Source organism: Equus caballus, chromosome 14 (genome assembly GCF_041296265.1).
Source record: "Equus caballus isolate H_3958 breed thoroughbred chromosome 14, TB-T2T, whole genome shotgun sequence".
Taxonomy (NCBI): domain Eukaryota; kingdom Metazoa; phylum Chordata; class Mammalia; order Perissodactyla; family Equidae; genus Equus; species Equus caballus.
The window spans coordinates 103443555-103502901 of NC_091697.1; the positions used below are offsets into that span (position 1 = coordinate 103443555).

General features: G+C 39.5%; 1 protein-coding gene across 1 annotated transcript; it reads left to right on the forward strand.

Moving 5' to 3' along the window:
• The first annotated feature begins 7871 nt into the window (after positions 1-7871).
• On the forward strand, positions 7872-57305 carry WDR41 (WD repeat domain 41). Its single transcript, XM_001504661.7, has 13 exons — positions 7872-8218; positions 10590-10705; positions 21171-21219; positions 22481-22612; positions 24916-24978; positions 35397-35508; positions 38095-38157; positions 42609-42719; positions 48343-48518; positions 51205-51326; positions 52143-52231; positions 53130-53263; positions 56180-57305. Exons 1-13 carry the CDS (start codon positions 8168-8170, stop codon positions 56330-56332), a joined length of 1371 nt encoding a protein of 456 aa, XP_001504711.3. The 5' UTR covers positions 7872-8167; the 3' UTR covers positions 56333-57305.
• The last annotated feature ends 2042 nt before the right edge of the window (positions 57306-59347 follow it).

Sequence of the window (59347 nt, forward strand, 5' to 3'; positions counted from 1 at the left end):
GGAATCTTTATAAAACTTCATTGAATAGGGGTTAACACAAGAAACTATGTAGACCAGTACATAGGCCATGTAGTTCACATGTACCTTTTCACCCCAAGAATACACAGGTGGAACAAATCCAGATATGCTCAAAATATGCCAATCACTTAAGTGTGTTTTAGCCAGCATCTATGGAATAAAATCATAATTATTTAAATGCAGCCTTTACCCCTCAATCAAGTAGGCAAAATCATAAGCCTTTTTATTGTCTTGATCAGAAATTTTCCACTGCTACTTAAGATTCCCCGAGTGCTTGAAATAGGGCTTGGCATATAGTAAGAATATTATATGTGAGTGTTCAACATGATAATGCATTTAGATATTAATTACCAACTTCTATTTTCAGAATTTCTAAAATCATTCTACTACTAGGAAAGTTGAAGTCTCCAGCCCAATTTTATGTCCCAAAGACTTCTGATTGTTCTCCATCTCTCCGTCGCTGCTCCCAACATGTACACTGACACGCACAGACACAAAGACACACACACAGTTACAGAGTACGGCTTTTCTTAATTTTGGGTGCATATTACAGTCATCTGGGAAATTTTAAAAATCTGATGCCCAGGCTGCTCTCTATAGCAGTTACATCAGATTCTTGGTGGAATCCAAGCATTAATATTTTTAAAAGCTCTCCTGGTGATTCCAGTTTGCAGCCAAGTTGCAACTTTGCTCTAGATAAACAACTAAACTAGCAAAATTTAAAATTCATTTTAGTTTTTCCCCATTTAATCTAGTGAAGGCACAATACTATCGTTCCGTATTGACACTTACTGGCCATGTATGCCCAATGGAATATTGGACTCATTGATTGATTAACTGCTTACACCCCCAAGGATGGTAGAAGTGGATTAGGTGGTAAAGTAATTATCATATACATTGCCTATTACTGATTTATGAAGTGTCTTAAATGTACTCATCTGTAGTATTAATAATTAGGGTGGCTTCTGGGTAAGAATCAAAACTTAAGTAATGCTTCTTGGTAACCTAAATGGAGATTTAATATCTCAGAAGTTTTATGTACCAGAATTCTAAACAGGCACAGTGATAGTAACAGTAAAGCAATGAAGTTCATCTATTCTTGCAACTTTCTAGCTGCTGACAGTGAACTAACCTAAGCTGACCTTTACTAATAGAACTGCAGATGTGATACTGTGGATGGATGTTTGAACAGATTCTTATTGTTAAAGATTGCTCCATGGGTTACATGGAGAGAAAATAAAAATTCTTTGCTTGTGTTGTTCAGAGATTTAATGTGATAGACTATTGACTGACTGTGGTTGATTAATAAGTCATTAAATAAGAGTCTGAAGCTAATTCAGACAATGGAATATGTTATGGTGGATTTCTGTCATCACCCATGCACTCATTACAAATACTATAATTATGAATGAAAAGCCATTAGAGATAGAGACAGAGAACTAGATGACACTCTGCTGCATTCTGCTTAATTCCGTGAAGTATACCACGAACTCGTTAGTAGGGATACAAACTCTTAGCTCAACGATTTCTTTCTTGGAAGAGAGCACAGGACAAATTGGTGCAGTGGAGTGTGTTGAAAAGAGGTCAGCTGGAGAGAATGAACTGGTTGTGTCTGTTAGAGGGGAAAGTGAGAGAGATCTTTCAACAAGAATTGTGATCTAGAAGATCTCTCAGTGGGAAGTTCTAAAAATTAGAAGTGACGCTTTGTTTAGTACACATCCTCATTAGTTAGGGGTATGGTTTTTAAAATTCGGGTTTAAAATATTGAGTCAGAAAAACCTGAGTCTGAGTCCCAGCTCCACCACTAAACGGGCAGTGTAACCATGATTAAGTTACTTCACATTTTTGAGGCTCAGTTTTATCATCTGTAGCATGTAGCTATTTCTCCTGCCAACCTCATAGTGTGGTTATGAGGAAAAATTGCAGTGGAAAGGGACTGAAACCTGAAAATGCTAAGTAAGTGTGGCAAACACTATTGACAGCCTCTGCAGCAAGCATTCCCTTCTTCACTCTTGTTGGCAGAACCTTAATTTTATTTAGGTATTCACCCATCTCCCAGGGTAAATCATGATCTCATCTAATCTAGTGATCCTGGTTCCATACTAGTGATTGGTTTAGAAAGGGAAAGGAGACCCAATCCTGGCCAATGAGACATGAGGGGAGGTTTCTCAAGAGGTTCTGTTAGTTCCTGTCATCTGCTGGCAGAGTAGCAAGACTCAGTGACAACTTTAGGTTGCCAGTAAATATCTTAATGGCTTGAATTTTTAAAAGAGCTTTGTTGTTGTTAGTGCCAGTAGATCCTGACTCCTTGCGACCTTGTGGACAGCAGAGGGGAACCCTGCCTGGTCTTTTTGTGCCATCCTCTCATCTTTGGGTCCTGTATCACACAATGCTCTGATGCTATTCACAGGTTTTCCATGGCCAATTTTTCTGAAGTGGATGGTCAGGTTCTTTTTCCTAGTCTGTCTTATTCTGGAAGCTCTGCTGAAACCTGTCCACCATGGGTGACCCTGCTGGTATTTGAAATCCCAGTGGCATAGCTTTCAGCATCACAGCAACACACAGCCACCACAGTGTGACAGCCGACAGACGGGGGGTGTGGTTCCCTGACTGGGAAATGAACCTGGGTCATAGTGGTGAGAACACAGAGTGTTAACCACTAGACAAGGGCTGACTAAAATAGCTTTATTGAGATATAAATCACATACAGTTCACCCATTTAAAGTGTCCACTTCAGTGCTTTTGAGTATATTTGAAGACTTGTGCAACTATTACCACCGTCAATTTTAGAATGTTTTTACCACCTTAAGAAGAAACTTTGTATCCTTTAGTTATCATTGCTCTGATCCCCTCCCCCAGCCATCGGCAACCACTAATCTGCTCTCTGTCTCTATAAATTTCCCTATTCTGAACTTTCATGTGAATGAAATCATACAGTGTGTGGTCTTTTGTGACTGGCTTCTTTCATTGATATAATACTTTCGAGGTTCATCCATGTTGTAGCACATATCAGTACTTCATTCCTTTTTATGGCTGAGTAATATTTTATTGTATGGATATACCATATTTTGTTTATTCATTTGTCCATTCATGGACATTTGGGTTGTTTCTCCCATTTTGGCTGTTATGAATAGTGCTGCTATAAACATGCATGTATACATTTCTGTGTGGACATGTATTTTCATTTCTCTTGGTTATATACAAAAGAGTGGAATTGTGGAGACCCCTGAAACAAAGAGAAGTCCCAGGAAAATGACAAAGGATACCCCAAGGTGACAGCTGTGCAGCAGGCCTAGAAAACAAGCAGTTCAGATTGGAGCAGGAGGTCAGAAATTTTGAGGAGAGAGGTCTCCAGGAATAAAATGGAGCTGGTATCTTATAGGTTTGATTGATTGGAAAATTATATTGAGAGCAACAAGGTAAATCACCAAAGAGAACCAGGGAAAGAGGCAGTTAAGAAGAGCCCTCCTGAGGAGAGAACAAACCTCAAACCCTGGCCTCAAAAACTACATCTGCCTGAATTTTATTGGCTCAGACTGTGGAGCAATTTATATCTGGGGCATTGTCACAAACACTCAGGCAACAAGTAGTGGAGACTAACAGCTGGGTATGATACCAAAAGGGGCAGAAAGCTTAAAAGAAAGATCAGGGAAAGAGGCAAAGAGAGCCCTACTAAAACCATCATTCCATGTGACTGTCCCATACCCAGGGCTGTGCCCTTTGATGAGCAACAGAAGAGTCTTCACACTCTGTGTGTAGGAATCGACCACTAGTCTATTAGTTTAGCTACTAGTCTATTAGTTTAGTGATTTAGTTTAACCAAGCCGCTAAATACATACACAAGCAAGCAGCAACAAAAACAAGCACCAGAGAGGAAGGGAAATAAGTTCCAGTTTTCAACAGAAAAATCATGGCACATGCAAAGAAACAGGAAGTGTGACCCATTTACAGGAAGACAAAGCAGGCAACAGAAACTACCCGTGAGGGTGCACCGACATAGGATTTAACAGACAAGGAGTTCAAAGCAGCCTTTATAAATGTATTCAGAGAACTAAAGGAAACCATCCTTAAAGAAGTAAAAGATTCTATGATGACAATGTCTCATCAAATAGAGGATACCAATAGAGAGATGTAAATTATAAAAAAGAACCAAAAGGAAACTTTGGACTTGAAAAGTAAAATAATCAAAATGAAAAATTCACTGAGAAGCTCAATAGTAGATTTGAACTGTTGGAAAAAGAGTCAGAAACTTGAGGCTAGAGTGAGAGAGATTATGTGAAGCCAGGAACGGAGGAAGAAGAATGACGAAACATGAACAGAACCTCAGTGAAATCAGAGACACATTAAACACAACAACATACCTCTAATCGGAGCACCAGAAGGATGAGAAGAAAGAAAGGAACAGAAAAAATTATTCAAAGAAATAATGGCTGACAGCTTCCCGGATTTGATGAAAAACATTAATCTACACATTCAAGAAGATTAATAAACTCCAAGTAGGATAAATATAAAGAGATCCCCACCTAGTAACATAATAAAAAGGAAATGAAATCCTACTACTCTATTTGACGCAATAGTTAACATTTACCATCCGATGTTATAGCCATAAGCCTGTAAACACTGAATATTGATTTAACCAAAAATGTGTTACACTTATATTGAAAGGATGGTGAAAAGGAACGTTGGTAATACAGGTAGGGTGGTGAGGTGAGGGTCATTTAATGTGAAAGCTTAATGGGGAAAGTTTACATTTAGTTTTAGTCCTCATCTAACACAAGAGATCAAAGATCTCAAAATGATGACACGAAGAGAACAAGTACAAGAGATAGCAAGAGATGACAGTATATGCATATTTTCAGAAATACGGAAGTAAATTGAAGAAGCAGCAGCTACAACCTTGAAAGCGGGTACCTTTGGGAGCAGTGCCAGGGCTGAGAATGGGCGGGGTGTGTGCTTCCGTTTTTCATTGTAAGCCCTTAGTACAATTTGACTTTACATATGTACATGGTTTTACATCCATACAGTGCAAATTAACTTTTTTTACCTTACCACAGTTTAATGATGATGATTTTTTAATCCCCCCAGCTTTATCGAGATATAATTGACATATAACATTGTTTAAGTATAAGCTAGACAATGTGTTGATTTGATACCTCTATATATTGCAAAATGATTACCACAATAAGGTCAGTTAACACATCCATCACCTAACATAATTACTGGGTTTTTTTTTGGTGATGAGAACATTTAAGATTTACTCTCTTAGCAACTTTCAAGTATATGATACAGTATGGTTAACTGTAGTCATCATGCTGCCCATTAGATCCCAGAACTTATTCATCTTGTAACTAAAAGTTTTTACCCTTTGACAAACATCTCTCCATTTCCCCTAGCCCCTGACAACCACCATTCTCCTGTCTGTTTTTATGACTTCAGCTTTTTAAAATTCCACGTATAAGTAAGATCATATAGTATTTATCTTTCTTTCTCTGACTTATTTCATTTAGCAAAATGCCCTCAAGGTCCTTTCCATGTTGTTGCAAAAGGCAGTATTTCCTCCTTTATCATGGCTGAATAGTATTCCATTGTATTTTTGTATGTGTGTATTTATACATATATATATGTATACATGTATATACATGTATATATATTACATATATACATATACATGTACATATACATATACATACACCCCCCCCACACACATTTCTTTGTCCAGTCATCTGTCGATGGACACAGGTTGTTTCCTTGTCTTGGCTGTTGTGAATAATGCTGCAATGAACACCAGGGTGCAGATGTTTCTTCAGCATAGTGATTTCATTTCTTTTGGATATATACCTCAAAGTGGGATTGCTGGATCATGTGGTAGCTCTCTCTCTAATTTTTTTAAGGAAACTCCATACTGTTTTCCATAGTGGCTGTGCCACTTTACAATCCCACCAACAGTGTATAAGGGTCCCCTTTTTTCACATCCTCACCGACACTCATTATATCTTGACTTTTTGATAACAGCCATTCTAACAGGTGTGAAGTGATATCTCATTGTGGTTTTAATGTGTGTTTCCCTGATGGCTAGTGATGTTGAGCATCTTTTCATGTACCTGTTGGCTGTGTGTATGTCTTCTTTGGAAAAATGTCTATTCAGGTCCTCTGCCCATTTTTAAACTAGATTACTTTTTCTGTTGTTGTTATTGAGTTGTATGAGTTCCTTATATATTTTGGATGTTAACTCCTTATCAGAAATATGGTTTGCAAATATTTTCTCTCCTTCCATAGATTTCCTTTTTCTTTTGTTGATAGTTTCTTTTGCTGAGCAGAACTTTTTTAGTTTGATGTAGCCCCACTTGTTTATTTTTGCTTTTGTTACTCGTATTTTTGGTGTCATATCAAAAAAAATTGTTGCCAAGACAAATGTCAAGGAGCTTTCTCTCTATCTTTTTTTCTAGGAGTTTTATGATTTTAGGTCTATGTTTAAGACTTTAATCTATTTTGAGTTAATTTTTGTGAATGGTATTAGATAGGGATCCAATTTCATTCTTCTGCATGTGGTTATCTAGTTTCCCAATACCATTCATTGATGAGACTGTCCTTTCCCCACTGAGTATTCTTGGCTCCCTTGTCAAATATTGGGTGACCTTATATGTGAGGCTTTACTTCTGGGCTCTTGATTCTGTTGCATTGGTCTATGTTTCTATTTTTGTGCTAGTACCATGCTGCTTTGATTAATTTAGCTTTCTAATATAGTTTGAAATCAGGAAGTGTGATGCCTCCAGCTTTGTTCTTCTTTCTCAGGATTTGGGGCTATTTGGGGTCTTTTGTGGTTCCATATGAATGTTAGGATTGTTTTTCCCTATTTCTGTGAAAAATGCCATTTGAGTTTTGATAGGGTTTACACTGAATCTATAGATAGCTTTAGGTAGTACGGACATTTTAACAATATTTATTCTTTCAATCCGCAAACATGGGATATCTTTCCATTTGTGTCTTCAATTTGTTTCATCAATGTCTTATAGTTTTCAGTGTACGTATCTTTTACCTCCTTAGTTAAATTTATTCCTGAGTATTTTGTCGTTTTTTATTCTATTGTAGGTGGGATTGTTTTCTTTTTCAGATAGTTTGTTGTTAGTGTATAGAAATGCAGCTGATATTTGCATGATGATTTTGCATCCTGCAAAACCCAATCCTCAGATAGCTGATCTGTCCATTCTGTGTGTAAGCAGTCCCTAAACCAGTGACTCTCAAACCTTGCCGCTCCTCAGAATCACCTGAGGAACTTTCCCTAAACTCTGCTTCCTATGTTCTGACCACGGGGATTGTTCTAAGCAGACTGGGGTGGAAGTCAGGAATAAATATCGTTCAAAAGCTACTTGGGTAATTCTGATATGCAGTCAGAGTAGAAAACCGCAGTCAATGAAAATCTAGTAGTCAAAATAGAGGATACGAAGTGGCTTCTACTCTTTAGGGAGATTCTGGGTTAGACAGTGTGGCATACAGTCAAAAGCACTAGTTTTGGAGCTTGGAGATGGGGTTCCAATCTCAGTGTAGCCACTTCCTAGCTGTCAGTCTTAGACCAACCGAATCTTTCAGAGCTTCAGTTGGATGGACGTAAAGCCTCAGCACAGTATTTGGTGCTACAGCACACAGTATATGTTGGCCGGATTCATTCTGGTGTACGCACGTGCCACTGGATTAGTCGGAATGCAGAAGTCTACGGAAGCACACCTCCCGCCAGCTCTTTAGGAAAGCCAGCGGACGTTTCCTGCTCCCCCAGCCAAGCGAAGGATGCAAATACCACGTCAGAGGGAGGGGACTATTCTTGGTACCTGTTTGCCCGCCAAGCTCCACGTGCTGCGCCAGGCGCGTCCACCAGGGGCCGCTCGAGCTACCCACGCTCCGCGCCGAGCGGGCGACGCCCCCGCGCGTGCTCACTAGCTTTCGGCGGCTGCTCCCGGGGCGGCTACCCCGAGCCTCTGTGGCTCGGTACGGCAAGCCCTTTGGGGACAAAAACCTTCCCTCTTCCGTGGGCAAACCTGGGGCGGCCAGCATCAGCATCTCTGTTGCGCCGCTGCCCCGGAGGCAGGAGGGGGCTGACCCGGCGCGGAGGTCGGGCCGCCTGGGGCCTGCGGCCTGCGCCGCCGCCGCGGCCCGGATGTTGCGATGGCTGATCGGGGGAGGCCGAGAGCCGCAGGGACTGGCCGAGGTAAAGCCCGGGCGGACCCTGCGCGCCCCGCCGAGGCCGAGCCGCCGGGCTCCCGCTCGGCACCGCGGACCCCGGGCGGGCGGGGCCTCTCCGCGCAGCCCCCGGCCCCGGGGCGCTCGGGCCGCTGAGGGTGAGGCCCCGGGCTCGGGAGGGAGGGAGCCGAAGCTGCGTGGTCACCGCGCACGGGGACGCTCGCTGCTCCTCTCGCCCCTTGACCCAGCCTCGTTTCAGGGAAGTTTCTGACTCGCTGGAGACAATCGAGTGGCCGGCAGCTTTCCACTTTCGGCTTATTTGAATTGGTGTCGCTTCCCAACATCAGCTGTTGCTTGCTCAGGGAATATAAAATTAATTTGATTATTTATCCAAGAACTAAAAAGATAGGATTATTTAAAAAAATTAATAATTTCCTTCAAAGTCAAGAAATGGATATTCTAATTAACTGCTGTTTTTGGTTCCATGGTTACCGCTTTCTTCACGGGCCTGAATAATTGAATAGGCTGTAATGAGATTTGCATTTGAAATGTTGCGAATAAAATAATTTTGGAGGCTTAAAAGTGTTGGGGTCTGGAATTTAATTTGTATGCCACCCAGCAGTAGAGTTTGTGTTGAATTCCCTTTTATTTCTCATAGGAAATTCTTGTTTTGATGGTTAAAAATAAAAAACTTGGATCGCTGTGAGTAAGCACCCTTACTTCTCAGTTTTGACTTCCTCATATCTTTGCAGTTAAGGCTTATTGTCTATTTTTTTTTAAAAAAGGTATTTTTTATTTCAAATTAGGTTTATTTCAGATAGACTGAAATCCTAAAGGTTATAGAAGAATTGTGGAAAATTGAGTTGTCCGTAAATGATACATATGACAGTTCTGCATTAAGCCGGTTATTTGCCCGGTCCTAGCGTTTCATTAACTGACTCAGCCGGGCCGGCAGGCTTTCTTTTGGGGGAAGTGGTGTACAGTTTTCAGGTTGCTCACTTTTGCTTTTCTCATCAGAGCTGCTGCTAGAAGGGAGATGGGATGAACAAAAAAGTACTGCTTTGGGGCTCAGTGTTTTGGAAAACAGGCAGTTGTACATTTCTTCATGGAAAAGTCCTTCAGTTGTATAACTGCTGTTACACTTTGTATACTATCAGAACCAGTGATTTTTCCTGATTTATGCAGGCTTCTAGTTTAAGCCCTGTCTCTTTTCTGGAATGATTTTGCCCTTTAAGGGATGTTGGGCAATGTCTGGAGACATTTTTGAGTGTCACAGTTTGGGGGTTGGTGGGGTGGATTTCTGTTGGCATCTAGTGTGTGGAAGCCAGGGATGCTGGTGAACATCCTACAGTGCACGTGACAGCCCTCCACGACAGAGAATGGTCTGGTCCAAAATGTGAGGAGCGTCAAGTTTGAGAAACTGCAGTTTAGAGGTTAAGAACAAAGGTTTTATCATGAAACACTGCTGGGTTTGACTACAGACATGGGGTTAGTTAAGACCTACCTTCAGAACTGTTGGTGAGTTTTATGCCACAGGTGCTTTGCACAGTGGCTGGTATGTGGGCTGCTACCTGGTACTCTGTAAATGCCAGCAGTTATCTTCATCAATATTATTGTTCAAAGTTGAATTCATTGACTAAATGGTTTCGTTCCTTCCTTTATTCATTCAACAAACCTGTATTGAGTGTCTGTAATGAGCTCGGCACTCTTTTGGTCTGTATTGTATTTGACCTGTGGTTTTGTTTCTGCCAAGTTCTAATTGAGAGACACCCATTCTAAAATAAGGAATTGAATTGGCCCATGAATTTTTTAGGGCAGGTTTACTGAGGTATAATTTCTGTAAAATAAAATTTACCTTTTTTGTAAGTTTACTGTGACTTGAAAATACTAAAATTTTTGTTGTTGGTGGTGGTTTTTTTTTTTACAGTAACATTGGATTATAACATTATATAGCTTTCAGATGTACATCATAATATATTTCGAATTCTGTGTAGATTATATCATGTTCACCACCCAAAAACTGGTTATACTCCCTCACCGCTCATGAGAGCCTAATCACTCCTTTTGCCCTCCCCACTCTGGTAACCGCCCATCCAGTCTCTGTTGCTATGTATTTGTTTGTCGTTTTTATTTTCTACTTAGGAGTGAGATCATGTGGGAAAACACTAAAATTTATAGTGTGGATTCATGTAGGAGAAATGTTTTATGTTAAATTGGCAGTTCGTTGATATTAGGGGGACTAATCCGTAGTATTAGAACATGATCTAATTATAACTTTTAAAATCTTGTGTTCTTAGATGTATCCCATGTAGTTTATTCCAATATGGTCTTTTATCATAATTCATTTTCTCTCTTTCTCTCTCTCTCTTGTTTTTACCTTTTTTTTTTTCCAATTCAAGAAATCTCCTTTGCAGACAATAGGTGAAGAGCAAACCCAGAACCCCTACACTGAGCTGCTTGTCCTGAGAGCTCATCGCGATATTGTGCGGTTTTTGGTGCAGTTAGATGACTGCAGGTAAGAAGCTCTGCTTGTCCAGCTGACTACTGTTCGGAAAGAGTTTTTAGGGAATTTTATATGAAAAACAACTTCAAAATTAACCCATCCTCTATAAAGATTTCAAAACTGATCATTAGTAACATTTAGGAAAAATTGACCTCTGCCTCTTGATGAAGTATCTTCTCAAGTCTTTTTTGCCCCAAAGTTAGGATGTCCTATCTAGTGATTTGATGGTCATTTATTTGTTTATTTTTGAGTGCTCAGAAATGTTCTTGTTAGTTTAGAGGGAGTGTATGACTTGAAAATTGGGGTAGAAGTTATAACCGTGTGTTAAGTGGACCTAAATTTGAGAAGTAAATATGGGAAATGTTTAAATATCAAGTACCTACCAGGAATGTGCTATTTTTAGTGGAAGGTAAGGTAAGTATTTATTCTGAATTTTTTTTTATTGATGAAACCCCTTTAAAATGAACACTATTCTCCACTTCCTTGCTACCTTGTGAAATATTGTGTTTAATATATTTGCAAATGAAGTGTGTAGGTCTTAGGGCTGTAGATTTAGCTTATTACTGATCTATATATCTGTTTATTAAGCTCTTATTCGACTATATGCTTCTCCTTTGTAGCATGTATCACAGTAATAGTCACACAATTAATTGTGTAACTATTTAATATTTATTTTCCCCTCTAGAATGTAAACTTCATGAGAATGGGGCCTCTGTTTTCTTACTCAGCACAGTACCCTTAGTACCTGGCACAGTGCCTTACATGTAGCAGGTAATTAGTAGTTGTTAAATGAGTGAGTGACTCCCCAGACTATTAAGTATACATGTTGCATGCCATCCTGACTCCCTAATCCCGCTGCCATTGTCCCTATCAATTCTTCCTCTATCATCTCTAATTTTTCTCTTGCCTTTCATTCTGTCCTTTTTCACTCCCTTTTTGACTTCATAGGTGACTGTCCCTAATGCTGACTTGCACTTCTGTTGTCTGTTCACCTTGTCTTCTCGCTGCTTCTCTTATGTCTTTGCTGTTTAGTGGCCTTCCCCCTTCCCTAGAGTTAGGTCAGACTTTACAGGTTAAGGGCGTAGTCCTGCGCAGCACTGCCCTCACCTCAGTCACCAGCTGCAATTTCCAGGGTCCTCAGGCCACCCATACTTCTGACTAACTGGAGACAAATTCCCACTATCCTCTCAGGTTTGATAATTTGCTAGAACGACTGACAGAACTCAAGAAAGCACTGTACTTATGATTACAGGGTTTTGTTTGTTTGTTTGTTTGTTTATCAAGGATGCAATCAGGACCAGCCAAATGAAGAGACACATAGGGCAAGGTCTGGGAGGGTCCCACATGCAAAGCTTCCCTGTCCTCAGGGTGCTCACCCTTAAGCACATCAGAGTGTATCACTAATGAGGGTGCTCGCTGGAGCTCTGACTGTCTAGAGTTTTTATTGGGGTTTCGTTACATAGTAATGTTTGTTTGAATCATTTGCTCTGTGACTGAACTCAATTTCGCCTTCTCTTTCTGCCCCAGGTTGGGAGGTCAGGCTGATAGCCCAGGCTCAAAGCCTCAACCCTTTAATGACATGGTTCGTATTTTCCATGTGGCCAGCCCCCATCCTTAAGTTGTGTAGGGGCCCACCATGAGTCATCTTGTTGATGACTCAGGTGAGGTCTGAGGGGCCCAGCTCCCTTCTGGACACCACGGACAAAGTCTAGCCAGATTATTATACAACAACATCCTTCTCAACTTTTGCTTGGAAAGATTCGCCTCTTATATTTATTACTAGCCTGTCAACACTATTCTCCTCTTGTGATGTGAGCCAACTAAATCATAGTATGTTAACCATAGATAACAATCTTTAGCGTTTTTAGTAATATTCCTTGTTGCTGTGTCCTGAGAAACACTCTATTTATTTGTCTAGTCAGTCAGTCAGATCTTTGAAACTAAACATTTCTGGAAAGATAGGATATTTGGACATCTAAAGTTTTCTTGGACCGTATTTTACCATAGTAAGTTGCTAGGTAGGTTAAAAAAGACCGAAATAATTCTTTAGACCATAATCACTAATATTTGGGCCTTAGTGAATCCTCAAATCATTTTGTCTAAGAAAGTTAAATAAAAAATATACAGTATACTCTCAGGATATGGTCTTTAAATTTTTACATTGATTAACGGTTACGATTCCGTGTTCATTGCTATCTGTCCTCTGAAATGTCCTCTTGGCTATTCTTATTACATAGTTAGAAGAAAAATCTGTAGAAAAGACCATCTTGTCGAATAATGATCATTGTACAAATGCTGGTACTGGATTGCTTTTTCCCCACAGTGGTGCTCGTATACACTTCAGTTGTTCAATGATAGAGTAAATGTTCTGTAAACAGTAAAACGTTATAGATAAGTATATCAGTTGTCTATTGCTCTGTCACATACCCCTTCAAACTTAGTGGTTTAAAACAACCGCTGTTTATTTAGCTCACTATTTTGCAGGATGGCAGTTTGGGCTAAGCTCAGCTAGGTGAGGTTTTCATCTGTGCTAGGATCAGCTGATCATGGGTAGGGTGACTTACGCATCTGTGGTCAGCAGGTAGATTGGTTGGGGCTGGCTGGTTCACAGGGGGCTCAGCTGGGATGACGGGAGTCTCTCCATGTGGCTGCTCAAGTGCTTGCTCGTATAGTGGTAGCAGAGTTCTAATACCAGCAAAAGGGCAAGCCCCAGTGTAAAACTCTTTTCAAGTCTTTGCATCATGTTTGCTGCTGTTTCAGTGGCCGAAGAAAGTCAGGAGCTGGCACACATTTAGTAAGTGGATAAATAAACCCTGCCTCTTGATGGAGAACAACTAAGTCCTATTGTAAATGATGGTGTATGTAGGGAGGGAGAATAATTTACAGCCATGTTTGCTGTCTGCCACAGTGAGTCTAAATGTCTAGAAGAGATGAAAAAGTCTTTTTGGTTTTTGCAATAAAGTGAAGATATTACTACATGAATCATGTTTAATTTTATGTACTCAAGTCATTACTGTGTCAAAATTTACATGCAGTCGGGTATGAAGTTTTTCAGTCAATCCCAGACCTGTAGAACTTGCAATCTGTGTTTTGTTTTAAAAAATTTGATTCTGTAGTGTACTTAAAAAAAGTAACTGAAAGAGTCATTATTGGTAAGAAAGACATAGAAAAATCTACAAACTGTATAAATTTTTATTATGAATAGAATTAAGAGCTCAACCTTTCCATTCTTAATTTAAAAGTTTGGAATTATCTTTACCTTTACATATGTAAATTATTTATACATTGTCAAATTACAGAAATACCTTTCCAGTTTTAAAATAAATGTTATATTGTTATACTTTTCTTGTTTTTATTTAGTTTTTGTAGATGTTACATTCTGATGTTTTGGTCAGCTGTTGTAATCCAGGTTTCACGCTTCAAGTCTTCAGATAATATCATTTTATTGAGAATTTGGCAGAGGGATTTTCTTGTTTTCTTGGTGGCTCAGCTAAAATCAGTGAGTGGAAAATTTTCTCAGATTGGTTTTTGAAGATACCAAATAAATCCTATATAACCTAACAGACAGCTGCCTTTTCTTTTCTTCTTTAGTATTTTTTGAACACGAAGTGAGGGTCATATTGATTGGGAGATCACTAAAGAAGGGTAAGCCTCAGCAAGAGTCCTCCAAAAAATGGACTGTGCTAAAATTGCATGTAATACTCCAGCATTTGACACATTAAACTAAACTGAGTTCATAACACATTTTAAGAATAGTTTTCTCTGTTGCTCGTTTGACCATTCCTTGCTCCTCCAGGAAACAGACAAGGTTATGTAGGATGGTGATCACGACTGGAAAAGAATCAGGTGACCCATGAAATGCCAGACTGGAGAACAAAATGTGCCCTAGGATGGCTGGTGAAGCTGCACATTCACAGGAAACTAAACGAACTCAGTACAGTTCGATAAGTCACTAACAACAAACAGTGTGTTATACCTTGAAGAAAATATTCTTAAACTAAGAATATCTTTCTCACTAACATTCAGAGACTAGAAATCTGTAGTCAAGAGGATTTAGATCCTCCTAACCCCTGGGTTCCCTGGGAAGCAGACACTAAAATGGAATTAAGCATGCAAAAGATTTATTAGAGAGAAACGCCAATAAGGGGGAAAGGGAGGAAGCAGGACTGGAGCCGGGGAGCTGCTGCAGACTGTGGCGCAGATCTGACAAGTCTCTGCGAGGCCCTGGGGAAAGAACCCCCTGTGGAGGAGTCCTGCGATGAACGATGAACGGAAATAACTAGGACTTTTCCCCTGCCTTGTCTGGTCTTGGGGTCATCCAGGAGCGTGCCCCTGGCTTCCACCACCCTGCCTAAGTCCCAGCGGCTGGGGCAGCTGAGATGGTACGACTTTGGCTTGAAAGCTGAAACGGACCCTGAAATCACCAGCTGGAGGCAGACAGTCACGTCCCCCTTGGCTGGGGGGCTGGTTCTCTCTGGAAGGGGTATCTGCAAGTCAAGATCTCTGCTGCCTTTCCTAGAGAAACTGTAGCTTGGGATCAGTAATAATTGATGAGAGGAAATTTCTCTTTATAGAAGAATTCAAGCTAGGAAGAATCATAGAATCGGAATATTGTAATGTTGCGATCTCTGATAGAATAACAAATTTGGGCAGTGGTTATCAATGGCTGTTAACATCACAAAAAGAAGACTGCTGGGAATTATATTTCCTGGTGGAGTATACAAACTGCCTATGAGGCGGTCTTATCAAAAAGTCAAGTTTGCATCCAAGTAAGTCTCTAGATCTATTAATTTACCAGAAATACAGGGGACAGAGGTGCATGTTAAATGACAACACAGGAAGGTAGCTAGCAGAATTCAGACTGTGAGAGCTCTTAAGACCAACATGTAATTGCAAGGGAAAAAATATATGGAGAAGGAAACAGAATAAGAGAAACTTTAGAGATGTATCAACCAGTTCCAACGTATGAACCTTATTTAGATCCTACTTCTAATAAACTTTAAAAGAATTGTGAGACCATCAGAGAAATTTGGTCACTGACTAGGTACGTGGGGACATTAAGGAATTAAATATTAACTTTAGTTGTGATATATAAGAGTCCTAAGAGATACATACTGATGAAATACAGTGACTGGAATTTGCCTCAAAATAATCTGTGGAGGGGGCACTGGGTGTGGTGCGGATGAGACAGTGTTGGCCATGAGTTGATAATTATTGAGGACAGATGATGAGTACCTGGGGATTTTTGTTACACTGTTTCCACTTTTATATATATTTAAGTTCTCTGTAAAGTTTAAAAATAATGTATAGTTGGTATGGAGGAACTAAAAATGCCAATTTAAAAGGTATTTTCGTTTCAATATAAAATAAAACTTTCTTAGATATTATTAGATGCAGGAATCACACAGATGAACATGAACATGTCAGCTTAACAGAGTGATAACTGGCAAAAAGCTGGATTAAAGGGTGTGGCTTCAATATATGACCACAGTGGGTTTCCTGATCCTGCACCCTGAGTTAGGGACAGTTATTCACTGAATCGCTGGCCCAGCTGGACACCTGCGAGCCTCCCACTCAGTTGTAGGCTTACCTCAAAAATAAGAGCAAACCAAGATGCTTGCTCTCTGTGAACAGACAGATCCTCAGAGGAAACCCAGGAGGGTCTGAACTGCGCCTGCTCAGTTCGTTCTCTCAAACTCGCTTCTTAGATCAGCGGGGCAGAGAGGCCAGGGATGTCTCTCTAGTAGAAGTTCCTTCACAGAAAGGAAACGCGCGCGAAGGGGATTGGAGGTTTCCCCTGATAGAAGTCACAGGGATTTTTTGGTATCTAGTACTTGTGAACTTGGTGAGTAGTTTAGTTTTCTATTTGTGATTTGGGGGAGGGGAGAATTTATTGAAGGTTTCTACCTTTGCAAATGACCGTGGGAGCTGTGGAATCTTCCCACCTTCATACTGTTTGTGAGCTGAAAAAGGACCTTAGGTATTCAGATATTAGAGTTGTGTTAATATATACATTTTTCTTAAGGAAAAATAATTTTACTATTCCTGTAGCTCCAATGAAAGAATCAGTGACGTCAGCGTCGATGACTCCTGAGAATGCTCTGAGGTTCCCTTCAGTTTCTCTCAAAGTCTCTATCTACCTACTTCTCTAATTTTCTTCAAGTAGTTCTAGCATACGAGATAAGTAAACATCTATTCTAAATGAAAAATTTGTTGTTTTCCTACTTTGTCTGTTTCTGGTGTTGTATTATTCAACTTTACTTTATTGTAAAAAATATATGCTATTTTAGTTGCACCGTGTATTAGAAAGTTCTTGTGGATTAGGTGGGAATTAGTAAACCTAGGGATTTTTTTGTGTTGCCGGAACAATGTTCTATTTTTATTTTTCCATTGCTTTCTGGTTATGTAGATATTGAATACAGGGAGGTTTATGGGCCTTAATTTTTACTATGTTCTCTAAGGTTATATTTGAATCTGTAGCAACTTTGACTTAATTGAAATAAATTCACATGAGTAAGAACTATTAAATAAGCATGTAGGTAATGGACATAGCACTTACTTGTGAAACTATTTTGTTTTATATCTTTGTGAAACTTTGCTGTACTTTCAGCTCACAGTTGACAGGAATGAGAGTACTTTCTCTGAGATGTTCAAAGGGAAGTAGTCTAAAGGGAGTGATTTCTATAAATTGAAATGAGTGTAAGTGAGAATTCTCAGTGAGTTCAAGATCTGGACCCACCAGCATCACTTAGTAATGTAGACTGAGCTCTTCAAGGGCAAGAAGGATCTTGTTGATCTTTACTCTCAAGAGCAAGCATATAAATATAAAAGTTAGTGCTTAATATATAGTTAGTGCTTAATAAATATTTCTTGGATTAATGCATGAGTGAATGAATCATCAACTCTCACAATAAATGTAGTTCTTATAATTAGGGGAGGAGAAGGTGGAACATTCTAGAAGCTCTGCTATAGGTCTTCATTAAACCTTGTTAACCTTTTTTTCATGCTTATAGTTTTTATTAGTCATTCAATTGTATAGTCTCAACAAGTATTTTTAAAGACTTGGTTTCAAGTTAAGAAGACTTCAAGGTTATGCATAGGAATGGGATAGGAATATGAAAAAGATAAAAGAAATTAATTTTTGTGTGGTGGGATTCTGGGTTTTAATTTTTCGAATTTCTATTTTGTTATGACATATTGATACATTAATAATAAAAGGAAAAAGTGAGGTTACATTAATATTAATTATTATTAACTATTAACAAATCTATTTTACAGAGCCCTTGAGACACTTAAATGTTTGCTTATTCGTTCCTTTAGTCATTGAAAAAGCATTTCTTTAGTGCTTTGAACCTGCCAGAGATAATCAGAGATTTCTTGGTCTAGAAAGCTCCCTATTATGAAGATCAATTAATATGGCAATTGCTATACTTCATTGATTCTAAGAAGCCTATTTTTACATCTCTAAAATTTGGATACATCATGTAATTGATGGTGTCCTTCAGTTATAATTGGCAGCATTTCCCCCAATAGTACATAATAGAATGTCTTGGAATTGATGATGTCTTAGATTTGGTGAAATACGGTACATTGCTAAACAATCACTAAATTTTAAGGTCTTGAGGAAAGAACCACATGTAATTGATCTTAGCATTTCCCCAACACCTGGTATGAAATCTCACTAAATACATTTTGTGCTAATGAGTAAAAAAGCATTTCTTCTAAAACCTTATCTTTAGACTTGAATCTTTGGATTCTATTAATTTTGAGTGTTTAAAAAAATTATTGTATGTATATAATTTTATGGTAGTATAGCCACTGTTCTTCCTTCCATTGAATAGCTTAAACCTTATTGGCATTTTAATTACTCCTTTTTTATACTTCATTACTTCTTTTAAGCAATTGCCGTGTATCTTACTATTAGGAATTCTTGGGTTGAATTTTCATTTCTGATTTGGAGATGGCTACAGTGTGTGCTTGACATCAGGATAAACTGATTTAGTTTAGGGTAAATTGATAGAGTGCAGCTAGTTTTCTGTTATCCACCCTAGTAGAATGGATAACTGTAATTTGTGAATGATCTCCCAATCCTTTGTTAGTTATTTTATGAGAGGTGCTAATATGTAGCAAAGCTATACTGATTTGCATTTTAAAGCTTCGCGTTTCCTATTTAGAGGAGGTAGTAATGAATACTGAAATGACAGAAAAAAAAAAGGGCAGCAATAGAAGATAGAAGAGAATTGAAAGGCATTAATAATCCACCAAGTGCGTAATTGACCTCTGAGTAATAAAAAACTGGCTGTGATTTCATGCATTACTGTTGAGCATTGTTTAGATTTAACTTTTGTTCGCTACTGATTGAATTAAAGTTTGAGGTGAAATGCTCTATATCTCATTTCTAAACTCAATCGTCTCATCATCTCTCATTGTGAACTCATGAGATTCAGACATGATAAAACAATAATGAGAAGTTAAAAATCAGGGTTAGAAAAAAGTCTGTATTTTAAACCTGCAGTCTTCTAAAAGGGAGAAAAGCAATTATAAGAGTTTCAAGAATCAATAGAAATTGATGTTTTATACCAAAGAAAACTTAAGACCTTGAGTCCTGCCCTCCCCACCATCACTATACAAATAAAAAGAAATCAATAGGCCCAGAAACGTAGCTATTAAAGATTTACGCCCAGCAACTACTTTTGATACTCAAAGCATTGTTTACTATTCCAATTCAGAAAATGTATGTAACTAAGCATAATAAATGATATTTTTAATTTAAAAATGATTTTCTTTTTAATCTCCAGAAATATTTCATTTTGCAAAAAGAATAAATGTTAGACCTGGATTTTAAACAACTCTGATTTCTAGCTTGTTACCTAACAAATTTTAAAGGTCATTTCTGTTGAAAAGATATGTAGTTCTATATTAAAAACTTATTAACAGATTTTGTCAGACTGTGTTTCATCAAAGTCTCATCTCCTGGATAATCTTTTAGCTCCTGCGGTGGGAGGTGTAATCTGAGGGTTTCAAAGTGGGAGCTGAGTGTGGGTGTCGTCCGAGCCAGCAAAGACCTCAGTTACATGTGGGATTTTGAAACTGAGCGTGAGAAATTTGAAACTGAAGCTCAGTTTGGAGCGTTAAGGAAAGTACTACAGGATTGAAGTGGTGAGATTTTATGTATCTCATGTAGGGGTAAACTTCATTAGAATACATCCTGTCAGGAACAAAGTAATTTTTGTGTCCTAGTGTATCAGTTCTCTACTTTTCCCCAATGATGCATCTGTGGCTGACACTCTTTACGTTAAGGAAGACATTCGAGGCATACCCAGATTTTGTGAACCCCCTGTCAGACTTGCAAGGAAGTACAAGTCTTCCAGATGCCGCAGCTACTAGTGGAGTATCCTCATTAATGGCTGTTGACTACAAGTGGCTAGTTATATGCAGTTCATAGCTGGCTCTCTATAATACCACTTATTTCTCTTCCATTCAAAAAAAGCAAACCTTGAATTCAAGTGAATGAAAGTGATATGGGAACAGCTTTAAATTGATTTTGATTCATTAAAGAATCATTTACAGACTTGGGTACTGCATTCTTAATAACTGATTACTTGACGTGCTTGCAGTGTGATCGCTGTGCATCCCTGTGCTGGGATGCTGCTGGAGAACAGTGCTTTCTTGATTTTATTATAATGCAGTCCCTGTGGTGAATAATCCTGTACAACAAATTATTTTTTGATAGTGTTTGTGTTGTAGGTTTTTTCTCTGCTACAAAATGCAGATGCTTGTTCCTTTACATACAGTGAGTGGGAGGTTAAGAGGAGAGAGAAGCTATAACTGAGTTCATCACAGCTCTTTTCTCATGCCGTGAGACAAGCTTTCCTTTACCTCTCTGCATTTCAAGCATTTTCACTAAAAAATACACAAAATAAAAACCCTCCAAAAAACCCCCAAACCTTCCAAACCAAGAACACAGTCTTTTTGTGGAAAGACCAAAGAGCCAAGAGGAGCAAAGGAGAGAGCTTGGCTTTCAACAGCAGAATTAAAATATCTTTACAGAGAAAATAATGGAAATAATGAACTTCCCCAAGGACACGATGCCTTGGTTCTACTCCTGGATTATCACTTCCCGTCAGTGACGCTGTTCCTCAGCTTGGTTTCATGTCACTTAAGTCAGGGTTTAATCATGTAATTTTAAAGCAAGGAAATACATTAAAGATCATTTATAGATCCCCTCATTCTAAACATTTCCAGCAGTTTATTCATTGTAACTCTGTAAATGGTCTTATTTATCTTTGGATCACCAATACTTGGCACAAAACCTAGAAGGTATTCCATAAATATTTATTAAATTAGCTTAAAGAAATTAATCTGCATTAATATTAGTAAATGGAAATACTATTAATAAGATCTGATATTTCTTAGTAATCTTAGATTACTTAAATATGCCAAGTGATTTTTTTCTTGACCTTTTTTCTCTAACCAGATTTGCATCTGCTGGTGATGATGGAATTGTAGTTGTGTGGAACGCTCAGGTGTGTATTGGTTCCGTGTGAACTGTGTAGAGACCTGACCGTATAGTTGAGTATGTGTCCGTAAGCACTATCTGGGGGTCTTCTTGCATATCAGCAGACTGAGACTAATATTTGAAAAGGGCTACTTAGCATGAATCCATTAAAAGTGGGGACCAATATTTCATAATAGAGAAATTAATAGAGAATGCTAATATATAGAGAAATGTACCATATATATTATATTTAGAGAAATATAATAGAGAAATTTTTAATTGATTTTTTTTCCTGAGAAGCAAATGCCAAACTATGAAAATTTTGAGTCATATTGAACAAAATTTAAGTTATCAGCAACTATGCACTGATTCTGAAAGTGAATCAAATGTTTTTTTGTGGGAGACAATTTTTCTTTCAAAATTGTATGATAGCATAATATAACATTCTTCTCATGTTTGACTTTAGTAGTAATGTAGTAAAAGGCTTATTTTTTCACAAATATTTAAGACTTCACCAGATTTCTCCAGGGCCTCTCTTTCTGATCCTTTGATACTCAGATTGTTCTCTTCTGAGGCATTCTCCTCTTCTTGCCCTCATTTGGATTGCCACTGGTCTGACTCTGTCAGGTCCTCATTTCTCAGTGGCTTTGTCTGTGAGTAAAGCAGTTCTTTAAAGTTACATTCACCATGTTTATGAAATCCTGCCACCTTGGAAAGATTCGAGATTTACATTGTATTTTTGTGTGTTTACTGCTTGGGAAATCAGTGAGAGACTGATGAACGAGGACGTTGGATGGGCAGGCATAGCTGTTGGTGTGAGGGAGAGAGGGAGCCTGACTTTATGAGTGGTTCATGTATTACTGCAGACAGAGAGATTTTGTTGTTATGCTTTTATTTCCTTCCAGAACTTTGTAAGTGTGGAGACTTAGATAACAAACACTTGGATAATGAGCACTCCCTATTTTTTTCCTATTGATTAAGTTACTGGTATTTTTATGCTTAATTTGTACAATTATATTCTTAAAACCAAATAGAAAGCATATCCCTTTACACTTTTTATAAAAATATGCTAAAAATTAGTATTTTCTATTAGAGAATAATTAAAATTGTTTGTGGCTACTCTTTCATCACCTGTTTAGATTCTATTTGATTGCTCAAAGTTAAATTATAAGATCTAAGCGATTTCAAATGGGGTGTATTTTCTACATGGTGATTCTTCTTAATGTTGTCATTTAAGATAATTTAGGTTGTGAAATATGAGCCTATTAACTTTTTTATTGGTATTTCAGACAGGAGAAAAACTTTTGGAACTCAGTGGACACACTCAAAAGATAACAGCTATTATTACATTTCCTCCCTTGGAAGCTTGTGAAGAAAAAAATCAACTGATCTTGACAGCGTCTGCTGATAAAACAGTTATTGTATCCTTAAATGTGGAAGAAAGTGAAATAGCTGGAGTGACCCAGGGGACCAGTACCTACATTAGTCTTTAGCCTCTTGGGGCCTGTGTGTACTTTCCTGTTTTACCAAATATGATTTGTTCTAGCCTTCATAAGATAGTTCTGAAAAGTATTAGCAGCTGAAAAGTATTAGACTGGAAATAGCAGGTTACAGCTTCTTATTGGTGGATACCCCATGACTGAAGCTGTTCTCTCTAGGGTTACTGTTGTATCAAGTTCTATAAAATGGAGGAATGGGAGAATGTGGGCTTAAAAATTATCTCAGTTTGCTTTTCAGTTTAGAGAAACAAAGATGAGCTGGACTGGACAATAAGTCACACTTTTTCTGCTCATTGTACAGCGATAGAAACTTGAGGGCCCCAACCCAGAAGAACCTTCTGAACCTTTGAGCCTGGCCGAAAAGTGAATTACCATCTGCTCAGTGTTTAGTATTAAGATTTAGTGTTTAAAAACAATGTTAGAAAAGTAAATTCCCTTTTTTTCCACTCATACTTTTAGTTAAAAGTTTAAGATGTAACAGCAATAGAAAGTTTTATAAAGAGTTTGTGTGCCAGGCATTGTTCTCTTTTACATATATTGATCCATTTAATCCTTATAAGAAGTGTTTTTGTTATTCTCATTTGTGGATAAGAAAAGAAAGGCACAGAGAGGTTCAGTAACCTGCCCAAGGTCGTGCAGCCGGGATGGGGCAGAGGCAAGCAGGCTGACTGCAGAGTCACAGCTCTGAACCTCTGTACAATGTGGCCTTCGTGAAATGTTCTCCTTAAACGAATGCAGCCCTTTAATATTTGTGTGAGGAACTGGACTCGTGAGGGCCATGGCCAAATGCTACACGTAACTGTAATCTTTCATTACTTTGGTTTTTTAAAAAGATATCATAGATAAGCTTTAAAAAGCGTGAGCTTACCCGAGAGTTCTGTTCAAATGGCTCCAGGCGTTGGGGAAGGAAGTTTTGGAATAAACCCGAGGGAGTAGGTGCTTCTTCAGCTTCTAGGAACCAAGACATACTTACGGCACACTTTGAGTGAGCTCATCAGCCATGGTGATTTCTACACAGTTTGCCAATAGGTGGCAAAATCTCAAGAAAAGGTTTAAATAAGGATTGACTATATTTTGTGATGATTACAATATTGCCTAACAAGGGCATAAAATTCACTTGTGTTTGGGTCAGAGTGGCTTTATTACTACTGCTCCATTGAGGCAAATATTTTATGGACTAAGGCTCTTTTTTGTTTGTGTGTTTTCAGTATCAGTATAATCTCTGCAAAAATAGAATATAAAATGCTTTCTTTTCCATTTCTAAGGTACTATAATAATATTTCGAGGCAATTACTAGAATTACTGTTGCAGTGCCGAGTGGAGTGGTGGGACAGATCAGTGTACACTTGCCCTGTGAGTGATGGGCTGGAGGCCCCTCCTTTGCTCAATGACTTTTCTGGTCAAAATTAATTCTAGGCTGCTTGGTTGGCATTTCCTTTGACTCAGATGGATTCTGAATTTGCTCTGCTTGGGCCTCACTGTTAACTAACTTCATTAACTAAAATGCTGAGGGTGGATATTTTATTTTTGTCAAGTGATAGTCTCAAGAGTCCATATGTACATACATATGTATTTCTATATATTCCATATATTTATATGTAAATGTCTTCCAGACACCATGTAAAGATGTATATCTTACCATAGCAAATGATGTGAGAAATGTGAAAATCATTGTGCTCCTTAAGTCAAGCTAACCTTGGACATTTTGTGAGAGGTCCCGTACTTATTTTAAATAAGTATACAGGTAATAGGAATACGCTGTTTTCTCTGAATCAGGATCACAGCAGTAAATCCTGTCATGCATGTTGTGGGAGCTTTCAGTAAATGTTAATTAATAGACGTAATAGTTTTTAGTATAGATACTTTATGTTCAATGTTTATTAGATTATGGTCGACTATTTTGGAGAATAAACCTTAAGCTTTAAACAGTTGCACTATTTATTGTGTATATAGATTCATATTTCAGACCACTCATTCTGTTAGCATTTTCCAGTAGTTTGATAGTACAATTTGCCTCAAACTGATTTTAGATTGTGAGCCGGATGTGCTAAGTTGATGACTCACGATATGAATTTTTATAGTAGTATAAACACTAAATATTTTATGCTTTATTTAAAGATTTTCTACCTAAATGTGTAACATTTGTGATTCAATTATTAGAAGAGTTATCTCATAATTCAGGTTTCAAAGTTTTGTCTAGAAATTATTTCTTAACCTAAATCTAGGTGTGGGATTGTGATACGGGCAGACAAGTTCGGAAAGTGTCCTGCTTCCATTCTACTGTGAAGGTAAAATCTTAAGCAGATATTTTATGGAAATAATCTTTTTGTCACAGAAAAAATTGTTTTATAAGTTAGATGAAATTACTTTTGTAGGTTTTAAAAATTATTTCTTCCACATATGCCTGCAGTCATTTGATTCTCCTAAAGACTAGATTTTTGGGAGTATGTATGTTACGTGGTAGAACATTTGAATTTGAAATTAGAGCAAGGGGTGAATCTCTACAGCAAGATAAGGAAAAAGGTAGTACCTAGTATGCTTTTAGTAGGTAATTCTAGGAAGAGGTGTTACTTGCAGAATGATTATAACAGTAGCTAGACTGTTTTCTTCATAAGGGAGCTATTTGTGCCTCAACGTCTGTCTTCTGTAAGGTCATAAAGATAAGACATGTCAATTACTTAGTTCCAAAACAAAATCTTAGGTGGATAGTTGGCTACTATTAGGTTCATTCACTTTACAAATAAATAGTAATTGGGGCTTATTGCATGATAGGAACTCTGCTATATGTTGGAGAAATAAGCTTCCATAAAACGTGGTTACTTTGATTCCTACAGTAGAAATTACCTTAAATGTTCTCAGAAAGTCCCACTAGTTTTCAATAATGTCAGCAAGATTAGGGAAAGATACTAGTAAAATGAGATAATGTTGCCTCATTTGCTTTAAAGACAACTATCTTTATATTGGAACTAACACTTTTTTTTTTTAATGTAAAAAAGAATAGCTGTGTGCCAATAGTCAAGGTATTTCCTTTTTTTCCCTAAAAGGCAACATCTCTGGTAGTCCTCTCATGCTACTATGATCTTCTAATTATCAATTTAGTAAAGTTTCTGGGGAAGAAAATAGCATTTACTATGTGCTTGTATCCAATTTAACAATGGACTGTCTTTGAAGAAGTCAAAGTATTGACTTGATGAAAATCTCTAAGCTTTATTTGATCTGAAAAGATGCCCCTTTTAAATTCCTTAAAAAATACTCTTGCTATCTGACAGAGGTCATTAGGTTTCAGATGAAAATACATGAGTTGAAGAAAGAGGAAAGGAGGAAAAATTTAATATATTTGAGGGAAATTCCTTTGGTGAACTGTTTCTAGGAACCGGTCAATAAAAAGTGTCTTATTCCAATACTATTATTTATTTTTTGAACTAGAAAAGTTTTTATAAGTGTTGGTATTAGCAAGCAGTTGGTGAAATTGGCATTTTTGTTGCTGTTGAGAGTATGAATTAATATTATCTTCCTGGAAGGCAATTTGGCATTATGAATGAATCTAAAAAAATTGTTAGATGAATTGACCCAGTGATTCTACTTCTAGAAAACTCTGTAAAGGAAATAATCAAGAACTTTGGCAGAGATTTATGAATACAAGTGTATATTATAAATATATTGTATAAATGGATGATTCGCAGTATCCTAAATGTCTTACAGGGAAATAGTTAAATTACGGTAGATGTATATGTTAAAAATGGTATTTCAGAAGAATATGTAAAGAGTTTGGAAAATGCTACTGATAAGATGTCAGGTAACAAAAGCATTATATTATCTTCAGCAAAGTACTAGCAAATCAAATCTAACAACATAAAAATAGGATTATACAGCCTGACCAAGTGAGATTTATCCCAGGAATATGAGTTTAGTTTAACATCTGAAAAAATCAGTGTAATACATCATAGTAAGAATAAAGGACAAAAAACATATGATCATCTCAGTAGATGCAGAGAAAGTATTTGCAGACTTTAACACCATCTCATGATAAAAATACACAAAAACTAAGGATAGTTGAGAACTTCCTCAACCCAAAAAAGAACATCTATGAAAACACCACAGCTCACGTCATATAAATGGTTTAAGACTGACTAATGCTTTCCCCTGAGATCAGGAACAAGACAGGATGTCTGCTTTTGGCACTTCTAGTCCACTTTGTGCTGGAGGTTCTGACCCAGGGCAGTTAGGCAATAAAGAAATAAAATGCATTCCTGTTGGAAAGGAATAAATAAAATTATGTTGATTTACAAGTGACATGATCTTTTATATAGAAAATCCTAAATCCATAACAAAATGATTAGGACTAATAAATGGACTTAGCAAGGTTTCAGGATACAGTATCAATATACAAAAATTAATTGTATTTCTACACACTAGCAAGGAACATTCCAGAAATGAAATTAAGAAAACCATTCATTTACGATAGCAGCCAAAGGAATAAAATTCTTAGAAATAAATTTAAAGAAGAAATATTGGACTTGTACACCAAAAACTACAAAATATTGTTGAAAGAAACTAAGTAAAATCTAACTAAATGGAAAGACATCCCATATTCATGGAAGATTAAATATTGTTAAGAATCTCACACTACCCAGAATCTTCTACAGATTGGACATGAACACTACCAAAATCCCAGCAGCCTTTTTTTTGTTGTTGAAATTGACAAACTGATCCTAAAATTGATATAGAATTGCAAGGGACCCCAGAATAGTTAAAACAATCTTGAAAAGAAAGAACAAAGTTGCGAGATTCAAACTTCCCAATTTCAAAATTTCCTACAAAGCTATAGTAATCAAGACAGTGTGGTACTGGCATAAGGATAGATATACAGATCAATGGAATAGAATTGAGAGTCCGGAAGTAAAACCTCACGTATATGCTCAACTGATTTTTGACAAGGATGCCAAGACTCTTCAATAAGAGAAATAATAATCTCTTCAACAAGTAATGCTGGCTCAACGGGATATCCATATACAAAAATAATGAAATTGGATCCCTACCTCATGCCGTATCGAAAAATTGACTCAAAATGGATCAAAGATCAAAATGTAAAAAAAAAGAGCTAACACTATAAAACTCTTAGAAGAAATAAGAATAAATCTTTGTGACCTAGGGTTAGGTATCATAGATATGATGCCAAAAGCACAACAACAAAAGAAAAAGTAAATTAGACTTCATCAACATGAAAAGCTTTTATGCTTCAAAGGTCACTGTCAAGAAAGTGAAAAGACAACCCACAGAATGGGAGAAAATATTTGCAAATCATATATCTGATAAGGAACTTGTATCCTGAACATATAAAGAACTCTTACAACTCAACAATAAAAAGACAAATAACCCAATTAAAAATAGACAAAGAATTTGAAAGACATTTCTCCGAAGAAGATACACAAATGGTCAATAAGCACATGAAAAGAAGATCATCATCATTAGTCATTAGAGAAATGCAAGTCAAAACCATAATGCATTACTGTTTCACATACACTAGATGGCTAATATTTAAAAGATAATAATGTAAATTGAGAAGGATGTGGAGAAACTGGAACCTTCATACATTGCTGGTAGGATTGTAAAATGGTACAGCCACCTTGGAAAATAGTTTCACAGTTCATTAAAATGTTAAACAGAGTTATCATTTGACCTAGCAGTCTCACTCCTACATATTTCCAAGAGAAATGAAAACGTATGTCTATGCAAAAATATGAACATGGATGTCCATAGCAGCATTGTTCATAATAGCCCCAAAGGGGAAACAACCTAAATGCCCATCAATTGATGAATGAACAAAATGTGGTATATCCATGCAGTGGAGTATTATTTGTCAATAAAAAGGAATAAAGTACTGATATTAAAAATTAAGAGATTCAACAGAGTAGGACCTCTTGAAATATAAACTGCGTTATTTTCAACCCTTTCTATTCCAGCAGTTGTAAAAGTAGCCCCACCCTCAGCCCAGGCAAGACTACCCGAGCCTTTCCCTTTTCTGTTTTATTCTTTTCTCTTGCTCTCGCGCTCACTCAGGGTCATTGAGTGGTGAGAGTCCTCTTAAAGGTAAGGCACTTCAGCAGGCCGGAAATGCTCCCTTTCCTGGGTCAAGAGTTAGAAGATATTAATTAGAAAGATATGTAAAAACTAAGGCCATATTCTCAGGTTTTTTTTTTTTAAAGCAGTTTATTGAAAATAGTGGGTGGAGCAAAATGGTGGGGTGAGCTGACCCGGGACTCTCTCCCCTCCAAACTACAAGAAAGGATTGGAAAAAAAATGAATTTCAGCTAATAAGCCTAATGCCAGACCGTAAGAGACCTACAGCACCACAAAGATGGAGGACGGAGAGGCTGCTGCCGGCCTGGGAGGAGCTGGAATAGGGAAGGAGAGAACTTCGCTCCCTCCCCTAGAGACTGGGATCACTGCCGCAGGTGCGGGAAGGAGCGGGGGAGGGGCCGTGTGACCAGGGGATCATCTAGGACTCCTGCCGCCGGTACAGTGGAAACCCTCTGACGGGGGAAAGCTTCCGTGCACAAGGACCCCATAAAGCCAGGGCCCTGGGAGTCCAGAGAACAGAGCTGATCCGAATCCAGATTGGTGCACCAGAGAAACCGCCCCTCCTCCCCCAGCAAACTGCACTGGGCACCGCCGTCTTGCCCTAAGGCCGAGAGCTCAGAACGCTTGGCTCTCGACCCCCATCTAGTGGTGACAGGCTGTAAGTGCAACCGAATTCTACCATCATGCGAAAAAACCGCTCCTCTACCATCCAGCAATTTATAAAAGCTCCAGAGCAGAAGGAAAACAATAAAAACACAGAATTAAGTCCTGAGGACTTGGAAGTAGGTAAACTAAGTGAAAATGAGTTCAGAGTAGCTATAATCAAAAAACTCAATGAGGTAGAGAGAAAGATAGAGAAACAAGCCAACGAGTTCTGGAGTTTCTTCACAAAAGAGATTGAAATTATAAAGAAGAATCAAATAGAATTACTAGAGATGAAAAACACAATGGATCAGATAAAACAGAATAGATTCTCTGAATGCCCGTGTAGGCACCATAGAAGAGCAAATTAACATAATCGAAGATAGACAGGCTGAATGGCTCCAGACAGAGGAAGAAAGAGAACTAAGAATTTAAAAAAATGAGGAAAATCTCCAAGAGATAGCAGATTCGATGAGGAGAAAGAATTTAAGGATCGTAGGAATTCCCAAGAACGTGGAAAAGGAAAATGGAGCAGAAAGTGTGCTTAATGAAATTATAGAAGGGAACTTCCCAAATCTAGGGATTGAGGGAGAAATGTGTGTAGAGGAAGCTTTCAGATGTCCTAGATTTGTCAATGTAAAAAGACCTACTGCAAGGCACATAGTATTACAAATGGCAAAAATGAAAGACAAAGAAAGAATACTCAGGGCAGCAAGGCAGAAGAAAATAAACCTACAAAGGAACTCCTATCAGACTTTCAGCGGATTTCTTTACAGAAACCTTACAAGCTAGGAGACAATGGAGTGACATATTCAAAACTTTAAAAGATAAAAATCTTCAGCCGAGAATACTCTATCCAGCAAGAATATCCTTCAGATATAAGGGAGAAATTAAATCTTTTCCAGACAAACAAAAGTTAAGGGAATTTGTAACCAAAAGTCCTCCACTACAAGAAATCCTCAAGAAGGCTCTCATACCTGAAAAAAGAAAAAAGGGAGAAAGGGGTCACAAACCACAGAGTAGGGAGACAGATAGATAGAAGCAGAATAGGATAGCATTAGGATAAAGGTAAGGAAACTACCAAAGCAAAGACGATCTTTCACTCTAACTACAAACTCATAACACGAGTTGGAATAAGAAATGAAAATAATAATTTAGGAGGGGAAGATCAAAGGGACTAAATCAGTCTGGGCCAAGTAAGTAAGAGACCACCAGAGAATAGACTATATTATACACCAGATTCTAAATACAAACTTCAGGGTAGCCACTAAACTGAAAAACAGAACAGAGCCACAAAACATAAATAAGGAAAAATCTAAGAAACCCAGCATAAGAAATTGCAGTAGTCAATGGGTAGGCTAAAGCACACAGGACAAGAAACAAAGGTAATGCAGGAAATCCAGATAACGAGCAACACATTGTCAGCATTAAGTCCACATGCACCAATAGTCACCTTCAATGTAAACGGATTGAACTCTCTGATAAAAAGACACAGAGTGGCAAAATGGATTAAAGAACAAGATCCAACAATTTGTTGCCTCCAGGAAACACACCTCAGCCCCAAGGACAAACACAGGCTCAGGGTGAAGGGGTGGAGGGGAATACTTCAAGCTAAGAGCAAGCAAAAGAAAGCAGGTGTTGCAATTCTTATATCAGACAAAACGGATTTCAAAATAAAGCAGGTAAAGAGAGACACAGAGGGACAATATATAATGATCAAAGGGACACTTCACCAAGAAGAAATAATGCTTATAAATATCTATGCACCCAACATAGGAGCACCAAGGTTCATAAAGCAACTATTAACAGACCTAAAGGAAGATGTTAAAAACAACACAATAATAGTAGGGGACCTCAACACCCCACTCACATCAATGGACAGATCATCCAGACAGAAAATCAACAAGGAAATAGTGGAGCTAAATGAAAAACTAAAACAATTGGACTTAATAGACATATATAGAACACTTCACCCTAAAACAGCAGAGTACACATTCTTCTCAAGTGCACATGGAACATTCTCAAGGATAGACCATATGTTGGGAAACAAGGCAAGCCTCTACAAATTTAAACAAATTGAAATAATAACAAGCATCTTCTCCAATCATAATGCTATAAGGCTAGAAATTAATTACAAGAAAGAAGCTGAGAAAGGCACAAAGATGTGGAGACTAAACAAAACACTACTGAACAAGCAATGGATCACTGAAGAAATTAAAGAAGAAATCAAAAATACCTGGAAACAAATGAAAATGATAACATGCCATACTAACTCATATGGGATACAGCAAAAGCTGTATTAAGAGGAAAATTCATCACAATACAGGCACATCTTAACATACAAGAAAAATCCCAAATAAGCAATCTTAAACTACACCTAACTCAACTAGAGAAAGAAGAACAAATAAAGCCCAAAGTCAGCAGAAGGAGAGAAATAATAAAAATCAGAGCAGAAATAAATACTATTGAAACGAAAAAGGTGGTAGAAAGGATCAATGAAACAAAGAGCTGGTTCTTTGAGAAGATAACTAAAATTGACAAACCCCTAGCCAGACTTACAAAGAAAAAAAAGGAGAAAGCTCAAATAAACAAAATCAGAAATGAAAGAGGAGAAATAACAACAGACTCTGCAGAAATACAACGGATTATAAGAGAATACTATGAAAAACTCTGTGCCAACAAAATGGATAACCTAGAGGAAATGGATAAATTCTTGGACTCCTACAATCTCCCAAAGCTCACTCAAGAGGAGGCAGACAATTTGAACAGACCAATCACAAGGAAAGAGATTGAAACAGCAATCAAAAACATCCCAAAGAATAAAACCCCAGGACCAGATGGCGTTCCTGGGGAATTCTACCAAACTTTCAGAGAGGATTTAATACCTATCCTTTTCAAGCTATTCCGAAAAATTAGGGAAGATGGAACACTTCCTAACACATTCTATGAGGCCAACATCACGCTGATACCAAAACCTGACAAGGACACCACGAAAAAAGAGAACTACAGGCCAATATCACTGATGAACATAGATGGAAAAATTCTAAACAAAATTTTGGCAACCAGAATTCAGCAATTCATCAGAAGGATCATACATCATGATCAGGTGGGATTCATACCAGGGACACAGGGATGGTTCAACATCCGCAAATCAATCAACGTGATACACCACATCAACAAACTGAGGAATAAAAACTACATGATCATCTCAGTAGATGCAGAGAAGTCATTTGACAAGATCCAACAGCCATTTATGATAAAAACTCTGAACAAAATGGGCATAGAAGGAAACTACCTCAACATAATAAAGGCCATATATGACAAACCCATAGCCAACATCATACTCAATGGGCAAAAACTGAATGCCATCCCCCTGACAACAAGAACGAGACAAGGATGCCCTCTATCACCACTCTTATTTAACATAGTACTGGAGGTCCTGGCCAGAGCAATCAGGCAAGAGAAAGGAATAAATGGAATCCAAATAGAGAGGGAAGAAGTGAAACTCTCGCTGTTTGCAGACGACATGATCTTATATATAGAAAACCCCAAAAATCCTTTGGAAAACTCTTAGAAGTAATCAGCAACTACAGCAAAGTTGCAGGGTACAAAATCAATTTGCATAAATCAGTAGCATTTCTATATTCTAATAACGAACTAACAGAAAAAGAACTCAAGAACACAATACCATTCACAATCGCAACAAAAATAATAAAATACCTCAGGGTAAATTTAACTAAGGAAGTGAAGGACCTATATAATGAAAATTACAAGGCCTTTCTGAGAGAATTGGATGACGACATAAGGAGATGGAAAGACATTCCATGTACATGGATTGGAAGAATAAACATAGTTAAAATGTCCATTCTACCTAAAGCAATCTACAGATTCAACGCCATCCCAATCAGAATCCCAGTGACATTCTTTACAGAATTAGAACAAAGAATCCTAAAATTCATATTGGGCAACAGAAGACCCCGAATTTCTAAAGCAGTCCTGAGAAAAAAGAACAAAACGGTAGGCGTCACAATCCCTGACTTCAAAACATACTGCAAAGCTACAGTAATCACAACAGCATGGTACTGGTACAAAAACAGGTGCACAGATCAATGGAACAGAATTGAAAGCCCAGAAATAAAACCACATATCTATGGACAGCTTATCTTCGGCAAAGGAGCTGAGGGCATACAATGGAGAAAAGAAAGTCTTTTCAACAAATGGTGCTGGGAAAACTGGAAAGCCACATGTAAAAGAATGAAAATTGACCATTCTTTTTCACCATTCACCAAAATAAACTCAAAATGGATCGAAGATCTAAAAGTGAGACCTGAAACCATAAGGCTTCTAGAAGAAAACGTAGGCAGTACACTCTTTGACATCAGTATTAAAAGGATCTTTTCAGACACCATGTCTTCTCAGAGAAGGGAAACAATAGAAAGAAGAAACAAATGGGACTTCATGAGACTAAAGAGCTTCTTCAAGGCAAATGAAAACAGGATTGAAACAAAAAAACAACCCACTAACTGGGAAAAAATATTTACAAGTCATATATCTGACAAAGGCTTAATATCCATAATATATAAAGAACTCTCACAACTCAACAACAAAAAATCAAACAACCTGATCAAAAAATGGGCTGGAGACATGAACAGACATTTCTCCAAAGAAGATATACGGATGGCCAATAGGCACATGAAAAGATGCTCATCATCGCTGATCATCAGGGAAATGCAAATCAAAACTACACTAAGATATCACATTACACCCATTAGAATGACAAAAATATCTAAAACTAATAGTAGCAAATGTTGGAGAGGTTGTGACAAAAAGGAACCCTCATACACTGCTGGTGGGAATGCAAACTGGTTCAGCCACTATGGAAAACAGTATGGACATTCCTCAAAAAATTACAAATAGAACTACCATACGATCCAGCCACTCCACTACTGGGTATCTATCCAAAGAGCTTGAAGTCAGCAATCCCAAAAGTCCTGTGCACCCCAATGTTCATTGCAGCATTATTTACAATAGCCAAGACGTGGAAGCAACCAGAGTGCCCATAACAGATGAATGGATAAAGAAGATGTGGTATATATATACAATGGAATACTACTCAGCTGTAATACAGAACAAAATCATTCCATTTGCAATAACATGGATGGACCTTGAGGGTATTATGTTAAGTGAAATAAGCCAGTTAGAGAAGGATAATCTCTGTATGACTCCACACATATAAGGAATTTAAAAATGTGGACTAAGAGAACAGTTTAGTGGATACCAGGGGAAAGGTGGGGTGGGAGGGTGGGCACAAAGGGTGAAGTGGTGCACCTACAACATGACTGACAAACATTAATGTACAACTGAAATTTTACAAGATTGTAATCTATCATTAACTCAATAAAAAAAATAAAATAAAAAGCAGTTTATTTTAAACTTTGTGTATTTGTTATCTATTACTGAGTAACAAATTACTTCAAAGCTTAGTTGATTAAAACAGTAAATATTATCTGACAGTGTTGTGGTCAGGAATAGAGAGCAGCTTAGCTGGGTGGTTGGTTCTGGCTCAGTGCCTCTTGTGAGGTTGCTGTCATCTGACGGCTTGACTGGGGTGGGGGGTTCCTGGGGGCTTGTATGCTTGGCAAGTCAGTGCTGGTTGTTGTGCAGAGGCCTCACTTCTTTGCCATGTGGATCTGTCTCTGTACAACTGCTTGTGTGGCTCTGCCCTTGAGTGAGTGATCCAAGAGAAAGCAAGGAGGAGGCCACCCTGTCTTTTATGATCTCGTCCTGCAAGTCTCACACCATCTCCTCTGCCACATTCTGTTCATTAGAAGCTAATCCCTCAGTGGAGCCCACATCCAAGGGGAGGAGAATGAAGCTCCTTCTCTTGAAGGGAAGGGCGTCAAGGAACTTGTGTACGTATTTTAAAACCACCAGTAAACGCTTGAATTTCTAAACTGATATACGTTTCACGTGAATTTTGCAGTGCTTAACTATTCTTCAGAGACTAGATGTTTGGCTCTCTGGTGGGAGCGACCTTTGTGTGTGGAACCGAAGATTAGATCTCCTGTGTAAGACTAGTCACCTTTCTGATACAGGTAAGAAACAAATCAACGTAATTGTGAACTATGATTGACAGACTCTGAAAGACACAGAGAGTCTTAAGAGACTTTCCATGGAGACAGACGTCAATATAGGGGATTTTTTCTTTTTATTTCTGAATATAACATGTAGCCATATTTCTCCAGGTTAAGGGATAGGTAAAATATATTTTCATCCCAAATTGGAAGGAGAAGACCCTGCCTTCTTTTGGCTTCCCCTTCCCTTCTAACAGAATTTCTCAAAAATGCTCAAGAAAAATCTGTCCATGTGTGCTGTTGTGCTGTGTTCATAAACTGAGTTTGATGAGTACCTTGACACCTGGAAGCAGACTTTTATGACTTTACAAGAGCGTTTTCTTCTTCATTTGTGGAGTCATTGGACTTTGAATAGATTGCTAAGGATGACCTCATTTTATAATTGGCTTTACTAAAGAGTTCATTCATGTGCAAACTTACTTAAAAAATTCTATTTTCTCAGAGTTCTGTTGACATACATTTTTGGTTTTAACAGAAAAAATCAGTTTGATTTCTGTTGATACCCAGGATCTTAAAAAATAAAATTAAAATCTATTCAGAGTAAAAATAAGTATAAATGAGTACATTTAAATGACAGTAACCTTGAAGTCATGTGATACACCATTAACTATTTTTGTTTCTAAAAGTAATCGAATGAACCCATGGACATCCTAGAAAGAATATTATTAAGCATATTGTTGACGTCTTAAAGATAGCAGGAGCCCTGTGAATTGAATTTACAATTCGTAGTTGGAACTAGCTTATCTCCACGTAGGTATTATGAAATATCAGAAAAATAATGTGGTATCTTAGGAAAAGTAAATCCATACCTTATTAAGGGTTACAATTTAACTCTCAGTTCAGCATTTTATCACTAGTAATCTTGTTTGAATTTAGAGTGTATTTTCATGTTTTCTGTTATCATGAGTTACATCTCTTTATTTACAGGTACATTTTCTATTTCTTACAGTACCCTGTGGTTATCTGTGAATTTTGTTCCAGGAATTATTAGTAACTGTGTTGTGACATATTGAAATCAGGGCTGTAAAGAATCTTTTGTATGTTAATAGAAATAACCACCTATTGTTGCAGTCTCTCTTTCTTTTGCAAGTTTTCTTTAAGTACCATACATGAGTAGTCAGAGAATTGCCCTGTTTATTAGTGTCTCAAGAGATGGCAGAACCTTTGGGAGAATCTGCTGGAAAGCTTTGAAAAGGCCGTGGGTTTTTCAAAGCTTTTTGTGATTTGGGTTTTCCAAATTACAGGATGCCAAGTAGGTGGGTAGCAGTGCTGTTAGGCCCTTATCTCATGAAGCTCCTTCCATAAGCCTTGCTTGATTCATGGCTAGCAGGGCTGTTAGGGACAGTCATTCTGTATTTGGAAATAAGCAAAGATAATCGTAGTCATATGACACGATAGAAAGAGCCTTGGCCTAGAAGACAGGACGTCATGCCCTTTCCAGCAGTGTGCTCTGTGATTCTGTGTGTTAAGTTGCTACTTCTGGATTATTGAGTTTCCGGGATTTTTGCTTTACAAATAATTTGATAAACATTTTTTTAAGAAGCTGTTTTCTGCATCTAGAATTCTCTTGCTACCCTTTCCCCTGCTCCCCTGTCTCCTCCACTTCTTTATCTTATACCACTCTTCTTCCCCTTTCTCCTCCCCGACCATCACCTCCTTCTCCTCAAACACGGGAAAATACAAAACATCCTGTTCGAACAGCCCTATGAGGAGGAAAGATTTTGCCAGAAATACTTCCAGAATCACAAAGTGCTAGTCTTTTGATGGGTGGGAAGGTAAAGCAAATGAGTAGAATATTTTCCAGATTTCTAGATTTGTTATAAATTATATATATGTAAATTACATATTTCATAATGGAAAAATTAACTTTAATAAACAAGTTTTTGCGAACACTTGTGTTGGTTCTGAATCTAATATATCAACTCTTTAATTCTTGCTGACAAAAGTAATAATTGTAACTTATCTTACAGAAGTAATGGTTCCTCTAATATCATTTCATGATTCAGCCATAAAAAGATACTCAGAACTCTATACTTAAATAAATAAGTGAAATGTGGTGGAATGTTGAATCTGATTATTTTAGTAATGCAAGGAATTTCGTAAATGTGTTAATTGATTATAAACATGCTATTTGAAGGCTGCTTTCTTAGCTGTTGACTGTTGGCTAACTCGTTTACTGCCAGCGAGCCCGCTCCGACTTCTTAAATTTATATTGAGGAAAATGCCCGTCTCACGTCTCGTTGGAGCTAGCCATCGTATCAGTGGTGATGGTGATTATCTTAAGGGGTCCCTGGTAAGTAATTTCACCACGATAGTAAAAATATTCAAAGAGCATATCCTATTCTTAATAAATCAATAATGTCTTCCAAAGGTCTCACCTGCTTTTCACAGAATCATTTTGCACATGTGAGGGAGCCAGGAAGTGTGAGGTAGCAAATTGTGTGTGCTCACCCCGTATGGGAAATGACTGACATAAAGCTGAGAGCGTTCTTTTTGGTGTAATCCATGAGGAAAATAATTTGACCTTTGTTTTATATATTTTTGAAGGGGTCAGTGCTTTGATTGAAATCCCTAAGAACTGTGTTGTGGCAGCAGTTGGCAAAGAGCTGAGTGAGTATGACTCTTTTTTTTCTTTTATTTCTTCTTTTTAAAATTTTACATTAGACTTGTGTATACATTTTGAAAAGACTGATTAGTTTTGTGTTTAAGGGACGTCTGCCCCTGCCCAGTCTTGGCCTCCTGGGATTGTTGAAGTGACGTGGAGACCGAGACATTTGCAAAACGTTAGGTCAGTCTTTGTACCACCCTTGGTCTAACATAGCCGGGTGGGCAAGGTGCCCCACTCCTCTGATGCCATTTACGTTCCTGTCTTCCCTGTCGCTGATCCACACTCGTCCAGTCACTCAGCAAAAATTTTAACCCCATAAAACAACTGTCAATGTTCTGGAAACTGAAGACTTGAGTTGGGAGGGTTGGAGGGGGATTATTCTGGGGATTCCCTAAGGCAGAAACTGTGGAGTTTTTGCCTCTGGAAGCCAGAATGAGACTCCTTTTCTCGGGGGGAGTCGATGCCATTTCTCTCAGAGCAGTAGGAGAGCAGAGGGAGGGGAGCAGGAGAAACTTTGTAAATGTCTAGACTGACATAAACATGCCGTTTGGAGGCCGCTTTCTTAGGTCCCTGCCAGGGAGGCCGCAGTAAGGAGAGCCTCGTGCGCTCGCTGCCATATGAACAGAATTTGGGTGCCAAGAAGAGGTGGAGTCAGCGTGCTTCTTAAGAGCTACTTCTTTCTTGAGGAATTTGTCTCCTGGAGCCCAGAGGGCTTGATGTTGCCTGTGCTGCTTCCAGAGACCAGCCCCGATCTGTGCTGTGTTTGCACGGGGCCGTGAGATGTGAGCGAATTGTTCACCGCTCAGTAACTGCCGTCTGCAGGCCCCACTGCTCTGCAGCCAGGTTTCTCGTTCTTCAGCTGACCTTTCCAGGTCTAACGGTGTCTGAGTAGTGATTTTCTAGACCCTGTCCTTGTCCTTTCCTTTTATAAGATAGTTTGTAATTTTGTGTTTAGATTTTTCTTCTTCCTTCCTTGCAGAAATTCAGTTTTCCTGTATTCTCCATCGAGCTGGACAGACGCTTAGCTCTTCCCTGCTTCTCTCCTCTCGGAGCCAATCAATCACTTTGTGTTTAGCTGGTTTTTCTCTAACTTGGCGGTTCTCAGACTTTAGTGTGCGCCCGAATGACCTGAGGGCTGGTTAAAAACCCAGTTGGGGGCCTTACCCGCAGAGTTTCTAACTGAGGAGGACTAGAGTGGGCCTGCGCTTCTGTGTTGCTAACAGTGGCTGCCCTGGGGGCCGTGCTCTGAGGCCTGCTGCTCTCAGTAGTTTGTTCCGCTCCTTTGCACCTCACTGCTGTTGCCTGTTCGGGCTCTCGTCTCCTCTCTCGCCTGGTCCACTGTGCTGCTCTCCTGACTTATCTTCCCTTTGCTCCTTAGTGCCTCTCACGTGCCTTCTCCTCCCCGAGTTCAGTGTTTCTCGGACACACTCTCCGTAGATGCTAGAGGGATCTGTCTAAAATGCAAGGCTGCGCCCCTACGTAACAGCTTCAGAGCCTTTCTGTCGCCTACAGCAGTCGTTTCTAGAGGCCCAAGTTCTGACTAGGACGAAAGTTCAAACTTCCGGAGATCACCATAGTTTGCCGAATTTTTATTTTGCTTAGTAAAAACATTAAAAGACAAAAACAAAAATCCAAACAAGTGACCATTTACCACCCTCATTTTGTAATTACTTTTTAACAGCAAAGTATGAGGAACATGATCTCAGAAAAAAAGAATATTCAATTTAAATTGAATACATTTGGTTTTATAAAAAACTCACATGGGCCTTATTTTTGCTCCCGTTGAATGAAATATGCCCTAGAGGACCAAGGTGAGGACTCCAGAAGCCTACAAGGTAAAGTCCGGACCTTTCACCATGTCAGCTCGGCCCCCAGTTATCTGCCTCCTGCCTCCCTGAGCCCCGGATCTCTCATTGTCACCACTGGATTGTCTGGGAGTCCCACCTCCCCCGGGGGGGGGTTGGCACCTCTGTGCAGTCATTTCTGCTGTCACCCTGTTCCAGGCTTGTCCTCCTACTCGTCGTCCTCCTTGGTCTGGCTAATTCCTACTCCCTCTTTAAGAGCTCAGCTCCAGTGTCTCTTTTTTTGAGGACGAAGCCTTCCTTGCCTAACACCTCCCTCCCGGCTGTTTTCCTCTGTGTCCTCACAATCTCCTATCTCGTAATCTCCTATCTCATTTCACTTGCTACTTTAAAAAAAGACTTCTGCTTACTTTTCGTTGTCTCCTCGCCCCTCCCCTTCAGAATGGGAGCTCCTTGGAGACCGGAAATTTCTTGTTCTTCTTTCTGCTAACAGATGAGAGATTTTCATCAACTGAATGAGTGAATTCATTGAAGCAGTAATAAAAGCCATACCGACGCCTCAACAGGGGTTAGAATGTCATCTGAAACAAGGACCACGTGGAAGCTGGTTTTACTCAGAAAGTAATTTATAAAACATAATGTTCTTGAAAACGAGGTTCTACATTTTACTTTGCTCTATCATAAAATAAATATGCAGTGCCATTTTTCCTTATATTAAAGGAAGTTTCATTCCTGTAAGTGGAGTATTGTTTCTGTCTCCAGGAGCCAGCTCGCGCCCGTGTCCTTGGTTCAAGCGTCCCACGCGCATTTCCCTGTCTCTGTAAGGGCGCCTTCGGAAGGAAATGTAGTTCCTTTGTGCCGCAGTGACTTTGAGGCTTTCCTGGCTCAGCAGGGCCGCGGCTCTGGGACTTCAGCCTGGCCGAGAGGCCGGGCTTGTTTTCTTAACCCTTTTCTAGAATTGACTGTTGCTTCTCTTCTGTCCTCTGATCTAATTCGTGTTTGTTTTATTTCCTTGAAGTTACTGCATGGGTGACCCCATGGATGCTCGTCTGTAGAGGCTGCATTTGTGGGCTCACTGAAGAGTTTCACATTGTGTTTAGTCCTTTGTAGTTCTTTCTAGAAACCAACTTTGGCAGGTTTCTTTTTCTTGTCAGTATTTCAGGTTATGATCTCTGTTAGTCTGATTAAACAGTACGTTGCCTGTTATTCCACAGCTCCAGTCTCAGGGTTATTTGGTGGTGTTCCAGCTGCAGCAGTTTACACAGCTTTCATGGGAATCAGGGAGAATCCCCTTTGTATTGACGGGAAGACCTTCTTCTTTTGACAGCCACAGTTGCAATGTGAATGGCTGTCAGGATTAAATAACCTTGCTAGAGATTTGCCAGTTTGAAAACATTGTCCAGAGACATAGAAAGAAATGTGGCGTGATGTATTTTCCAGAAAGGAGTGTGAGAAAGGAGAGAGACTTAGTAAGGAGCCGCCACTTGGAAAGGATGTGACCTCTGAGACCTGTCCGCTTCTCAGGTGTTAGTCCCTAGTCTGTGAGCATCCGCGGCGCTTGATGCAGTGGCTTATTTTAGCGCACAGTATGCTGAACATCAGCCTGGCCACAAGGCTCCCTCCCACTCTAGGCGGTGAGTGTTTCAGCAGTGGCCGGGCCTTATTCTCATTTGATGTCTGAGTGCCTGGAACATAGTAGGTGAATAGTAAATGTTTGTTGATAGATTCTCTCCAGTTGGTTTGATTTGGGGTTTTCTGTATGGATTAAAATTAGAATTTATATGCTAGTTTAAATAAAAGTATTTGTTACAGTCAGATAATGAGTAGAGCGGCATATAGGGCATCTAGAGGGTCCTGCTGTAGTGAGAAGAACCGTGTGGCACGCAGAGCCACAAGGCACGTGCTCCTCAGAGAATTCACCCTTTAGTGCTGTACGCCTAGGTATTAAGAAAAGTTAAAAATGGGGCCGGCCCCGTGGCCAGGTAGTTAAGTTCGCGCTCCGCTTCAGCAGCCCAGGGTTTCGCCAGTTCGGATCCTGGGCCCAGACGTGGCACCGCTCGTCAGGCCACGCTGAGGCGGCGTCCCACATGCCACAACTAGAGGGACCCACAACTAAAAATACTCAACTACCTACTGGGGGGTTTTGGGAGAAAAAGGAGAAATAAAATCTTAAAAAAAAGAAAAAAAGAAAAGTCGAAAGACGCAGCGGTTGAAGTCTTCACTGAGTTGAAGTTAAACGTGAGTTTGTAGCTTATTCTGTAGCAGTGCTTATGGCCTGGGAACCTGAGTACAGAAAGCTGACAGTGGAGATGACTGAGGGACGTGGGCCAGCCGCTGGCTGAGAGATGGGGCCGCCGGCGGACGTGCACGGAAGCCTGGAGAGGACAGGGCTCCATGGTTGGTAGTGGGTTTAGAATAGTTTATTAAGGGGTCAGGGTTCTAAGGACACACTCAGGATTTTCGCAGATCATTTCAAAGATCTCAAGCATTTGAAAGAAGTATTTTAAAGTGGTATGAATGACTCTCTTTGGAGATGGATTTTTCAATATTTTAGGTATTTCTCACTTAATAAATTGCTGGCTTTTTGAACAGAAATAGAATTTTATCTTCTACGACTATTTTAATAAAATTTTGTCTGTCTTTTCGTTCAGTAATTTTCAAGTTGGTCGCACCCACAGAAGGATCACTAGAATGGAATATTCTTGAAGTTAAGCGCCTCCTTGATCACCAGGATAACATTCTCTCGTTGGTTAATGTCAACGGTAAGCTCATCGTGTGCATGTTTGTATTATGTGAAATTTTATACTTGTTATCGTAACCTGTTCTGAACTTCAGTCTTGTTTTGTTTTAGGATTCTAGAATTACCGTCATTAAAATACGCTTTAGAGTAGTGAGGACTGCCAGTCTCTTGTACTTGGAGGTTAAGCCAGTGGAACTGATCCAGTTTCGTAGATTAGTCAGTTCAAGACTTAGGCACAAGGAGAAGAGTGGAGTAGGGCAGGGAAAAGAGGTGATGGGGGGAGCATAATTATCTCAGGCACTCCTTGGTAGCTGTGGGATGATTGTCATAGGCTGTAAATACTAATGCTTAGTGGCATTTTGGTAGCTTTGGCAGTTGGTTCTGGCTAGTTAGTTCCTCTTTTGTAGACTAGCCAGTACAATATTATTTAGCAAGTTATACACTTACGATAGAAGGAGCAAGAGTCAAGCCCGCTGTATTCATGGTTGAAGACTTTCAGAGAGCACCACCGAAGTAAGGTAAAGGTCTACAGAAAATGGTCATATCTGCCCTTCCTCATGGTGGTGGCTTTTGACTTGCCGGCCATCCGATTTGGCTTCATAATGATTTTAATGAGTATCTCCTGGAGCTGAATCTGACATCAGATAAGATAGGACATCAGGCAGGAGAGGATCACAAACCACAAATCCTGGGATTTAGCTAGTTCACTTGAATATAAATGTATAAATAAATATAAAATAAATAGAAATAAATAATATAGATAAAGTGACACCTTCTATCATCAGAGCTCTGCTGAGTCGTCTGTGTTCCGAGGTCAGAAAAGAGGCCTCCTGGATGTCTTTAGTTTGATAGTCTGGCGGAGACAGTAAGAGGGTCGGTAGGGATGCCATGAGTGTGATGTGGTGGGAGGACTGGGCTGCACCCCCTGACCTGAGACCTGGGTTGGCTCTTTTGAACAATACTCTGTGTAAACAGGCAAAGGGAAAGGGAGGCACAGACAGCATCAAGAGTAGTCTCCATTTGTGTGCCATTCGGTGACATTTTCAGATATGCCAGTGAGAATGTCCCTCCCAGCTTGAAAATTGTCCTCTCTAATCGCCATCTTCTTGTACAGCCCAGCTGCAAGTCTAAGGACCAGATTGTCTATGGAGATACAAGTAATAATGTTGGGAGCACCCCTTTATTTTTCTCTGGGGGCTCTTTTTCCTCTAGCCGTGGATGACAGCACAAAAGGCAAGTTCTTGTGTGGGAGACCCTCTGACATGGAGCCATAAGCTCCAAGGCCCTGGAGCTGCTGAGAAAAGCACAGCAGTGTTCTGGCCTGTTACGCTGGTCGTGCCGCCTGCTTGTCCCATTTCAGCGGTGAAGCATTGGTACCATGAGCCAGTGTGCTTCCCTAACAGAGGCCAGGGGATGCTGCTGAAGAAGCCTTGACTCCGTGGCACCTCTTTTGCTGTGTGATATGCAGAGAAGCTGGTGTAACAGTTTACCCAGGAAAGCTTCCTTCAAGTATTTCTTTGCCAACTACTTAAGGGAAGGAAGATGGGAAGAAAACGCAAAAAAATTGTAAATGAGAATTTTTTACTTTCTAAACTCCATGACCGTAAAATTACAGTACAGATAATAAGTAAGCCAAAAGCCTATATAGGAATCATATGGACAAGTAGTCTGGTAAAATTTGAAAACACCGTGACAGTCTAATCTTGTCCTTTGCACAGGCATATCGGCCGTGCTGCCGATTTTGGCGATCTCGAAATGATTATGTTGTGCAGTTCCCAGCTCCACTCTCAGCCCTGCTTCTTTGTCCCCACCATTGACCCATGAAAGATGTGGCCCAGGGCAACCTTAGAAGGGTACAACAGAACGCTCACAAATGTGGGTCATGGATATCAGGTTTGCTACAAGATCCGAATGCTTGAGCAGAAGGTTTTCTAAGACAGACAAGATAACTTTGCCTGTCTCTTCTGGCAAAAAGCTCTGGGTGCTTCTTCTTTATTTTATTCCTTTTCTTGTTTTGTGCTGACAGCATGGGATGGTAATCACAAAGTATTAGTCCTTGTGAGGGATGGGTAGACAGATGCCAGGTGAGATTTTCATACTAAGTGACTTGATACTTACACAGGATGAAAATCTATCCACATATAATATGTCGTTGAGGTTGTTTGGTGTGAAACATTTTGAATGACCTGTTTGAGAATATAAATAATTAGCGCAGTGATAAACTGCACTGACTCAGGTAAATGCCAGTGTTTTGTTTGTAGTGAAAAATTCCAACTGGGCACGAATCCTTTGTTTCTATTACCCAGAGGAATCACAGACGCTGGGAGGGTTAAGGCGGAGCAGGCGGCCGTGTGGTCTCAGGAGCTCATGTGCAGAGCTGGGGTCAGGAAGAACCTTCACTCCTTAGCTTCTCTGGTTCTTTTGTAGTTTGAGTGAAATTGGAAAGAGGGAAAGGGATAGAAAAGAAAGTCGTGGAAAGCTTAGTACTGCCTTAAATTGCCCACTATTAAAACTAGGAGCCTATTTCTCTCCACAGATAAGAAACGAACTTATTTCTCCATAGAGCAAATTCTAGAGAGTCTGTTAATAAACTGTAGAAATTGGGCTTGGAACCAGGACGAAATAATGTTTATGTGTATTATTGCTGGTAATTCCTTATTTCTAAGAGATTGTTCATCTCCTCATTAGAGATTTCTGTCCTGCTTGTTTATTTGATAAATGGAATAATTAAATCACAATTACTCGTTTATGTATTCCTAAATTACAAGTAACTGGATATTTTAATACCATCAATATGGAATAATACCAGGGGCTCAAAATAATACCAGGGACTCAAAAAATAACAGTTGATGTCTTTTTTAAATGACTACACATTTATATTTAATTTGACTTTTACCGTCATTCTCATATAAGGCATGAGAAATCCAAGACAGAGAAAGGTTAAAGGACTTCCTAAGGGCCACATGGCTGGTGGCAGGAGAGCCAAAGCTAGAGCTTGGGTTTCTAGACTCGCAGTGCCTTGTTCTGTTGTACTTTACCCTAAATAGTAAGAATTAAAGTAAATTACATTTCTTTAAGATAATTTTTAGTCTCAGCAGTTGTACATTTTCTGTTAAATACATAATTTGTAAGGTGTCTTAGTCGGCCCACTAATTTCATTTTCTTTAAAGGTTTAAAAAACTTGTTATTGTACAAGTAATACATAGTTATAATAGAAAAATGAGAAAATAGTGAGAAACATAAAAAATGTAAAAATTAAAATTAAAAGCATCCCACCATACGGTATTAAGCACTGGTCCATATCCTTCTAGATGTTTTTCTGGGCATATGTATGTGTGTGTATGTGTACACATATGGTTTTCTGTTTTGTAACAGTATGTCATGAATTATATTTCCATATCATGATAAACATACTTTTCCAACCTAATTTTCAATAACAGCATTACTGTTTCATTTTGTGGATATCTTATTTATTTATTCGTCTCCAATTGGATGTTTAGGTTATCTTTAGATTTTTAATATTATGTGTAACAACCTTGTTACATATATCTTTTGTGTGCTTCCCTCAGGGTAAATTCCTAGAAGTGAATTGTTGGGTCGTTGGGTTTACATTTTCTAAGGTTTTTGATGCACACTACCAAATTTGAGAGGATCGCCCCAGTTCATACTGGGTGTTAGTAATGCGTGAGTGTGCTGATTCCCTGTGCCTTTGTCAGCATTGCATATTTTCCTGTCTGATAATCTTTCCCAATTTGCAAGTCAGTAGGCAGTATCTCATTGCTTTTAGATTTCTTTGATTATTAAGAGAGTTGAACATCTTTTCATGTGTTTACCGATCATTTGTATTTCTTGTTTTGCCTGTTCAGGTCCTTTGCCCACTTTTTCTGCTAGAGTATTTATCTTGTTCTTAGATTTCCAAGAACTCCTCATGTATCAAGTGTAATAAGTCTATTTTGACTTTTAAATTGCAAATTTCCCCCAGCTTTTTGTTATTTAAATGTATGAGTTTTAGGGGCCCTGCCCTGGGGCTGAGTGGTTAAGTTTGAGCGCTCCGCTTAGGCAGCCTGGAGTTCACTGGTTTTGATCCTGGGTGCGAACCTACACACCGCTCATCGAGCCATGCTGTGGCAGCATCGCACACAGGAGAACTAGAATGACCTACAACTAGGATGTACAACCGTGTACTGGGGCTTTGGGGAGGAAAAAATAGAAGAAGGTTGGCAACAGATGTTAGCTCAGGGCCAGTCTTCCTCACCAAAAAGCGTACTTTAAAAAAAAAGTATGACTTTTTTGCTAAGTAGATATTTGCAGATCTCTTTGCCCACCCCCTACCCTGCCTCCTCTACAGCCTTTAAGTACTCCATGTTCATATAGAAGTGTTCACCTTTATTTCTTCGATCCTTTAAGTACCTTTAATGCTTTAATCTATTTGGAACTTATTTTAGTACATGTGGAATGATAGAAAACATCTATTGGCCTCTGCCCCTAGTTCCTGGCACAGAGCTAAAACCCCTGTAGTTTCCTACGTGGTGAGAGCACAAGGAGCGTCTTGTGTTCTGATATTTGGTCTGATGTTTCCTGACACAGAGCTGCTGGATAAAGCCCTTGGAATTTTCTGTGTGGTAGGAGTGTCTTTTGTTCTAATGAGGCCACTCTTTCTTGGTGGTTTCTGGGTGGGGGCTGGCCACCAGAAAGACCAAGCCATGATTAGAAACTTGGCATTTCCAGCCCCACCCCCCATTCTCCAGAGAATGGAGTTAATAATTGATCATGCCCACGTGATATAGTCTCCATAAGAATCCTGAAAGTATGGGGTTCGGAGAGCTTCCGGGTTGCCAAACATGTGGAGGTGCCGGGAGAGCGGCGCCCTCGGAGCGGGCATGGAAGCCTCACAACCCTTCCTGCATCTCTTGCCCTCCTCCATCTGGGTGTTCAGCTGTATCCTTTATCATGTCCTTTTATGGTAAACTGCTAAACAGTGAGTAAACTGTTTTCCTGAGTTCTGAGCTGCTCTAGCAAATTAATTGAACCCAAGGAAGGGGTGAGAACTTCTGATTTATAGCCGATCAGTCAGAGCACAGGTAACAACCTGGACTTGTGATTGTCAACTGAAGTGCAGACGGTCTTGAGAGGCTGAGCCCTTGACCTGTGGGATCTGACGCTGTCTCCAGGTAGATAGTGTCAGAATTGGTTAAATTGTAGGACACCACCCCAGCTGGTGTTCCAGAATTGCTTGGTGTGGGAAACCATCTCCCCGACCCCTAGTGTCAGAAATGCTGTGTGTGCCAGTGGTATGAGAATAAAGGAGAAACGCAGGAAAAGTGTAGCTTTTCTAAACAGCCTGTGATCCAAGGTAAGGTTCTTTTATTTTTATTCCCCAAATACTTAACCAAATATTCCAGCATGAGGTGTTTCTTTCTTCACTGAATTGAAATGCAGTCATTATCACGTACTAAATAAGGAAACTTGAGTCTATTTCTGGCTCTTCTGTTCTGTTATATTAATCTTCCTGTTTGGCTTGTGTAGGTACTTCACTGTTGCAATTATTGTGGTTTTATAGAGCATTACTACTGGGCAGTCCATTAATTTTTACATTTAGCCTAGGTTAAATGATCAATAATGAGACGTATATGAACTCTGCCTAGATCTGAGCTTTGTGTCCGGCTCCCACGTTGGAGAGCTGATCGTCTGGGATGTCTCGGACTGGACCGTGCAAGCCTGTGAACGCAACTTCTGGACACAGCTGGACACCCAGCAAGAAATAAAACTCTGTCAAAAACCAAATGACATTTCTATTCATCATTTCACATGGGATGAAGAGGTAAAAAAAAAAAATTGAGACAATATCTGTAAATTTTTGTAAATTTGCCTTTTTTAATAAACCCAATTTCTAATTATTAAAATTTAATCTCATGATGGATATAGAAAGGTGTCATTCCCCATGTTCAGATTGTGCTTTAAAATGTTCTGATAGTTTTCAAAGATTGCACACTGCATTACAAAAGCCTTTTCATCTTAGCTCCTATCCCAGAGGCAGGTGGCCACAGATTTAAAAGCTCTCTTGCAACTTTGGGTTGGATTAAATAACTCCCTAGGATTTGAGGATAATGTTAAAATTGTTTTAAGAAACACTTTGGGAAAGAATCCTTTTGAAGATGCGGGTGCATTTCCTAGTGAGGTAAAGGAAATTAGAAATTTCAGGAACATTTTCCTTTTAGTCTCCTGGCACCCTGGGGCAGGACGGCCATGCGGGGATTATGATTTCAGTCCTGCACGCGTTGGCCGGGTTGCTCCGGAAGCTCTTCTCATCTTTTTTTGCAGCAAGAGATTAGTACAAATGCATCACTGAATCCTGGCTCTGATCTGAGCATCTCTTCTTTTAGCTTCAGGGGCAGAAAATGTGTTTAAAGGTTACTTTTTAAACGTCATCACAAGAAATGTTTAAGAGCTGGAACCGTTGAGGAGGGGGTGTGCGGAAGCTTTTATGGCACTTTATTTTGTGCCTTTCTATGCTGTTTAAATTTTCTAATTGTTTGCATGTTATTTTTATTTAAAAATTTCACTAATAGTGTTTTGGATGGGGAGAGTATGCTCCATTTTTTTCTTTGCACCTCTTTCACTTTAAAAACAAAGCAGAATAGGGTAAAGAATGCTAATATAGCCAAAGATTAAGCTTCTTTATATCCCGACTTTATTTTGAAAAGAAGAAATACATGTGATAAAAAAACAAAGATGGAAACTACATTTCTAAGAGCTGTAGCCCAAAAAATTATATGTATTTTTAATTTGATACCTTTTTCTCACTTTTGTAAAAATTAGTATTTAAAATGTTTTTTCATTTTGTATTCTTTTTAATCTTAAAAATTTGGGTTGATGTTTAGTAACTGCTATAAATGCCTGATAAAGTGTTAGTTTTCCCTAATTTTCCTTCTTTTATAGGGGGTTCTTTCTTTCTACAGGAAGCCATTAATTATTGATGATAGGTGATTGATAGTTACTGTGTTGAGGAAATGCTGCCCAGAAGCTCATTAATTCTCTAGTTGTTTTTATCATTTTCCTTTCTTTCCTTTTATAATTTAAGTAGATAAATCACTTGGACTCTGCACAGTTTCCTGGGCTGTGGAACTAGTTTCTGGGGTTTCTTTGCATTGACTGCTACCCATGGGGCTCTAGATTTTAGTAAGTTGCCCAGCTGTTCTCAGCAATGCCCCTGGCACTGGCCCTCAGCTTGCATTGCTGAATGCAGAGCACCCATCCTGAGGAACAAGGGGATCACTCCAGATCCAGACTCTGGTAAGCCTTGGAGGCAGGTTGTGGTCCAGATACTGTAGGTCTGAGTTGGGTTTGTAGTGTTAGAGGCCACATGAGAAGGGTTCTTTGGTGAAAAAAGGGAGGCAATGTGTAGGGATTTTTGAAAAGTCTGCCTCACTGGGTACCTACTGAATAAGAATGAATGATTCCAAGACAAGTGCTCCAGAAAGTCTGGTGACTTGAAAAATAATTTCAGAAGCTAGGTGCTGTGTGCAAGGAAAGAGCGAGGGACTGGAGTAACACCACCTTCATTCTAATACTGACTCCATGTCTTAATTTTTGGTGTGACTTTAATCTTTTTTTTTTTTTTTCGGTGAGGAAGATTTGCCCTGAGTTAACATCTGTTGCCAATCTTCCTCTTTTGGCTTGAGGAAGATTCGCCCTGAGCTAACATCTGTGTCAGTCTTCCTCTATTTTGTATGTGGGTCACTGCCATAGCATGGCCACTAATGAGTGGTGTAGGTCCACACCTGGGAACTGAACCCAGGCTGCCTAAGCAGAGCGTGCCAAACTTAACCACTAGCCCACCAGGCTGGCCCCTAATCTTCTTTTTAATTTTAATTTGCTTATTTGGAAAATGGCAATAGTAGTTGCTTTTTTTACCTTAATGAGATGTTGTGAGGCTGAAATAAGATAAATATTGGTGAAAGTACTTTCAAAAGATTAAAGTTGTTTTAGCAAAAAGGTATTTCTAATACTTTTGGAAAATTGTTTCTGTGAAGCCTTCAGAGGATCTTAAGATGATAGTGCCACTATAGCACATATTTTTTGTATCCTTTATCGGTCTCTTGATTGTGAAGTGCAAGTAATTTTGCTCACATTTTCCAGACAAAAGAAGCTAAGTAATTTTCCCAAGGATATAGTGTTATATGAATGAAAACCTGGGTCGTCCCTCAGCAGCTTCCCCTGCGAGGCCAGCCTGGCGGCCATAGCTCCTTTCTGTAGCTGCGTCTTTCAGGGAAGAAGGAAGTGATGCTAATGGGGGTGATGTGCAGAGCTTTCTCTGTATCAGCGGCTGCACCCTTCTACCTTCTAAAGGCTCTGGGCTTTCGTCAGTGCTTTGGTGTTTGGGCTGAAGGCTAGGAATGGGTAAGATAACAGTGGCTTTCTGATGTCACACCAGGGCTGCAAATCTGTTACACCTGGTAGTGATAAGTACTAGTTTTTTGTCCATTTCTGAACTTCTTTCCCCTCAGAATGTATTTGCTGCGGTTGGAAGGGGTTTATATGTGTATAACCTTCAAATGAAGCGTGTGATTGCCTGCCAGAAAACCGCACATGACTCCAGTGTCCTGCACATTGCCAGACTCCCAAACAGGTACGCATTCCCGTCAGTTCCGCAGCAGGTGAAAGAAGTGCGCTGTTCCCCGGGCCCCAGTGTCATGTCTCAGGAGGCGAAGTTACCTGGCTCCGTGGCTTGACCTGCTATGTTCTTTTGGAAATGGAGAATACCCTATGCTGTCTCCAACGGAAGAGTTAGTGGCAGTATATTACAAAACATACAAGGAGTAGGGTTCAAACGAGTTATATTGAATTTCATTATGATTAGAAGAGATCCTTTAAGATTTGGTATTTATATACAAAGGTAAAAGACTTTTGGGTACTTACTTATATGCCAATTTTTCTTTTTATATTTTCCATTAACCCACCTTTTTGTTGTTGTTTGTTTATGCCAGAATCAAATGGTAGTCTCCTGTTGTCTAAGGCCAGGAAGTGAGGGCTTTCCTCTCCACGTAAATTTGACGGCTGCGTTTCTAGGGGTAAAATTATATGAAGGGAATAGTGTGATTTTCTAGGCGGGATACTTTCAGAGTGAGAGGCACCCTGAGAAGAGAGAGAGTGAAAGGAGGATATTGTGAAAGTGTAATTCATTCCCACTTTCCTGGGTGCATTTTAAAAGATGGAGATGGTATATTTACCACATCTGAGCCAATGTGACAGTATAATTGTGCGTTTCCTGAAGAGAGCTTTTCCTCTGCATTGTCAAGCCATGTTAAACTGGGACTTTTATCCGCTCCTGCCAAGAGCCGAATGAATAAAAGCAGTTGAAGCCTCCACTGATTTTTTCTCTGTGAATTTAGCACTGGCCATCCATGGTGCTCTGTCTTTTATCACTGATTTTCTGTCCTGACAGGCAGTTAATCTCATGCTCAGAAGATGGCAGTGTACGCATTTGGGAGTTACGAGAAAAACAGCAGCTTGCAGCAGAGCCTTTACCAACAGGTGGGTATCTTTTCTCAAAAAGATAGTCTTCTCATTTGAAAGGCAGACTAAAGGCAAAACAGTAACATACAGTGTGCTCCAAATAGACATAAGATGTTTACAGGAAGCATGTGGTCATTGGGATCTGGGATTCACATCTTAATATTGCTTTAAGGGGGAACTGCCTGTTTATTTCAATTCCGTCAAGTAGGACTCTGTTGTTTTGAGGGGAGACTGGTGCTCGGGTAATCTGACCTAATGAAGGAGTCATTCATTTATATTGTCTGTAATTCTGCCTAATACACAAACATAATTTGTACCATCAGATGTCGGCCTCAAGTGTTCTTTCATCCTGGCAGCATTGTCATTAACACCGAACTCAATTTATGGAAAAACACTTTTGTGTTTATATCCTAATTGCGTGAGCTCTCGACTCTCAGGTGTTGGTTTGAAAAACAAAGTCCTGGTTAGTCAGCAGCCTTTCCATGAGAAATCAAAGGCTGGCCCCTCTGGAGTTTCCACTGGTTATCTGAAGTCGTAGGGTATTGATTTTGGACACACAGGGCTACCCTTTGTTGATAGATCTGAATTGTGACTTTTTTGAGACTGCCATGCAGGCATTTTACTTCTCTCCTCTTTCATTCCCAGTGCCTGTCTGTTTATCATGTTGTTACACCCTCACCAGGGGTGAGTAGGGGCCGTAAAAAGAGATGAGCAACAAACCTGGTTAGGTAAGAGAGGAAATGAAATGACATGTTAAAAACCCCGGCAGAGCGCCTGGAAGCATCCCCTTAGCCCTGGACTGAGATAAGCACAGAACGTCTTTGCATTTAAGTTTCTGTGTTTCTCATCTTACATCACTATCGTAAGTAAAGAGCACAGTAATTTGGAAATAACTGAAATGATTGTGTTTTTCCAGGTTTTTTTAACATGTGGGGATTTGGAAGAGTGAACAAGCAAGCCAGCCAACCTGTTAAAAAGCAACAAGAGAACACCACTCCGTGTTCGCTGGAGCTCATCGGAGATTTGATTGGGCACTCGTCCTCTGTGGAGGTGCTGTTTCTAACAGGCGTGCAAATGTCCAGGGGATGCCTGCTTTTGCATCTCACTGCTCTCATTCACTTGGTCTCAGAAAGACCTATGCTTTCTCTCTTAGCTGTAGGTTTTGCTGAATCTAAACATAGGATAGGATAGGTTATAGTATGTGCAATTAGGATCTCCCTTTACAGAGATATGATCTGAGGAAGCAAGGAATATACGTTGCTTCCAAAAAATAGACTTAATCATCATTATTTGAGATAGAGATAGCTGACAATAAGGGCAGTGTGCATAATGTTTGTTTTTTAGATCTATATATGTTATGGTGGTATATAGAGGGTGCATGGAGGGTTGTGGTTATATACGTGGAGCTAAAGCCTTACAGAACCTAATTCCAGGGGCCTTGATCAAATTCATAAACAGCGAGCTGTTTTTATCTCCCTTGAAAGGATGATAATTTGTTAGCTTTAGTAAAACCCAGTGTCTTGATTATCATTGTGCATATTTGAAAGTATTAGTTGAGAATTATAAGATGCATACAATTCTACTTGTAGAAATTCAGATCCATTCATATTCACCACAGGCACCATTGCCTTAAGGAAGGAATAAGATCAGTCGAGATAGAGAGACGATTGGAACTGGTAACAGTACAATGCTAAGAGTCTAAGCAGGGCCCTAAGTAATGAATTTCTTAAATTGCTCTTCCCTCCTCATAGCCAGGGGGGAACACATGACTTTTCATCTGAAAGTGCATTTACGCACAGGACCAGCAGCACCACGCTTGTTATCGAGCATTTCCCATATTTCAGGCACTACACACTGGAGTCTACAGCGAGATGCAAAGTACAATCCTTGCCCCCAGGGATCCTATACTTTAGTAGAGAAGGAGCATGCAGACCTAATAAGCTGTTATTCTCGACTGCTTATGAGGGACCCAGATGAGCACCGGACAGTGAATACTCAGGAATTAGAAGAAAATGGTTAGTGGAAAACATGAGACTTGAGACTTGCACTGACTGGTGAAGGTAGGGTGCGATTAACGCAGCCTCGTGACCATAAGCTCCCTGAGGCCAGGTACCGCGTCCTATTCATCTTTGCTTTCCTCTAACAGGTAGACCAGTCATTTTCGTTTTGCTTTGTTATTCAACTTTGCTTTTGCTTGGGTGGCTGTGGTGTAGATTGGGCGTGGTGAGGATGGGCTCTGGTGGACAGAAGGGCAAAGATAGGATCTCTGTGGTGGCAAGGAGTAGATTGGCTGGGCTGGGCCCTGGGTCCCTGAGAACAGAACTAGTAGGAGAGACAGCCTGGGAAAGTAGTTTGGGGTCAGATTATGAACATCCTTGAATGGAAGGCTGAGGTGTTGGGACTTTATTCTTAAAATAGTAGGAATCCAGTAGAAGTTTTTATGTGGTGAGGGAAACCTTCAAAGTGGCACATTTGTCTTAATATGGAAGAGTCAGATTCTTAGGAATTTTCCCAAGAGAAAGTGTGGATACTTCAGCATTGTGGCTTCATTGAGAAGAGCTGGGCTCTCTCAGGCGCTACCTCCTGAACGTCCTTACTCTTTTATATTTTCACCCTGGCTCCATCCCAGCCCCTCTGCTTGTGGGCTGAATGCTGTCTTTTCCAGCTCTTGAGGAATTTTGCTCCCGTATTCCTCCCTTCAATCCTGTGTCATCAGTTAGGGCCTTAACCTGCTGTCTTTGGAAATGTATGTTATTTCAAAGAAAACTCTCCTCCTACTGTTCTTTAACCTTCTGTTCTCCTTTATCTCACCCTTTCCTTTGAGGAGCTTGTCCTTTTCAGGGCTGCATTCATCTCCTCTCTGATGGCACCTCTCCACTCCACAGTGTCCTTGCTGCTTTCTCATCAATGCTCCGCTTTCCTGTTCCTAGCTTCCAGCCTGTTCCTTCCCCAGGCACGACCTGCCCTTTATTTAGAGAGTTTTATGACGTTATTTGAAGCTTTCTCTGACAATTTCAGTTATTATTGATCTATATCCCCTTTTTCTGAATTTCTGTGGCAAATCATAGTCTGAACTACATTATTTAGTACCTGATTACATAGTCTTTAACTGGTGCCCTAATTATTTCAACTATGATTGGTTTTTACAACTGAATTAGAACCTTCTTGAGGGTAGGGAACATAAGCATCTAGACAGCCAGTAAGTGTTTATGGATTGATGGGTTGTATCTCCTTCTATACAGAGAGCTAAAGCCAGTGTTTATCTTGGAGATTTTGGCAGACATTTTATTGGTAGCCATTTGTGCATAAATAATGAGGCAAGTATAAATAATTAAGTAGGGGCTGGCCCTGTGGCTGAGTGGTTAAGTTCGCGCGCTCCGCTGCAGGCGGCCCAGTGTTTCGTTGGTTCGAATCCTGGGCGCGGACATGGCACTGCTCATCAAACCACGCTGAGGCAGCGTCCCACATGCCACAACTAGAAGAACCCACAACGAAGAATACACAACTATGTACCGGGGGGCTTTGGGGAGAAAAAGGAAAAAATAAAATCTTAAAAAAAAAAAAAAAAAAAAATTAAGTAAAACAGGTCTAGCACACTTCTCCCGACAAAAATCTTAAAACCACTACTTGAAGAATTAGATTGTTCAGAAGATACTTTGGGAATTCACAAACTTTACAAAAACAGCTATTTATAGTTCTGTAGGTGAGCGATACTAACAAAGTTATGATTATTAAAATACTAGATATGGGTTTGGTATTGATATATTTTAGTATTTGTGTATTTGTGTGTGACTGTTGCCAACACTTAAAAATAAAATTTCTCATGGAAAACGATAGGGAGTTTTACAGTCAGGTCCAAAGAAGTCTTCAGGGTACAAATCTTACAAGCACACGTGTTAGTCTAGAATCAGCCACTTCCATTCTCCTTGAAGTTCCCATAATGAGTAGTTTTTAATTTCTTTACAGATGTTTCTGCACTTTGAAGATCACGGACTAGTGACATGCTCTGCAGATCACCTCATTATTCTGTGGAAAAATGGAGAACGAGAATCTGGATTGCGCAGTTTAAAATTATTTCAAAAACTAGAGGAGAATGGCGACTTATATCTGACTGTCTAGTCTAAGGAATTTGGAATACATGTGCATGAATCGTGGACATCAAATATAGGGTAATACTCTGAAAATTATGAACATACTGATCACTTAAATTTGTAATGCATTTTTTTCCTTGTCATTCCGTAAAATTTGTTTGAATTCTTTTTTGTGGGTCTGCCAACCAGCAACAAGTTGCTCCTCAGGTATTGGCACACCCACCAAATAACAGACCACGGGTTTTTCATCTGACTTTTCACATAGCAGTAACCTGAAACCACTGAGGAAGTGGGTCTAATTTCAGCAGTGACTTTTCTGAAAGTGACATTTTCAGATCATAGCACAAATATCTGTTGATTCAGAATTAAATTATACCATTATGTCCTTACAAGTTTTTTTAAAAATTCCACACCAGAAATTGTATGAACTTATGTTTAATGAGTGGAATAGTACTCAGAACCTATTTATTTAATATCATTTTATTGCCTCTAATTAAATTCTTATCACCAGAAATCAGATTTTTAAACTTACATGTAGTCTCTTTCATTTAGCCTTTTTGGATTTTGACTTTGTTTTCGAAAATGAATATTTTAACTAGACCTGTTCATTCTTTTAAAAATTTATTTAAGGAACCTGCGCTTAAGGAAATAAATATACATGATAATTATAGAAGATACTTTGGGAGAAAAATGAAAAAGCCACGCAAAAGTAGGTAGGATGCTATAGCACATCTGGGATTTAAACCTTGAAATCTCCAGAAAACGGACCCCTGCCTGCAGGAGATGAAAGGTGTATAATTGCACCTTGCTCTGCTGTTGGAGTGGGGAATGCTGTTTTTTTGAGCTTCTGAATTTGACCCTAAACCTTGTGAGGAGACAGAAGTAGAGATAACAGTAAAGTTGTGGCATTTATTAGAAGTGTTTTTTTATTTTGTTTTCTGTGGAGCCCATTTGATTAAGGATTCTTGTGATAAATTTAAATATATCCTTTCTCCTGCAAATCCCTCTGGTCTTCAGTTAGTGATTATCAGTGTTCTATAGAGCAAACCTGAATCTCTCTCTGTTCAACTACAACTCTTTTTTGGTGCCAACTGTGTTTAGGCACCACCTAACGACGTTGCACTCACCGATGGACCGCATATATGACGGTGGGCCCGTAAGATTAGTACCGTAGCGCCTAGGTGTGTCGTAGCCGTACCATGTGGGTTTGTGTAAGTGCACTCGCTGATGTTTGCACGACATTGCCTAACGACGCAGCTTTCAGAACTTATCGTTAAGTGACACGTTTAGTGCTAGCTACTGAAATCCCTATGAACTCAAATCAATAGGAAATGAGGGTGTATTTTCCCCCAGTGTGCAGTGGCCTGAACAGCTGTTGGCCAGATGGGCAGCAGACCAGCAGCAGCTCCTCATCTATGCCAGGGGTGAGAGCTGGGTCAGCAGAGTTAGAGACTGCGGCCGCAAGTTCCTGCTTCACCTTACCATTGACTCAAACACGAAACGCTTGAGGAAGCTTCACGTGCGTAGTTTCCTGCAGTGACCGCTGAGATTTGATCATCTGCCTCACCCCACTGGCCTTCTGCCAGAGCAGTCCAATTCTTAGTACCAAAGGGGAGAAAAAGTGTCCCACACATTAAAAAATGGGTGGGTTTAATTGTGGATTATTCTTAAATTTAAACTGCTCGTGAAAGAATGAAAGTAAGTGCCCGGTGACGCGTCAGAAGACTGAGCCTTGTCAGCACTTTCTGCAGATTTATTTGGTCATCACACACGGCCTTCCTGGAATCTTTATCATGTGTTGTTTTTACTAACTTGACAGTTGCTTCCACAACTCCCCACAAAGACTGGGAGAGCTTAGGTCGTCTATGCCAGACCAATGCCGTGATGTTAGACATGAGGAAACGAGACCGGCCGGGTAAGGCCTTGCACCTAGTTAGCTTCAGTCTCATTAGCATCACTGAGCAGCTTTAAAAACAGAAATCAGAGAGGACTGGAATGAGAGAGGCGGCTTATCTATCTACCTGAGGAAAACCAGATAATGTTCACACTCATTATTTCTGTTTAATTCACAATGAAAATAGCTTTATGGAGAAATATATCAAAATTTGTTATCTTGATTAGAGAAGAATAGGAAAATCAGCACTGCCTTTTAGCCAACAAATTGTTGTTTTCCTGGCATATTTGAGGAGGCCCACAGAAGCAGCTTTCTAATCTTTCATCCTGATGCAGGACTGAGGCTGGCATCCCTAACAGGCAGACATGCTCTGTGGGCTGCGTGCATCCGATTGTCGATTGCTGCCGCTGAGTATCTCAGAGTCATTTTCAGCCTTTTCATTTTCCTCTATGGATGGACTTCACTACCTAGTGTTTTCTTTGGGAATTCCTCATTAGATCATGAGTTTGTAAAGTTGTTTTCTTTTTCTTTTTTTAAAAGATTTTATTTTCCTTTTTCTCCCCAAAGCCCCCCGGTACATAGTTGTGTATAATTTTAGTTGTAGGTCCTTCTAGTTGTGGCATGTGGGACACCGCCTCAGCGTGGTCTGACGAGCGGTGCCGTGTCTGTGCTCAGGATCTGAACCGGTGAAACCCTGGGCCGCCGAAGTGGAGCGCGCGAACCCAACCACTTGGCCACGGGGCCGGCCCTAAAGTTGTTTTCTTGAATTACATAAGACATATTCAGTGAATTATATAAGGAATGCGTAGATTTTTAACTGCTTTATTTCCTAATCTCTTCTGGGTTAGTGTTTTGTGATAGTAATCTATTCACATGGAGTGATATAAACCACAGGTGAGTTTTGGGAGCAAATATTACCCTCAGCACCACTCCCGGTCCCTCTGGTAAGACACTAGAGTTAGTTTTCCACCCTGAGAAACTAACCCTCCAACCCATTCACTGGACTTGATGGTTTTTGCTTTCACGAATGCCCTAAGGTCAGAGAGGTGGAGGAAAACAGCAAGATGGGAGGTTCTAGTCGGGGCCCAGACTTGATGGCTGCTCAGTAGTTGTATGTAGACTCCTGCTAAAAGTAGAACTTTCGATTTA

What these genes read in the sequence shown, in the direction of transcription:
- WDR41 (XM_001504661.7), top strand. Translation starts at nt 8,168, where the DNA reads ATGTTGCGATGGCTGATCGGGGGAGGCCGAGAGCCGCAGGGACTGGCC. An exon ending in CTGCTGATAAAACAGTTATT is followed by an intron (nt 22,613 to 24,915) that starts GTATCCTTAAAT and finishes ACCTAAATCTAG; the next exon opens with GTGTGGGATTGTGATACGGG. An exon ending in AGCAGAGCCTTTACCAACAG is followed by an intron (nt 52,232 to 53,129) that starts GTGGGTATCTTT and finishes GTGTTTTTCCAG; the next exon opens with GTTTTTTTAACATGTGGGGA.